The sequence below is a fragment of the Psittacula echo genome (assembly GCF_963264785.1).
Source record: "Psittacula echo genome assembly, chromosome: Z".
Classification (NCBI taxonomy): domain Eukaryota; kingdom Metazoa; phylum Chordata; class Aves; order Psittaciformes; family Psittacidae; genus Psittacula; species Psittacula echo.
Window position 1 is genome coordinate 39828650 of NC_137742.1, and position 72089 is coordinate 39900738.

The 72089-nt window shown below is 37.4% G+C and overlaps 1 protein-coding gene across 1 annotated transcript; it reads right to left on the reverse strand.

Moving 5' to 3' along the window:
- Window positions 1-1457: 1457 nt before the first annotated feature.
- On the reverse strand, window positions 1458-56256 carry TMC1 (transmembrane channel like 1; the record flags this gene model as incomplete). The annotated part of the gene is made up of 19 exons (XM_080638305.1): window positions 1458-1726; window positions 2441-2570; window positions 2667-2745; window positions 4031-4156; window positions 5196-5435; window positions 6729-6796; window positions 9808-9936; window positions 12371-12523; window positions 12745-12924; window positions 20776-20970; window positions 22817-22961; window positions 25432-25574; window positions 29116-29214; window positions 30082-30188; window positions 36141-36222; window positions 37472-37562; window positions 49459-49599; window positions 54963-55394; window positions 56105-56256. 19 exons carry the CDS (start codon window positions 56254-56256, stop codon window positions 1458-1460), a joined length of 2961 nt encoding a protein of 986 aa, XP_080494431.1.
- Window positions 56257-72089: the final 15833 nt, after the last annotated feature.

The window sequence follows — 72089 nt, forward strand, 5'->3', positions numbered from 1 at the left end:
CATTTACACTGAACTTAGCTGTTCTTATCTCTAAGTTCAAGACTCTGCACCCCACATGCAGACATGCCTCAGGATCCAGTCTGAACGTATTTGTCCTCTCCCATTAGTAACAACGTTTCTAGTCAGTGTGAAAAGCCCCTCCCTTATAGTTACTGCAATCCACTTATCTCCTGATTTGGTTGTCAGTGCCCAGCGCAGGTGGAGAACGGCTACCATGGTACTCACTAAAGTCTGATTGGTCGAATATCTTATCTCCTGCTGATAGCAGATGCTTATGGAAGCAGTACAAGAGTGAAGGCAAAGTGCACTTTCCCTTTATTTATCCTCCTAGGTTCTGGCAATTCATTCAAAGACTGCCTGAGCTGAAAATTACATCTGAATCACTGTGTTTTACGGAGATACATGGTCTATACTGGTGGTTTTTGTAAGCCTTTTTCACGATTTAATTATGCAATTAAATTTCCAGAATTTAATTATATGGAGGTTGTTTTGTGATGTCTCAGACTTTCATACTGAGATATGGTTATATTTTCCTACTGTACAAAATGGACCTCTACACAAGGTATCTGTGTTTCCACAAAACCTATCAGACTAAGGACCTGTTCTACCCTGGACTCTATAGAGGTCAATACAAATACGCAATCATAAATCCACAGAGCAGATTATAAAGCATGTATTCTTATGTGATACAAAGTGTCCCTGTGTCACAACACAATCCTGTAAGTATTTGGGGGAAATTATTGCATAACTGTCTTACATCTATTTCTCAAATATGTTTTTCTGCACATAAGATATTTCTTCACCACTTTTATTCTTCAAACTTAATTTTAGTCTTTCAAATGTACTAAAACTATTATTAGATAAAAGTTGTCCTGTGATAGGAGTTATTTTTTCACAGCAACAGGCAGAAAATTGCCTTTCTTTCACCTTTTAAATACTTTCCCAAAGACTTCAGGCATAGTCATTCAGCTTTTGAAAAGATCCTACTTCTCTCATGTACAATCTGAAATCTTTGGGTAAGCATATCTCACCTGCAGAAGACAAGAAATACGCAGTGTTTAAGCATAAATGACTCTCAAACACTTTATATGGAGCTATGTTTCCAAGTAAAAGATCTTAAGGACACACTTTCAGGCTTTTAAGAAAATAATCAACTGAATACATAATGTTATTCATTCTTCTAATAAATATCTTCCAATAAATATCCTTAAGTTTAGAAACCTATTGACACAGACAACACATTTTTTGCAATGCTTTCAAATGCAGGAAGACATATGCAATATTTCCTTCTGAAGCATCCCATCCTGCAAAAAAATGAAGCTCATGAAGCATGGGCATGCACACGAAGATTTACAACAAACACAGGCAGGGTTTTGCACTTGCAAGTGTGTTTGGATTTAGGACTGCTCTTCTATTCTTCAGCATCCTTCATCATATCACAATGTCCTTCAGGCTGTTTATCTGTAGTTGGGAGGGCCCCTAGGCGTTCCTGGCTGCATGCCTGGGAAGCGTGCATTTCCAGGTGAATAGCCGGGCATTCCATATCCCCTGGGGGTTGGTGGCTTCGTGACAGCTAGGGATGGTGGAGGAAGGCTTCCTCCTCTGCTCTGTGGGAGATAGTGGCCATTCGGGCCAGGGCCTGGATGCTGGGGTGCCTGAGAGGAGCTGGCTTCTTGTGACTGTCCCGTCTTCTTCGCTTCATTGTCACCCTGTCCTTTTTTGTTGTCTGCAATGTGTTTGAGAACAGGATTAAAACATGAACATTCAAAACACAAATTCCCAAAGAGGCAAATCATGCAGTCCACCCCAGAGTGCGGTAGAAAATCGTCAGCCTCCCCTGCCAACAGCCTGAAATCAGAGTAAGGCACCTTCACAATCTTTGCATCCTATTCTCCCTCCAGTCCTTTTTTCCTGGTGAAAGAGAAACAGCCTGTGAGATCCTTCAGGACAGATTGAAATCTGCCTGATCACACTAGGCTTTCTAATGACGATTGCTACCACACTTGGTTCTCACTGCACCTTCTCCCACTGAACATGGCACAGAGGACAAATGCTACCCTGAGCAGCTCTGGATCAATGAAATACAAGAGGAACTTGGACCCGTCTGATCTGTGATGGGTAAGAGGGATCACTGACATTCAGACCAGGCTTTAACTGTTGGTTGTTGGGTTGGGGGTTTTTTTGCCAGGCTGTGATCTTGTTACTCATTATAGCTCTGCTGCAGGATTTTTTTCTTAGGCATTGCCTGGTATTGAATAATGTTACAGTGTTTCTTAAATGAACCAAAGAAAGCAAGATGGATCTTAAGCTAATACTTGTGATTCAATATTATGAATATCTTTCAGGAGATTATGGCAAAGGAAGCAGTCATAACAGTGAGGAAGAATATGGCCTGGTATACACGAATTCCTGATACTACAGAGTTCAAAACAGTCCTTACCTTGGTTTGAGGTGGATTCATCCTGTTTGCCTCCTGTTTGCTGTGGTGGTTCTGTTTCAAATGGATTTTCATCTTGTTCATTTGATTTTTGTGCCTTTTGTTTATTTCTTCTTTTATTTTCTTCTGCTTGCTAATGATGGGGAGAGAGAAAGGGCATCTTTCAGTGATCTGAACAGACTCTCTAATATTTAGTAAAACAAAAAATCAGTAATTCTGTAATCCTTACACTTTGCAGCTTCTTTTTAAGTTCCAGGTTTGCTTCCTTGTAGGATTTGGATGTAGCGTTGAGATAATAAATACTCAGGCTAAATTTAAAGCAAAATAATTCCTTTTTAGGCAATGTTTTAAATATAAAGACTCTTAACAACATTCCTATAGCAACAACTACAGTTGTGCTAATCTAAAGTCAGTATCTTTTCCTCATTTGTCATGCTTAATTATTAGTAGTATTTTGACAATAAGCAATATGCTTCCCCACAGAATGAAGAAAGTAGGGAAAAAAAAAATTGGAAAAAAAAAAACCATCTTCCAGTACCCTACATTCAATCTTATAGTAGCTAAGGAAGGTCTTCCATAAAGCTATGCCTGATTATGCCTTGTATTTTTCTTCCTTTTTTTTTGACGTTTTCTGTATTTAGTTTTAGTATCTTTGCCTGTGACCATTCCAGGAAAGGAATAGTACTCAAAAAAAAAAAAAAAAATCAGTTGGAATTGACCATGTGTTTCAGAGGACAGTCTGGATTCTTTGTTTTTCTAGACATGGTTATAGCAAAATATGTTGTTAAGTGAACCTTCACAAAATTTTATCTCAGAATTTCATTTTGCTTATGTAAAATCCTTCTGCAATTTTTATTGTATTGTGTAATCTTCTCTATATTTATTGGCAGTTCTGCAATGAAGGTTTAAATCCCAGCTCATCTCTACATAGAATTAATTTTTAGATCAGCAGGATGCTAAATAATCCTGTATAAGTATACAGAGTTTTAAAATGCCTTTAAAAGCAGGACTTACTACAGTTTCTAAGAAAGGCTGTTCTCGAGTCATTATTCTTTGCTAGGTACCGACTGACCGACAAAAAATCTCTCCTAGCCCTATTTCATGAAGTCTCCAACACTCAGTCTCATACCCCTGCCCCAACATCATAGAGGACATTGTTTATCAAGGAAAGACCAAGGCACTGAACAACAGACACATTGAATGTTACTGAGAAATAACTGCTTCGTGGTGAATGGTCATGTTTCTCTTGAACTTGTTAAGGATTTAAGATGTGCTATTCTGCCTACTGGACAAGCTGATCAAAGTCACAGCACTTCAGATCCCCTATAGGCTTTTGCATTTTAATATCTTTTCCATTATTGTAGCAACAACAGCATTTTTGAAAAGCAATAATAAAAACAAAAGAAAGCCATTGAACACAAAAGAGAGATTACCCTTTGTGTAAAGGCACGTTAATTATGATCAAATAAAAGGCTCATGAATTTTTCAAGTCCCTCACCGCAGGGCAATCAGCACTGTATTTAATTAGATATTCAAGCAGTGAAGATTCAGAGTGGAAAAAAAGTAAGCTTTGAGTTAATATTCCATACGTACACCATCAGCAGTATAAAAGGTAGGACAAGTCCAGGGTTAGAGGCATAACCAAACACCTTCCCAAACCAGGAAGGGAAGTCATGCTCCAAAGTTTCTGATATGACTTCAAACATTCTAGTCTTCCCACTATTAAACAGAAAATTTAACAACATATCACATACAAACATTATGGCAAAGTCAATGCAGTAATATGCATATATAAGTTAATCACACCACATCAAACCTGGGAAAGGGACAATAAACTAAATGTTAACATTATTTAAAACTTGACACTTTGAAAGGAATGTTATTTAAAGTAGTATCTGTTCCTTTAGAAAGTGCACTGGGGATAGTGTAGATAGCACTGTATTCACAACAGTAATGTATTATTCAAAGTTTTCATTGGAATCAGGATGTCTCTTTTACTATTGTCCTTGCCTTGCTTTCATAATACTTTGTTCAAACCAAAGACTAAAGTCTTTTAAAATCTTAATTTCATATATTGACTGTTGTGTACTCATTACAGTTGCATGTTATACTACCTCACAAGCAAAGGTGGTGAAAATGGCCCTGGACTTTTAGGGTAGTGTGCACAGGAGAAAATGTGGCAACATCTAAGCTAGATTGAATGCAAAGCACACATTTGCACAGGCAAGGCTGGACTAAGTTTTTAGAAGGTACTAATGAACATGAAGGTCTTGAAGACTTCAGAACTAGAATCAGCTTCACAGTGGTAGTACAGACACATGAAATACTATGCCAGTTGGAGAGAGTCATAGCAGTCAAAGGCTGCACCACTATACATTAAGCACACCACCATACATTCTGGTATGCCCCTCTTATGCATATGCAGACATTTCCTGAAAGCCATCAGCTTCAAGCCAGCAGACCAGAGTTGTATAACAAGTTACTGCTCTCCTCCTACTGAATAATTTCTGGTGTAATGACACTTTTTTACATTACTACCTAAAATAAAGATTTTCTATTCTACATTTCAAATAAACTTTCTAGGGAATTACAGTTTTCTAGGATTTCAGCTTCATGAATTATCCACAATGAGAAATGTGACACAATTAAGCAGTCTATCAGGTGCTAACACTTATTATAGAATCTGCATCATTCGTTGTGATGTGATAAGGCAGTTCATTACAACAATAACAAAAGACGGATGTAAAACACAAAAAACCTGAAAGGACCACAGTCAAAAGATGGTGGGATGGAGACAATGGTGTACACAGCAGGCAGTGTGGAGAGAAAGAGGATGAAAAGAAGCATGGCCATATAGAAGTTATTGGATCTGGAAGCCTTGAAGACCCTTTCTTGGGGGACATTGCAGCACATCACTGCCCAGCACTGCAGGTACATCGAAGTGTGGAGGCGGAACACGTTGATGGCTGGGAGACATGGAGCATAAAAGGATCCCATCCTGGAAAAAAAAGCAAAGAAAAAAATAACCGCTTTTTTGTTGGACTGTTTTCCTAGATATGCAACCCGTTCACTATGTCAATGTGCTTTGCAGTCATATGCACCATGCATTCAGAAATCAAGTTCATAAAACCATCATTGGTTTGGTTGTTTTTTTTAACTGATCTTGTCTCTTCAGTCTTGCTTTAAGAAGAACTGGAGGCTTATGGAGCTAATTCTCCATATGAACTTTTTGTTTCAAAGCTGCAAAGCTCTCTTTCTCTGCAAATTAAGTGATCACCTGATGAAAGGTTATCCACTCCTACTTTGCCCCTTTAATTCAGGTAGCATCTCAGTTGTGTTGTATAAGAAAACCTAATAGCTCTAAAGCTAGGTATTATCAAAACAATTTTGTTTTTTCTTGCTTTTTCCTTGGTATGTATGGTTGCAGTGTTATGGCACTGAAACAATTACAACCACTTTATTTTATCACACCTTGTTTCTTGTGTCATGCTGACTGAAGAGCAATTACTTTCATTTGCCTGGCCAAAAGATACAGAACGTAAAAGACTGGGAATCTACTTGTTCCTTAATCATTGTCATATTTGCAGCCTCTTTCTTTGATGTATTTCTGTGGCACTTCTTTGACATACACACAAACTTTGGGCTTTACAGAAGTAAGAGCTTTGACCAAGCAGAAAGTCTGATACCAAAGTCATTTTAAAGGGGAAAAATTGAGCTGTAGCAAGGATCAACTTTGAGAAGCCAACAGTCCTTGAGGAGGATAATTCCTGAGGAAGACTGAGCATCTTGCACGACTACGATACATACTGGTTTTCTTTACAACTCCTGTAAAGTCCAAAGCCAGGATGCAACATAGACCTCTTATCCTCTACAGCTAAGGACTAATACTGCAGCAGCAGCATTTTATACACTTTCATATGCTTGCAAAGATAAGAGTACATACATTTGTTTTAAGGGTTTTTTCCACAGGACATATGGGAAAAGAGCTGTAAGGAAATTCAAAGCAAAACAGTACTTGCTAGGTGCTTGCTCTAGCTAGCTGCCAGTACAAAAATAAGATTCATCTTTGCAGCTTTTTACCACCTCATTGCAAAATCCTGATGCATCTGATCCAACAGTCTTAGCTCAGAACTAGTTTTGAAGTGGTCCCACTGACTGGAGTATACTGTAGTTTGATATATACTACATTACACTTCCATCAAAGTAAAGTCATGGAACTGGATCAGCACTTCAGAAGAAACTTTCATAGATATAGCAGTCCTGAAGATGCAACATGCTTTGCCACACCTACCAGATCATGCCTTGGTTAAAGATCAGTCCCAGCACATTTCCACTTATATCAAACTCAGAATATGATGGCTGAAAGAAATAATACAGATGCTTTCATTAGGTTTGAACTAAGATTTTTAAGATTACTTATAGTAGATTAAACCTGTCCAGCATACTGGCATTGTGTTGTAAAGCCTCTTGTTGCATCTTACCAGTGTGGATCATGAAACGAATTAATATGACTCAAGACCAGCAGGCAGAATTTAATACAGCTTGTGGTATTTTATTGAAAAACTTTTTGAGATTTCTTCAGAGAAGGTACTAATGGAGAACTTAAAATACTTCTGAGTAATAGGTAAATTGCAAAAACAACTATTCATAAATGTGCCATTGGAGTGGTTAGTGGTGGTCAGTCTATGTGCTCTCTGACATGGTACCAGCCATGGGGCTGCTGTGATTTAATTCTCACTTGAACTATAACAGTATCTTTCATATTTTAAGTTACACTGTTGAACAATTCCTGTTAAACATTGATTGATGTTGCCAATCATTGTCTTCCCTGCTTAAAACTGAGATCTTATTTCTTATTTGAGTGTGTTTGTTTGATTCTAATTTTTACTTCAAATCAGCTATTGGTTCTTGTTATCACTTTGTGGAACAAAACACAGTATCGTGAATTTTTGTTTCCAGTACAGACACAACAGATAATTCTTTAGTCTTATATTTCTGAACTACCCATCTGACCCTTTCATTCTGGCTTTTCAAACATGTAATCTTTTCCACATCTCTTCTTTTACCTTACTTATTAATCTCTAATTCATGAATGCTTCCATCTGCAAACACTGAATACACTGCATTTGAACAATGACTGAAATACACACACACATATGAGTTTGTGCACACATGAACCAGAACAAAACTTTCTGGTAAAAAATTGTAGCTGTAAACTTTTGCTTTCCAACTAAATATCTGCTTCAGGGATATTATTCATATGGCTTTGCACTGTCATAATTCTGATTTAATCAGCTTTCTCAGAAAGTTTTGCTACATCATAGCTGGTGACTTGCATGACCACCTCAGTAGGTGGACAAAAAGATCATGAATAATGTGTATCTACCAGGTATTAATTACATGGATGACTGGTAGAGAGAGGAAGGTGCATGACATATAAAACCAACTATCAATGTATGGCTGAACAAAGACAAAATTGTTCTGTTAAAATCACCAGTTAAAGTCACAATTTTGTATTGTACTGTTTTGTTGTTGGAAAGTCCCTACACTCCTCCTCTGTATTTTTGCGTATATGTACAGATAAATACGTTTACAGCAAACTGCTATGTTTATGTTGCATCTATTTAGGAATCTGCTTCTATATGAGGACAGATTAAATAGATTACTAGTATTCAATTGGAAATCTGTTGACTAAGGAGAACTGTATGGAAAGGATATAATAACTGACATGGAGAGATGAATAGGATCATACATAATCAAATAATGTGTGACTGTTCTTCATAACATAGGGGCTAGCATTAACAAATAATCTGAAATTAATTTTTTAAACAAACAAAAAGAAGTGGTTTTCCATACAATGTGCAAGTTGATTTCTGGAATTCTTTGCCAAAGGACATTCTGGTTGTCAAAATACTTAGTCTAAAAATCATTGGATAATAGGTACGTCATGGCCACTAATCACAGAGATACAGGTAGGTCTACTTCTTAGGGAAGATTTTAAGCTCAGATAATTCCAGAAATTCAACAATTTCCAGTTTGCATTTTCACTTCTGGCTGTTGTTTCAGGCAGCTTACTGGACCTGAGGACCATAACAGATCAAACCATTACAGCCACTCTTGTAAACTGCCAAATAAAAATGTCAGCAATAAATTTGTTTCAACATCCCTTACAAGCAGATGTGTTGTTGACACTTTGAGGACAAAAATATATCATGGAAATAAGTATCCTTTTGTTGCTGGATAAACATGCCACAGCTTCCTTTAAGAGTGTTGAAACCCTTGTGTGTGGACTGTGAGTTTCATTCTCACTGCTTATCACCTCTATGCATGTTCTTTACTTTGTATATGGATGAATGATGAGAAGGATGCTATCTGTGCAGCTTTTTATTCCAGGCCCTCAATTAAAGCTCTTTCCTTTATAGGCTCTGACCTATTGATTGAATTACTGTATTATATTCTATTAACAGCCCTAATGGAACAAAAACCAAAGAGCAAAAAATTAAGTCTGAAGTGCTAATGGATGAGTATATGCATCTTCATCTGACAACTGGCACTCCTAGTTCAAGCAAAAATGTCCTGTAGTTTACTGTGTGATTCTCAACATTGGAAGATTCAGGCATTTCACAAAATTATCATTTCCTGAGAGGCTACTTTTAGTGAAAAAATAAATTTTTACATGTGTGAATTAAAAATTTGGAGGGAAGGAAGACTAGAGGATGGCAGAACAGCTACTTTGGCCACTCATGCAGATGGCTTTAAATGACCTAGCTCTCTCCCATACCTCTCAGTAAGTACTACCAGCTAAAAGGTGGAAAAGCAGAATCAGACCTTACAGTGTAGGTAAGTTAGCTGGCTATGTTTACTTAGCTCAGTTCTCTGTAAAAGTGTGGAAGTCTCATTCCCAAAGGAACAGCTGTACACCCACTTAAGGGACTTACTACCCTTATTTCAGGTACACTAATTCTAGCAAAAAATATATAAGATTTCTAGAACAAGTTCTTTCATAGTTTTCTCCACAAATGCTGTGAGCTAGAAGGCCTTATCCAAAATCCTGTAGAAATCAATGAAATTGCATTCTGTGTAACAGGGAATAAGTCTTAAAATCAGAAATGTGTGAAAAATGTGCATGCAGTGTTCTTACATGATCCAGTATAAAAAAACCCAACATTTCCTAAGGCTGAAGAATAAGACAAATATTAAGGTACAAGCAAATTCTGCGAAAAACTAACACAATGTTGTTCAGGTATTTTGAAGGTGTTGTGTCTAACCAGCTGTTAATTCTGCAGGGTTGAAAGGAAAATGTAATTTACTATAAAAATGTGAAGTGATAATCTGACAAAGGCATTTAATATAGCAAATCAGATACTTACAAATCCATACTCCAAGTCCCAGCACCAGCAGTAATTGAAAAACCTAACAAAAACAGCTCTCAAGAAATCGCCAATTAGAATTGTGATGTATGTTGTCATCGTGTCAGAGACAGTCAGCCGCACAAATTCCTGTTAGAAAAATACTTTGGTTTAAGCAATTAAATAATTACAATAATAATAAAATACTGGACTACATCCCTAATTGCGCTTACCCTGCTTCAACACAGAAAAGACTGCTTCTGCTCTACATTAATCAATTATGAGAAATGCCAGGAGAAAAATTGCCCCTCATTTGCCAGAGGTATGCTTTGCTCTAATTTGTGCTCATATTATCAGATGAGACTTCCAGTGCATGATTAGAGTGAGAAAGGCTTCCAGCCAAGATTGCTGCTATAACAGAAATCTGAGCTGATATGTTAAACTTCTTTTGATCTCTTTCACTGTGGGAAAATTTAATAAAAAAGGAGTGACTTGTTTGTCAAGGAGCAAAAACTTGCCCGTACACATGGAGAAGAAAGAAAAAAATCCTAATGGAAGTCTTCATTCCTCTACTTTTAGTAAATAAACTAAACCCTACTGTAACAGGCCTTAACCAATACCCCAAAAAGGCTATTACTCTCCTGTTATGAAACAAAGTAGAAAACTAGTGCAGTGATGAGCTCTTCGTGTTCATAGTTTTTTATTCAGCATCACTGAAAAGAATAGAGGGGCTGTTTTTCCTCCCTGTCTGCTCCACAATAGTGATACATTCAGTCAGGAGGTGAGATGATGAAAGTGATGGAACAATAGAAAATGTGATTCGGTGGTGAATTCATTCTCATGCACAAAACAACGAGGTATGACCAAATAGAGGAAAGGGGGATGTTACAAAATTCTTTTGAAATTACATTTTGCATTAATAAGTCAATAATAATATATGTTCAACTGAACTCAGTGGATAAAGAACTGGCTGGATGGCCACACACAAAGAGTTGTGGTCAATGGCTTGATGTCCGGCTGGAGACCAGCAACAAGCGGTGTCCCTCAGGGATTGGTGTTGGGACTGATCTTGTTCAACATCTTTGTTGGTGACATGGACAGTGGGATTGAGTGCGCCCTCAGCAAGTTTGCTGATGACACCAAGCTGTGTGGTTTGGTTGATACGCCGGAGGGAAGGGATGCCATCCAGAGGGACCTTGACACGCTTGTGAGGTGGGCTGATGCCAACCTTATGAAGTTTAACCATGACAAGTGCAAGGTCCTACACCTGGGTCGGAGCAATCCCAGGCACAGCTACAGGTTGGGCAGAGAAGAGATTCAGAGCAGCCCTGCAGAGAAGGACTTGGGGGTGTTGGTCGATGAGAAAATGAACATGAGCCGGCAGTGTGCACTTGCAGCCCAGAAAGCCAACCGTATCCTGGGCTGCATCAAAAGGAGCGTGACCAGCAGGTCGAAGGAGGTGATCCTGCCCCTCTACTCTGCTCTCGTGAGACCTCACTTGGAGTATTGTGTGCAGTTCTGGTGTCCTCAACATAAAAAGGACATGGAACTGTTGGAACAAGTCCAGAGGAGGGCCACGAGGATGATCAGGGGACTAGAACACCTCCTCTATGAAGATAGGCTGAGAAAGTTGGGGCTGTTCAGCCTGGAGAAAAGAAGGCTGCGTGGAGACCTTCCAGTATCTGAAGGGGGGCTATAGGGATGCTGGGGATGGACTACTCATCAGGGGCAGTAGTGACAAGACAAGGGGTAACGGGTTCAAACTTAAACAGGGGAAGTTTAGATTGGATATAAGGAAGAAATTCTTTACTGTTAGGGTGGTGAGGCACTGGAATGGGTTGCCCAGGGCAGTTGTGAATGTTCCATCCTTGGCGGTGTTCAAGGCCAGGTTGGATGAGGCCTTGGGTGGCATGGTTTAGTGTGAGGTGTCCCTCCTGCTCATGGCAGGGGATTTGGAACTAGATGATCTTAAGGTCCTTTCCAGCCCTAACTATTCAATGATTCTAATCAAATAAAATGACTGAGCGAATTTACAATCACTCACTATTGTTATTTTGCATTTTGTTACTTGGCTATAGAGAGAGATGCCTTCTCAAAAGTACATTGCTGTAACAGCTGTCTTACATGTATTTACTTGTTGAGCTACTCAATTTTTTATAGACATTTTTTATAGGTCTGTAGCGATCACAAACAGATAGTGCCTTATCAGAGTTCTAATAAGAATTACCACATTTATAAGGGTTGTGACAAATCCAGGTTTTAAAAATTGCTAAACAGGTTTTGCAAGACAAATACAGGATAAGGAAGAAGGTAAATGAAAAGAATAGTGAAAAGGAAATGGGAAAAATGTTCTAAATGCTGTTAATTACCAGGAGAAATAATTTTCTACTAGACAGGATCCAAAGAAACTCAAATTTCTTTTTTCCCTACTTTTTAGCTCAGGAAAAAGTCCCACATTGTGCTTTTCCTCACATTTTTCCCACCTTAACACCACTTACTAGCAGAAATAAAGAGGGTTTATATATCATACCTTGTAACAGACAATGACCTATTTTCAAATATGAGCTCAAAGCAGTTACATTACCTGTCCTACCATTGTTTCCCAGCATGGCCCTCTGGGGACATCTGCAGGGTCCACCTGTATTGGAGGAGCGGTCGAATTTTCTGGAATAGTACCATTGTACAGGCTAGCTTCCCATATTGTCATGTTATACTTGACTATCTTTTCTTCTTCCAACTAAGTAAAGAAAGAAGTAGGGAAAAAAAAAAATAGCATGAGCTTGTTACCAACTCACAGCCTTTTCTACTCCAAAACTCCCATTACTAGGTGAGGCATGGACATGATTTACAGTACAGAAAGAAAAGAACGTCTTTCACTGATATGTCAGTGACTGGCTGGAAATCCTCATCCTTGCCCACCTACGTATTAAAATCAGTGAAATGAAATAAATAGCTTGCCTTGAGATTGATTTCATCCATTAAGGCAATAATGAAAGTGTAGAGATTGCCAAGAAAAAGAGCAAAGATTCGTCCCAGCTGCCATCTTAGAGCTATTCGAGGGTGGTAGTTTTCCAGAGAACTGATTACATCAAATAAAGTTGGACAGAACATTCCTAAAAGTGACATAACCATGTTCACCTAAGAGGGAAAAAAAAAAAAAAAAAAAAGGTTTATACTGAAATGTTAGGCAAGCTCTTTTGTCATTATTGATTTGGGTGTATTGCGTATTTCCATTACTACCTTTTACTTAATGAAAAACAAAATCCACTCTGGGAGTCACAAGATGTTTTCAGAAAGGAAGAAAAAGTTAGAAAGTTAGTTGTTACCTTCTGCAGATGGATATGTGAGAGGTTTTTTTTAATTTTCCATTCCACTTAAAAATTATCAAATGTTGGTTGTTCTGACTAGAACGTATATTTCAAACAAAATTCTGCTACCAGAGAACTTGGTAAAATCTGCTTCCAGTACTGCTTTATGCTGCATCTCTACCACATCTTCCCAATAGACCTAGATATCCTATAAAAAGCATTCCTACAGAAATACTGCACTAAATAGTATTTATCTGAGATCTCTCCTGAAGTTAATTGTAGATGTCACAAATCATGGAATCATAAAATATCTCAAGTTGGAAAGGACTCACAAGCATCAAGTCCAACTCCTCGCTCCTCTCAGGACTGCCTAAAACTAAACCATCCAACTAAGATCATCATTCAGAGGCTCCTTGAACTCTGACAGGCTTGGTGTCACAACCACTTCCCTGAGAGCTTGTTCCAGTGACCAAACACCCTCTCAGTGAAGAACCTTTTCCTAATGTCCAATGTGACCTTCCTCTGGTGCAGCTTCATTCCATTTCCTCATGTCCTATTGCTGATCACCAAAGAGAGGAGATCAACACCTCTTCCTCCACTGCACCCCTTGAAGAAGTTGTAGACTGCCATGAGATCACCCCTCAGCCTTCTCTTCTCCAAGCTGAACAAGCCAAGTGACCTCAGCCATTCTTCATCAGTCTTGTCCTCAGGACCTTTCATGATCTTGGTCACCCTCCTCTGAACATGCTTTTAACAGTCTGATTTCCTCAAATTGAGGAGCCCAAAACTGCACACAGTACTTCAGGTGAGGCTGCACCAGGACAGTGCAGAGTGGCACAATCACCTCTCTCAAGAGGCTGGCTGTGGCTGGATGCACTCCATTGGTTGGCCCTATTGGCTGCCAGGGCACATTGCTGGCTCATATTCAACTTGCCATGAAGACAAACTGCCAGGTCTCTTTCCATAAGGCTGCTCTCCATCCTCTTGTTCCCCAGTGTGCATGTATCACCAGAATTACCCCATTCCAGCTGGAAGGTGCTGCCCTTGCTTTTGTTAAATTTCGTACAGTTGGTGATTTCCCAGCCCTCTATCTCAGACCTTATGTCCTCACTACATAAGCAAATTCAAATCAACCCTGCTTTTTTCTGCCTGATATTGTTAGAAACCTCTAATATGATTAACTAGTCTTCTTAGCAATGTGGAAATAGAATAAGTTTGCTGAAGGCAAACTGATAAAAACAGACACTTAGCTTTTATAGAAAGTCTGAAATACAGCATAGCTTATAAATTCTACAGATGAGTGAGGCACTCTAGTAATGTAACATTCCTAAGTGATTGCTGGAAATTATTTGAAAAGTTTGGTTCTAATTCATTGTGTCAGCCAAAAATAACTGAAAAAATTTCAAAGTGCATTTATTCAATTCCAATTTGAAATAAAACTGCATTACAAAAAGTGTGCCTTTGAGGGACTATAAAAAACAAACAAGAAAAAAAAAATAAAGCCCCAGTCTAAGTCACAAAGGTGGCTGGAAAACACAAATATGATTATTTGAGATGAATCATATTAAAACAATTAAGTAAAAATAATTTATTTAATCACAGAAAAAAAAAAATAATTGTTCACAGAAGTCTGTCTCTGAAATGAGCATTTCTCAGCCATGCTGGAATTCATTTTGCTAAAACTAATACTCTACATGTTTCCTACTACCCAGAGAGATAGGACTGCTACTGCTTCTCAGAAATAATATAGCAGCAGAAAGACACTATGCCAACAAATAAATTCACTTACAAATATCATAGAATCATAGAATCATTTAATAGTTAGGAAAGGACCTTAAGATCATCTAGTTCCAACCCCTCCTGCCATGGGCACGGACACCTCACACAAAACCATGTCGCCCAAGGCTCTGTCCAATCTGGCCTTGAACACCACCAGGGATGGAGCATTCACAGCTTTCTTGAGCAACCCATTCCAGTGCCTCACCACCCTAGCAACTTCATTTGCCAGCTCCTTCAGGACCCGCAGATGGATTTCATCAGGTCCTATGGACTTGTGCACGTTCACGTTCTTAAAATGATTTCAGACCAGATTGTCTCCTACAGTGGGCCTAAGGTCTTCATTCTCATAGTCCCTGCATCTGCTTTCCAAGACTTGGGTGGTGTGGTCAGAGCATTTGCCAGTGAAAATTGAGGCAAAGAAGACATTAGGAACTTCAGCCTTCTCCAAATCCAGGGTAGCCAGTTCCCCGATAGCTTCTGGAGAGGGCCCATGTTGTCCCTAGTCTCTCTTTTATTTGCAGTGTAATTATAGAATCCTTTCTGTTATTTTTCACATCCCCAGCCAAGTTTAACTCTAACTGTGCCTTAGCTTTCCTAATCTGGTCCCTAGCTTCCCAGACAACATCCCTCTCTTCTTCCCAGGCCACCTCTCCTTGCTTCCACCTTTTATAAGACTCTTTTTTCCTTTGAATTTTCCTGAGCAGCTCCTTATCCATCCAAGGAGGTCTCCTGGCCCTCCTGCTGCACTTCCTTCTAGTTGGGGTGCAACACTCCTGAGCTTGGAGCAGGTGATCGTTGAATATCATCCAACAGTCTTGGGCCCTCCGGCCCTCTATGGCTATATCCCATGTGCATTCCCACTCTTTAAACTTTTCATTCATAGACTAGTGTTCTTAATGAGAAAAAAATAAAAGGCTTTCTTTTTGTGGTTTGTCTATTCTTGGTTTTAATGTGTTCTAGAGCTAATTATTGGATTTTTGTGGATTTAGATTATTAGTAGTTCATTCTGTGCATGGCTTGTGGAACCCTATGAGAAGTATGTAGACTTTTTAATGAATTCACTGATATTTCTTTTTTTTTATTTTTTAAAGAATTCACTGATATTTCTTATGTATTTAGATAGTATTATTTGTAACTGGGATTACATTGTCAAAATAACAAGGAGTCACTGTTACCTCATAACACTCAGAAAAGACACAATGACCAAAAACTTGTAGCTGTCATCTCTTGAAGCACTTGGATCTATAACTGAAAAAGGCAGAACTTATATTTGGATCTCCTGCCACCTTTTACGTTATTACATAAAGACCTGTGCTGGGTTTCATATGTTAATGCTTTGAATAAATTTTCTTTTACAAGAATTGTGGATAATCCTATTTTTTAATAATTCTAGAAGGTGATGAGATGTTGGTGGTCAAAACATTAGTTGGTTTTTTTCTTCACAATGACTTCTATCAACTTTTTTATCTTGAAGTCTTTAAAATATCTAGCATAGTTTAAAGCACATATTGTCTCCAGCTCCATTAAACCAAAGCCTTTACACCCAATATGGCCCAAGATGGCAAAGCTATATCCAGGTATAGCCAACACAACTAATTGTGTATTCCTAAAATTATTGTAACAGGCTGCACATCCTGTTTTCAATAGAAAAAATCTGTTCTGATGCAATGCTTCAGACAAATGTAAGTTTTGGCGTTCGTAGCACTGTCACCCACCATCTACCATTCCTTCCCTTTGGCCTTTTCAGAAGCTGACTTCTACTGAATTCATTTGATGTTCCTTAGTTCTCATACTGGAAGACATGATAAATATGCATTTTGGAAGAAGATGTATGTCCTTTGGGCACTTTTAAATGCAGTACCTGCTAACCTTATTGAAAGCTTACTTATCGCTGCGTGGGAGAGGCAGAACAGAAATCATCGCTTTTCTTCCTCTTAAACATTCAATATTTTCTATATTTTTATTTTGTTTTGCATTTTTTATCACTTTTCTGAAGCAAGCATATTCTTTCTCATTTGCTTTCTATCCGCATTTTTCCATGCCTAGATTATTCATGTTACCCATCTCAAGAGCATTTCTAATTCCAGAGAAAAGACATCATTAAGATAAGAGGTGAAATGAAGCACAGAAACTTGCAAAGCTGAAAAGTGAGAAATTATTACAACCAAAATGCAAAATTTTACTTAGACATGTAGCACATCAAGTCTTCAAAATCCAAAAACTATGATGGTCTTTCTATATCAAAAGCTTAAACATTTCTCATGTAGTTTCATGGATATATTTTCTATATTTTTTGGCTTCTGAGAGGGATTTCGCTGAACAAAAAATCATCTATTGAATCATCCATTCAATTTTAGCCACTTTTATCCAGTTTGATTTCACAAAGGAGCTGATTTAAATTCTGGAATTCTTATCCACTTGAAGCTCAGGTGCTGACGCAGATTTTCTTTCCCTATTTTTATCGGTGACAGTTTCACTGCTCTGTGTGACTTTAAAAATGTGGAATTGGAATTTAAAAATGTGACTAGAGGCAACATGCCAGCATGCTAGAATTATGGTTGATAGCCAATGTTGTCTTATATTCACTATCAGCTGAGTGAATCTCAGAAGCTGTCTCTGCCTTAATATGATAATTTTCTGTAAGAAAGGAACAACAACCAAGAGACACCACTATTAGAACTCTGGTTCAAAACACAGGGTTTTATCCCTCTGTGACATTAAATACTCCAGAAAATCAAGCCCCTGTGTTACACTCTGAAAGGTAGAAAATTACTGTTTACAGAAGATTTTTCAGCTACTTTGAATCTAGTAAGAAATCCTGTGACTGCAATCACATGTAAACATCAGTCCCTGAGCATATTAAACTGTGTCAACACAACATAAAATATTGAACACTGACTGCTAGTTGATTAAATGATAAGTTCATTAAGAGTAAATAGTCTATCTAAAGCTAACAATAATTGCAGTAGTTATAGATTTGTCTAGCACTGGCTGCAGAAAGCACTAATAAAGACTTATTTTTCTAGTAAACAGTTTCATTAAAAAAAAGAAATTAAAACTAGAAATTATATTTCATACTAATAAAATTTTCTTGATGATTTCTAGAACTAAACAGAGCATTAACAACATGGCTTAATAACCTCAATATAAACATACTCCATATCCATAACTAACAACATTAAAGTAAATAGCAGGATATTTTTTGGCAAAAGATCTCTGGAGTTGTTCCAGCTAGAAAGATCTGAAATATAAAAGCTATATCTTCTTGACACTGGGGGGAAAAAAAAAAAAAAGTTTTTTTCCTCATACGTTTAGTCTGTTTTTAAGTAGGTTTGTTTCTAAACAGTACAGGAATAAATTTGAGAAAACAGGGTACTTCATTACCAGAGAGATGCTCATTTTATCTTCTACCTCTGCAAACTGTCTTTTATCAAATGGGAAAAGTCAAATTTATTTTTAGTAATTTTGATCCAATTTCAGAACTCTTTACCAAGGGAATCATGGCATTATTCTCCATTTTACAATCACGGGGAAATTGTCACATGATACAAAATCGTCTTTCACCCATGACTTAACCACCAAGCCAAATCCATGCATGAGAAACAATGCAAAGACTGATGAAATCTCTTATCAATCCCAGTCTGTCTGTTTCCTCTATTTTTCTGCATTTCATGACACATTAGACAATTATATCTGAACTGTGATCTGACAGAATTAGGTAATACAAATGTGGAAAGGGAGTTTAAAAATTTGCAACATTATGACAAGATAGTCAGAGAGGAAAAAGTGTTATCCACAACGTATCACAGTATCACAGTATGCTAGAGATTGGAAGGGACCTCAAAAGATCATCTAGTCCAATCCCGCTGCCGGAGCAGGAACATCTAGATAAGGTTACACAGGAATGTGTCCAGGCGGGTTTTGAATGTCTCCAGAGAAGGAGACTCCACAACCTCCCTGGGCAGCCTGTTCCAGTGTTCTGTCACCCTCACTGAGAAGAAGTTTCTTCTCAAGTTTAAGTGGAACCTCTTGTGTTCCAGTTTATACCCATTACCCCTTGTCCTATCATTGTTTGCCACTGAGAAGAGCCTGGCTCCATCCTCGTGACACTCACCCTTTACATATTTATGTACACTAATAAGGTCACCCCTCAGTCTCCTCTTCTCCAAAGTATAGAGACCCAGCTCCCTCAGTCTTTCCTTGTAAGTGATCAGTGGCACTTTATTGGGCTATGAATCTCAGGAACAGATGATAAAAAATGTATTTAGCTGACACTATAATTATGTGTAAACATTTTTTTAATCCTTTAATGCATCCAGTGTGATGAAAAGAAATTTATTGCAAAAAGAGCTATTTTTTATGAAGAATGCTGATTTTTACATACTATTGCTTGAAGTGTAAGAGCTGCACTTCTATTTGTTCTAAGTAGTACATTAAGTATTTATGGGGTATTTTTCTGATCAAAATCTCAATTCATCTGTTAATGATACAAACATAAGAGAGCCTGATCTAGAAAACTCTTTAAATTGTTGTTACATATAAGCCATGTATTTATGTAATTAAATACTAATATCCAAGCAAGGGCAGTATCTTACACCTCACAAACACATCCATTTTCTGCCAATAAGAAAAATTCTTTAGCCAAATAATGGCAATGTTGCCGTACCTATTGTCCTTTAGAGACACACCTGCTCCAGATCTTGGTTTTGTGATACAGGGCCTCCTTAGCAGTACTTTTTTGTAAAGCAAAGTAAAACAAGGAATGTAAACATGCATACCCTTAACTACTTTCCAGATTGCAGCATAAGCTAATTTAACAGCTTTCAGTAGGACAGTTCTTGTGCCTACAAATCTGTTACTACACCTTTCAATTGACAGAAAGCTGAATTCCTCCTGAACTGTCTTCATCTGTTAGTCTGTTATCACAGTTAGAGCTCCTGTGGCTTTAATTCAAGCAGTTCTGTACACAACTTTTCCATCAGATCAAAATGTAGCAACTTTTACCAAATAACCCAATCTCAACAGCCCCCTTTTTCTGGTTTCCAGAGATGGATTGCTGGAGTTTTTATGTTACTGTCTTAATAACATTTTGGTGTTGAAAATTCAGAAATTACTTTCCTCATTCCATTGTCACCCATCCCAGCAGTTTTTGAGGCTCGCAGTTTTTGAGGCAATTTTTTTTGCGAAAATTTTTTTGCAAAATTTTTTGCCTTACCTTAAATCAGACATCTACTTTACATTTCAGCTCAGAAGAGAAACTTGAAGTAACAAACAGCTAGTTTTAGAATGTATAGAGCAATATCTGCTAAGAAAGTAAAACCTGCCTAGGTTTTCGTATAGCAACACCGACTTTGGGTGTTTACTGCACACTGTTACAGCAAACAGAATCCCTATCACTATACACCTCTATCAGGCAAGGCTTCATCTGCTCTAGAAGAAGAGGATTAAGCATAAAAAAATAGTACTGGACTTTTGGACTGGGATCTGGAACAGCAACACATGAGTTTCATCCTATTGCTATCCACAAGGCCCCAAATGACTTTAAGTATGCCCACACACCAGTCATTTTGCTTGGGCCACTCTCAGGAGGAAAGCAAAAACAAACTGAGCTCTTTTCAAACATCTTATGAGTCCATAGAGTGGCAGGAAAGCAATCTTAAGAGCACAGAGGAGGAAAGGTAAAGGCCTCAAATGAAAACTAAATACGAAGGGACATTTGAAAGAATGAACCAAGGAATAATCATCTTAATGAAGTAGGAAGCAGAGACAAGGACAATTCTTTTGTTAGAAATTTACCACCCACACTCAGAATACTTAAATTTTCGGGAAAAAACAGGCAACATGCAGAGCAGAGGAACACGGTTTCAAACCACATCTATTTTAGAAATGTGCTAGCACGAACTTCATTTCTTTCCCACCACCCGTAGTTCTCCAGACCTTCCAGGGCAAATTTCTGGGATCTTCTGACGACAAAAAAGATGAGGTAGCCACTCCCAGCAAGTGTGCATAGGGCTAAGAAGTTAGCAAGAACCCTCAGGAATCTAGTCAAGTGAATATTTTCCTCTTTTCGGCTCTCCTGCTCCTCCACGATAGCTTCCTGCACTTGTTAGAAAGAAAATCTTATGAGTACTTTAATGGTCAAGACCCCACATTGCTTCCCTAGTTGTTAGAAGTCAGTTAAATAAATTACCAAGACGTACACCTGGATATCATGTTTTGACATGAACCTACATTGTGTCATAAAATCTGGTTTAGACACTGGCGGACCTTGGGGTTTTGTCTCCCAGAGTTCACCTTGTTTAGATTGAGTGTGTCCCCACTGAGTCCCATTATACCTGTACTCGTGTGCCAAAAAGAAACCAGCATGTTCTGTGAGCTTGTGGGGTGCTGTGCAGCTGAGTGACCCAGCAGGATAGATGTGTGAATTGCTGTCAGAAAAGGAAGTGACACACCTTTAAAATGTGCATTTGTGAGAATGAGAAAAATGTTTAATTCAGAAGGAATGAACAGACTGTTTAGATGTAGGAATCTCAAAAAAAGGCAGACAGTGCACAGCTTCAGACTGAAGAATAAAACATTTGTTGGCCAGTATTGATAAATATTAAGACTCAGGTGTAACTATAATCTACAGCTCTGACTCTTACCAGCAGAAAGGGCTTTTGCTCTGAAGTGTCCTCATGAAAGGGAGTTTGGTTACAGCTTCTCATTTTGACATAAAGATCAGCTGCACAGAAGGGAAGCTGAACTCCTGCATTGCAATAATTACTCTGCATGGTTCTGTTTTTCTTACAACTTCCATTTGTTACATAAATGAAAGGCTTGAGCAAAACTCCCATGACTTCACCCAAGACAAAACTTCTCTTTCTTTCTGAGGTTCTTTGCTCATTTGCAAAGATAGCAGTAAAGCTTCATGAGTTTATTTCTTAAAATTGTCTCTGTCTCTACTAATTTGCATTCCTCTCCAAATAGCTTTTAGCAACTGAGCACAGTAGGTGTGTAGGGAAAGGAAAGGTGGGAAGGATGTTGTGTGGGACTGGATAATGCAATCAGTGCTCGGTCCTCCAGCTCCCATGTTGTTATGTTGTTGGTGTGACTTAAAGTCTAGCACCTTGATTATTACCTGGCAACTCCTTCCCAGTGTATTCCCTGTACATTATTACGTTTAAAATTAAACTTTCTTTTCCATGCTGCATTGGTGTGTCCCAGTGACCCCAGAGTAGAAACACATTCTTTAACATTCAACATATTGAATATATCCCCTTCACCGTTTTCACAGCAGTGCATCTCACATCCTGCCCCAGATTCCTCATACAATGACTCCTGAAGTCAACATAGCCTATAAATTGAAGAGACCTGAAAATGCCTTGTATTGCCTTGCAAACTGGGATTTATTTGATAATTAATTTCAAAATAAAAGCTTTTTTTTAGGCAAGGAAAATAACCTCTTTTTCTCACTGAAATGCAAGTATATACCAAAATTCTGAGGCTAATTCTGATATGATGAATAGCCCTTTATAGATGATCCTATTGCTTTATCTTATGGTATCTCTTCCACGTAGCAAGAGAAAATGATAATGTGAGGTTGGCAAAATGTTGCCAGCATTAAAAAAAGAAGTTTTTCAGACTAGCACCAGAGAAAATAGAAGACATCAGAGATAAGGAAAAGGAGGAGATTATTTTGCAGTAGAATCATTTTTCTAAAACTAGTATTGCAGTCACAAAGAACACAAAAGATGTTGTTAACGCTTTTTTCTTCCACAATCAAAAAAGAAAAAACTAAGACCACAAAGCACAAAGAACCGTACCCAGAAGGGTATAGAGCTGACAGTTCTTGTTTAATTTTCAAGGCTCCTGCACAACTAATACTTGACCTTAGTTCCATTTGGTTAACACCAGTGTGACAGACAAATCAGGTTACCTCTCCTTTGTGAACTCTACTTTACCTTAAAGCTTGTTGTGATGGAGGCAAACTTATTATCTGCTGTCTCAGGATTTCCAATCAAGTAGTCCCAGCTTGTGAACATTTTCCAGCTGAAATTAAAACTAGTATCATCCCCACCACCATCATCATTCGCATTTCTTGCCATTCTACAAATGCCAGAAAGACAGATGAAGTCCTTGTTAGAAATATTTCTGAAACGTGAGCATGACTTTTAAATTGTCCCTAAATTCTAACATTGTTCTGGGAAAAAAAAAAAAAAAGTTATTGAATTTAGTTATGTTATACTAAACCTGTAACATTTAGTCTGAAACAAGTGAGAAGGATAGAGATTTTCATATTTAGACAATCTATAAGCACATTTTCATGAGAGAGAATTAATTTATTTCATTCACACGTCAGAGAAACTCTGCTGGAGAGAAAACAATATCAAGAAAATCTCTGAAATGGAGAGATGCAACACATCCTGAACTGTCACAGATTTTATTAGAGACTTCACAAAGAAAAAATCTAAAATAACAAGCCAGAACAAAATGTGGTTATTACCATATAACAGTATTTCCAGTACAGCTTCCTTTTCATCTCCTATGCAATTATCACTTATCAACAAGATCGATAACAGTATCCAGAAGCCTCAAATTATTTCTTTAGTGATTTGACTTAAATAGTAACTTCTTTATTTCAAAGCATTGTCATTCATGTAATAATAGTGGTCTTGCTTCTATGTACTTTATTACTTAATTCAAACCATTAAGCACAAGGATGGAGTATATTGGTAGAGTACAAACCACCTAGCCTTCAGTATTGTATTGATTTCTTGGTCAGGAAAAGTTCACTAATGCAGCACAGTTATGTTATTAATATCAGTACATTCCGCATACCTCATTTTTAACGGTTCAGTAAAATACATACTGTCAAATCTGAGAAGACAATAATAAGTAAATAACACCCGAAATATTTTTGAGCGGTCATAAACCAGTACCAGGCTTGTGTTTTTTTGTTTTGCTGCTCATATACAAAAGGGACAGACGTCATGAAAAGTTCTTGTTAGGATCTGTCCTGCAGCTTGTTTCTAGACTAAAATATTTCCTTCTCAAGAGCTCCAAATGAAATAGTGAAGAGTCTTGTGGTTGGGATATGATTTCTTTGAGAGCAGAGATATTTTTATTTTATGTTATGTACTGAAAGAGATGCAAAGAGGAGCCCTAAATATAAATATTTTCCCTAATTAGAATAATAATGCTTAGTATCCTCCCTACCTCTTTAACATAGACATTCGCTTTTCCTGATCTTAGTTAACAGCAGACAAATGATATCACCTTCTGTTACACTGCTTTTAGTTTCTGTCACGTGACCACATGGGAAGTTAACCCATACAGTTTTTTCCTCAAGGATATTCCTTCATTTGGGCCACAGGGATTTTCTTCTAGAGGGTTCTTTTTTTTTTTTTTTTTTTCTGAGTTGCAGTCACTGAAATGCAATTATCTGAGACTAAGAATTTTCTAATTTTCACAGCTACGTTATAAAAAGAAAAGAAAGGAGTTTTGAGCCAAAACTATTACTTTTTTATTGTACTACTTTGTTCCTCCTTCAAAATACATATATGTAACTGCAGACTTTATTTTTTTCTTCTGAAATTCTTCTTTCCCTATGCAGAAACCACATCACATTTGAAAAAGCGAACATGAATTAACCTAGTGCTCATGCAAGTAAAAAATATTGACTTCAGGACAAAACAGTGGAAATATCAGCTGCAATTTTCTCTGTATTGACAAGAGTCCTTGAATCTTGACTTGCAATGATCTGGTTTTTTTCACTGTAGGCATCTTTTAAAGCCACCAAAATAGCTGGCTGTATTGTTGTAGTAGGTCACCTGCTTGAATCAAGATTATTAGAAGTCATATTCCTTGGCAGCTTATCCCCTTAGAAACTGCCAGAATTATCAAAGTTTATTCCAATAATGAATTTAGCTATATAATAACAATTTTATTTCATTTAAATTCTTATCTTAAGACTATATTCAAGTCCAGCATTTAAGAGCTGAAAAACTAATGTATCACCAGTTTTACTGCCTAGGCCCTGTTTCACTTACCTCTATGATTAAATCTTTACAATGGCCAGTAGCATTAATTCTACACTACTGTGCAAATGTGAGCTCTCCGCTATAGTCTTGCTGAGACTCATTTGCTGCTGACTGTGAATTACACACAGTATTATTTGACATATGTTTCTTTGTTTCTTCCCTTCTTCCTTCGTAAAAGAATTTAACTCACATAAAGTATCATTAAAGGTAGAACAACTGAATTTCCTGGATATTAGCTGATTTTCTGCTAGATGCAGAGTATTACGAAACAATGGGCTGAAATTCAGGAGGGAAGTGTTAACTTATTGTAGCAAATATTTTTCCTAGTTCCACAACACTGTGACACAGTTTCTTGTGTAAAACAATAGATAAATAAACATAGAGTGAAGGAATCCTACATGACTTGGACTTTGCACTTGATGTTGCATTGTCCTGCTCTTAAAAGTATTATATTTTTATAAGGTAGTCTCAGTGATCAACAGTGGAATTATCTGCCTTTTTGAATGTACTTTATTTGAGATCCAAGGAGAACTTACGTTCGAATGACAATCATAAAGCTGTAGCCAATAGTCCCAACACCAACAAGAAAATATGAAAGAGGCATCCTGAACTTGAGCCATCCAATTGTCCTCTGGTTATTGTAGTAACCATAAAAGAGTACAGAATACTGTGCAAAGCCCTGAAAAGTCATCAAAAAATACAATGTCATGTCTGTTAAATATGCACGTAGTCAGAAATTGTACCAATAGCAGTGTACTGAAATATCCGTTTCAATGCATTCTAACAGGTGTAAGCATCACTATAATAAATGTCACAGGGTAAAAAAAAATTCTCCTTTCATCTAGAAAGACCTAGAATACTTCATGGCAACTTTTAAATCTTTTATCTTTAAAATTATTCGAGGGCATTCTATGATTTTATGAGTGAAAAGGTTTTTATCCACATACTTCTTGTTGTAAAGGCAAAAACACTTCAGTTTACAAAATTTGCATTAAAAATTATGTACAGGTAAAATGCCAGACTTTTAACTGAATTTTCACATTTCTAAAATTTACTTTTATAGCCTATTTGATATAAAATTCTCATATATCTTCTCTGCCTACCAGTGCTGTCTGCTGTCCATTGTGAAATCATTCGACATACGTGAACCAATAGTTAGTTGCATGTTACGGATGATTATCCAGTATGCAGGGGGTTTTAACAATATTATTCAAAAAGTCTTGATTTAGTAATCAACATATCTCATTTTAATTCATATTGGAATAGCTTTGAGAAATGTGCCTACACAGAACAGATGTTCTTCTACGATAAAGGAACTATTGTTATAGAACACATTTGTTGCTAACTACTAGCATAACATATTCAAATTCAATAGTACGGCTTCTGCATCTTTTTGCTCATTAAAGTTTCCTATAATTCCAACTGAGCCTAAGTTTCAATATAGCCTAACACAGCTTTGGAGAGCCTTTTGGGTCCCTCAGATTACTAAAATGCTTTTTAAGTCACTGTGTTCTGAAAAGTCAGAGATAATTCCTCCACTGAGTGTCATTCCGTACGCTGTTTCCTGTGCATTGCCTATTGCATTTCACCATGAGACCCAAAATATTTTTTTAGCTGTGTAAAAGTATTTATGGAAGATCTTTTTCACTCCTTCCCAAGACTAACATAAAAGAGGGGTGAGATAAGAATATTGGTAAAACATTTAAATACAGCAAAATCCAAAATTGTGTCTCTCTGGCATATCTGAGAGTGTGCAAGTGCACAAAAAGCAAAAGTGCAAGTGCAAGGCTATCAAGTGCACAAAAGCAAAAGATTTGTTGAGCTCATCTTTTCTTTACTGTCCTAAAAATTGGTGGGAGCTTGAGTTTCTTGTTTTATGACAAAAAAATGTTTGCTGATCTGGGTTCATTTATTTGTAACTTGGTAGCATACAAGAATTGCTAACAGATGAAAGATATCATTTCCTGTGATGTTCAATTAAAGATGTCATTGTCTTCAGGGAGTATTTGTCAATCTGACATGAAAATTCTTTTTTCTCATCAATATTTCAGGTGATCCTTCTCTTGCACTGCCTTATTCTGTTTATTAGTTTTTCATTTGCTCCTTGTGTGAACTGCTACTCTGTTATTTACTATAATTTCTTCTTCAGAGCTGTCAGATCCTGTTTCTGACACCTATTATAAACTTCCTCTCTCTTTCCATCATCTGTCTTCATTCATTTTTTCTCAAATATGTTTCTTTTTAAAACTTTGTTCCCATTCGCTGTATAATCCTCTTCTAGTCTCTATTCTCCTTACAAAATCTCCAGGTTACTATGATTCCTTTTTCTCCAGTATCGCTCTGATGTTTCTCATTTATACTGTCATCATCATTATCTAATTTCCCATCTACATGTCTAGATTTATTCTTCATTTCACTCAAATATACAACTCTTAATGAACGACACCCACTATCATTTCACGCAGCAGTCATTACAAAATGTAACATGTGGCTTTTTAGAAAGATCATTCTACCCTTTTGCATCCAAGGAAGCTCCATCACTTTATGTGGTAAAATAAAGCAGAAATAATCTGTTCACTTTCTGTACCTTTAAATGTTGTGATTTTTACCTATTATTACAAGATTTTCTTTAAATTCTGTTGCCTACAGTTAACAAACCTAAAAGATTTGCTTGTAAATGAGAAAATGGGTATATCCAGTCAAGATTTTCCAATGTTCTGTCGTTTTGCAACCTCATTTTAACTCCACTGATAGCTGCAGATTCAAAATAGAGCCAAGAAAGATAAATAAAGGACCAAAATCTGGTGTTGTTGGAGTCCCCACATAAAAGTATTGCGTCACAAACCGGGACCTTGTTTGAGATTTGCATGCCAGATACTCCACAGCTTAACCATACTAAAAATGGCAATATTAGTAAGAAGCATAGACATGTACCCTGTACCCTTTTTATGAAGGCATCCTATTGGAAAGGGGACAGGTATGAAAATCTGTCTATGCCCCTCCTGTGATTGTCTACATAGAGCAATCATAGGCTTACATACAGCCTGCACATTTCTCCCCATTGGCATAGGTGGAACGGAACCCTACATGCACCAAATCTGCAGAGAGTGGTAATTTTTAAATGAGGGGCTAAATGTACACAGAGAGCTCACTTTTAAACAAGTCATTCTGCAGACAGCTGGAAAGGATGGACTGCAAACTGGAGGAACGTGCACCTGAGTTTATTTTTCCAAGAAATGGGTCTCCTTCCATCATCATATTCATGCTTGGTTTTGCTAAAAGAACACTAGTGTTAAAAGATACACATATTCATAACTCCTTATAAGTCTTGGTATGTCTTACAGAAGGGAGCAGCAGATTGAGGGAGAAATCACACTCAGTTCAGTGGATGCTGCTTCTATTAATCTGAAGGAAAACCTTAACTAAGTGTTTGCATCCTTTCACAGCTGAAGAGAACCTTTTGATGACATTGACTGCACACCAGAGAGAAACCTACCATCCTTCAATGCACCATGTTGTACTACCAAACTTCTTGTCAGCTGACTTTATGCTAAGTTGTATCATTTATATAAAGTGGCTGACTACAGTGGCATGGCATATGCAAAATTAGATAAAACTGTTGTTTTCAGGAATTAAAAACAGAATGACATCTTTAGGAACATACCATTAGCTTGGCACTACAGGAGTTACAGATCCATAGGCTAAACTGAGCATCACATTAAAGGCAAAGAATTAAGACATATTTCTCAATTCAGCTAAAATATCTGCAGATTCTATAAGGCTGAGAAAAACTAAAGATAGCACTGCGTGCTTTAGGAAGTCTACAGAGCACATTAATGGATTTTCTTTTTTTTCCTAAGTCACACTGCATCCTCAAATTCATAACCTTAATCATATAAAAGCAGAGGACAAAATTCACCTATAAGAAACAGAAAGTCAGTACCCAGGGATGTGAATGCAGCTTCGAGACTTCTCCCCATGTGGTTTTGTATTGCTGCGTATACTGAAATATGCATGCGGACACTCAGCTTCACTACATGTTTACTCTGAAGGAAACACTTATACCCAGAACATATAGGGGAGGGGGGGGAGGTAAATTACATCTATTGACATTTTCTTCTGAAATATTTGATATCTCTGAATATTAGGTACTGAAGTGAATAAGAGAATCATCAAAAAGTCATGTGAATATGCAGTACTGCAAGCTTAAGTATACTTACACTAAAATCCCAGAGAGTAGCAAAGTTCATAGCACTTGCTTCTTCAGCTCTTGGGACAGTTTTTCTAGGTAAAGAGCCATACGGCTTCCCCATCAAAGCCTGGAACCAAAAAATTAGAGCAATTCACATTTTAAAGCAAAATACCAAGAAAGAGAAGTGACAGTTATCCCACTTCTGCTCAGCCACAGTACAAGTCCTCACAAAGTCCTTTCCAGGCTTTACCCTGAAAACTGTTGAACATTTTCTGTTTTGGTTTCAGTGGAAGATCGATCTTGCTATTGAAATGCTGTAATAGAAAGCTCTTGGAAATTCCTACTTGACCTTTTCCCATCTGCTTACTAGAAGACAAGAGGATATGGAATACTGAAATCAAGGGGATGGCACAATACTTTTAATTCCATATAAACCCTCTTTTTAGGAAGACAATATAGCATCTCAAGCGAACTAGAAAAATATTCTATTTCACAGATATGATTTCTGCCTGAATTACATCTGCCCTGAGCAGCACTATTAAATGATGCTGCACACAGTGCAAAACATGAGGGGTCTCTCATGACTTTACAGGCCTGCTGGACCTTATCAGCATGTGAGTGTTAAGGCAGGTAAAAAGGAGCCATGGTGACTCAGAGGCCTGGAGTGCATCTTTCTATTCAAATGCACACTTTAGTCAAGATACTCTACTTGTCAGCCTCTTAGTCTCAGTTCCTCTTCTCCACAGAAAAAAAAGTTTAGCACAATCCCAGACGATGCAAAAACACTTTCAGAACACGTCTATTTCAAGACATTTCTCTGTAGAGAAAACTGTCCCCAAAGAAACTACATCTTTAAAGCCTTAGTACAAATTAATACTTTTAAATGGAGCATAAAGAGGTTAAAAATTCATTTAAAGGTCCAGTCCTATGAAATCTCACTGCAAAGACAGAAATTCACATAGCGATTCTCAATAATAATTTAAAAGATTCCCACCTCAGGGACCATTACAAGTCCAAAGGTCAGTCCAAAGAGAATCATGTTTATTCCATACATCCAGCGCAAGAATATGAAATAAGATGCTACTGATGAGCCAAAGTGACCTATGAAAATATGAGAAGTAAAAAAAGATGCCAGATAGATCAGTCCTTTTATGTTATTTTACCTCAAGATGAAGACACTAAGAGTTTTTTTAAAATAAATAAAATCAGGGGAGGCTTTTTTTTTTGCTTTATACTATAATTCTAATAATTTTTTATAAGGTAGACCTTATAGCAGCCCTCTCAGTACCTAAAGGGGACCTGCAAGAAAGCTGGAGAGGGACTTTTTACAAGGGCAGGTAGCGATAGGACAAGGGGTAATCACTTTAAATTGACAGACAGGAGATTTAGATTAGACAGTAGAAAGTTCTTTACTGCGAGGGTGGTGAGGCACTGGAAGAGAAGCTGTGGCTGCCGCATCCTTGGCAGTGTTCAAGGCCAGGTTGGATGGGGCTTTGGGAAACCTGGTCTAGTAGAAGGTGTTCCTGCCCATGGAACAGGTGTTGAAACTAGATGTCCCTGCCAACCCAAACCATTCTATGATTCTATAACTGTAAATCACAATGCACAGACTGTACATGGACTTTACTCTTTTTCACCAATGAGGCAAGAAAAACAACAACCTCTGACAAGTGAAAAGCTTAGCTGAGGATGAGGATAATTTAGCTGTGGTTGCCCTTAACTACATTTCCGGACTGAGCAGGTCCAAAAAGAGGGCCACAGGGAACATGATAAAAATCAGCTTGCACCAGCTGTGAAGAAAACCAGTACAGGTTTCACCAGTGTTTTGAGTTCACTCTGTGGTGCAACATGTTGCAATTATGAATGAAAGAGTAATACTTTAAAGTAGTCTTTAGCCATCTTTTCCTGCATCGAGAGCTTCATTATACTATGCATTGGCATGCAGATTTTCATGCACAATATAAATTTCAGCAGTGCAATGAAGAGGTTCTCCCTGTCCCAACTCAGCAATGTGTGTTTTCCATAAAGTCCTGTTGCACAGATATTGCTGAATATCTATTCTATAAGGAAAATAAGCATCTCTTTTCTAAATATAAATACTTAATCTACTTATCTACTTCTATCTCTCTTAACATCAAAAATAGATTTATCTATTGCCAACACAAGGATTGCTGCATGTTGTCTGAAGCTGGGCTCACTGTGCTAGAAAGGACCCTAATTTTCAAGCAGGAAGCCTACTTGAGACAGTCTAGAATTTCATGCTGGTACATGGCCTTTCTAGATACCTGGTGGCCTGGAAGAGTCAGACCAAACTGAAGAGGGTTGTAAAAAGAAGGTCCCTATTTTTTAAAGTGGGGAGCATTATGACACTAAGCAGAGGTTACAGATGAGTTTTGTTGCTAGGGCTTAAATGTAGCTAGTGCTTTCTTTTTTTCTTGTTTTGATTATTCCATTAATTTATTCTTTTATTTATTACAATTATATGAAATTATTGATTATAATTATCACATACAGAAAAACTCAATAATTTTAGTATCTAAACACTGACAATCCTTCTGCTGCCAGTTCAGAGGCTCACATAAACAATCCTCTTGTAAAGTTCAAATGTGTGATTAATGCAAGTTTCTAGTTTAGGACACTGTATGAAAAGTTTAAAACAGAGGTCTGTCTTATCTGCCAAAATTAATAATAATTAATAATGAATAATATTTTTTTATATATATTCTTCTTAACACATCCAAGGTGTGGTAGAGTGACTGTTGAATTACCTGACTTTATGTGGTCAAGATGGTTTTGTATGTCTACAAGTGGCCTTGAAGTAAAATCAGAATTATTTCTTCAAAGCAGACAAGAATGCTTAAGATTTCCCTGTAGCATTAGCTGGTCTCTTTCATAGATTATTCAGACCTATCCTAAAGGAGCTTTTTGTTTATTGAAAGTACCTTTTTGAAGTCTGTTTAAATTTTGCCATCAAGCTGAAACTACAGTAACAAAAAAAAAAACCTCAATAAAACTTGTGTCTTGTACCTTAGGAGTTCCCAAGCATACCAGTATAACTCAAGATACAGAAAATTTGATCAGCATGAAGGATTTTCTTTCTACATCTTTCTAGTGTGTAAGTAACAGCCCAAGGAACTTTTTGATCCAGTAGCACTGCCAGGCACAGATGCATCAGCTTTCCCAGTCCAACACATTCTTCATTTAACCTCTGTCCCTAAAGCTGTAGTATTTCTATTGACTTTATGTGAATTCAGCCCTTCTGTTGTTCTCATGAAGTGTGTTTATTTCAACACTGCTTTTCCCTTTAGTTTTCCTACATCAGTTAGGCAGTGGTAGGGCAGCACAGCTACCGATTCTCTTCAGTTTGCGTGAGAGAAAACTTTCTATGTCATCTAACATTGTTTTACCAGTACAATATTTCTTTAAAAGTCAAAGAAACCTTACACAGTAGTTATCTAACTGATCCACTATCCAGGACCTTAATTCACTTTTCATTTGCTATCTATCTACTACCCTGGCTACTTTTGAAAATGGATCAATGCCCAACAGCACTACGTAAGTGTAAGCATCAGAGGTTTTTTAAAAAAAAAGCCTCTAGTACATGCTAACTCCTGAGCTGCACCAAAAAGACAGATCATTCTATTAATATATGGCTTGACCTCCTTCGCTTTATTGATCCTCTAGATTTCGAAGTAGGTACCAGTGATGCTTGGTTGGTCATATGCAGTTTTTTACAAGGACTAAAGGACAAATATTAGTGTTTCTCAGTGGTTAGAAAATCATATTTACTTCACCTGTTTTCTACTGTAAACATGTACTGCCTTTTGCTTGGGATTTTTTAGCAAGGAGCTCACTTTGAGATCAGAAAGTGCAAATTGTCTTCACATGAGAGCATAGAGCTGACTCATGCTGAGAAGTTTACTGGTTGGAAGCTAACAACTCTAACGGTTTGCTGAGCATAAAATATTCCCTAACATAAAGGTATTTAGCCAAATGAAAATGTTCCCTATACAGAATAGTCTGCACATAACTGTCAGGTTCTTGCATTCATGCTCTTGCTGCTTACACTTTTTTTAAGCTAGGATCACACAAGATTCAAACAGAACTCTCATAAATTCCTGCATCTCTTTCAGGTGCTATTGACATTACCTCTTCTTATGCCCTGTTAACACTTATACTTCTGTGCATAGTGACTGCCTTTGGAAAGAAAATTACTTATAGCATAGTGTTAGCAGTGATCATCAAGGATTATATAAGTTTTATTTCTAGTTTCTTTGGGTTAAGAGACTGCTTATAGAACTATAATCCCAGCTGTTGGAAGAAGTAGGAGCTACCCATGAACATTGCTTTTTCAAATATATTTAACTGGCGAATGAAATATATCAGACACTTGTGTGTATGCATGTGTTCTGGTGGAAAAATTATCAAAAAAAAAAAAAATTAGTTTAAAAATGCTAACCTGCGTAGTGACAGAGAAAGCAGTTGTGCAGGCCAAACTCTGTAGTGGAGAACTAAGCGAGCACATTTGGCATCATCAGATTTCCAAGAATGGTCCAAACAGCCTACTTTACCTGTCACAATCTGATGTCATTTGTTGCTTGTTTCACTGTACTGTCTCCTCTAAAACTGAGCTGACATGTAGACAATACTCCCTCAGATTTCCTTCATGCAGCCATATTTTGTTACATAAGACTGCAGTCCATGGGAGCAGACATGGCTACAGACTCATCACAAACAATGTTAACCAACAACAGTAACTATAAAAGTATTGATCCTGGTGTCCAAGCCTAGAGTTGAACCATTTTCTTCAACCACTCCTCAGTATTTTGGGTCGACTGAAGGATCCAGTGGTTACATGAAAGGTGTTACCTGTTCCAAGATTCTTTAAGGTGTTCCAATGTTCTGCATTTAGCAAGTCTTATGTGAAGTCTTAAGCAACCAAAGATATTTCTCTGCCAAATTCTTTACAAGCAGCATCAGGCACATTCTGTTCACTTTCTGATGTCATGTGTTTAAGTTAGTACTGTTATTGTTGTTTTACGAGGGTTTGAACTAAGCCCCAACACGCCTCTCCTTGCGAAGGTACTACTGCTTCTTTAACACAACTGCATGTCTGAAGACAATAATTGTTAAGCACGTTTCTTTCCCTGGAGTTCACACACAGAAGCTTGAAGCTGAGCGTTGAAAAGGTGGCTGCTCCTCCTATCTGTTCGGTACCTGATCTCTGACCAAATATAGAGATTTTGATCACAGATTGATATAAAAATGATTTTACAAATGATTGCATAGTGAGTCTGCCAACCTGAAATTTTGGAAATGCAGGGTAGTCCTTGACTCAGCACCAACAGTTTTTTAAATGCCAAGAAACACAGGATTACTCTTTCCCTCTTAATAAACATGCAATACATGCACCACCTACATATACATTCAGAGCACAATTGATTTTCTAGAAAAAGTTGAAGCAGTAGTTTTTTGGATTTCTGTGACTCAATGTGTCTTAATCTTTACTTTCCCTTACACACAGACTGTACTTTTTCCATTTAAGTTTCCCCTAATTCTCCTTTTTTTAATACCTAAATCCCCTTTTTTGTTCTTGGCAGTTTTATCAGTGTCATCATTAAGATGACCTTGATCTTAGTACTAAAAACACATTAATATGAGGTACATCCTGAGAGCTACTGCTTGGATTAACCAGAATCAAGTAAACTGGGACTGAAAACTCTTTTCCTCAGCAATATTTCAAAGCTTTTCCCTTGAAATCAAGCCTTATTCTAGACTATACTTTCTGAACAAAATTCAGTGTATGCTAAACAGATAAAAAATAAGTAGAAAAAGAATAAACAATTTTACCTGTTGAGATTATTAAAAGTTACTATCCCACTGTCATTTGGGGACCTTCCAGGTAACAGTAAAACTGTTACTCATTTAAATGAAAAACTAAATAGATTTAAAAGCAAGACTGGAAAAATTGCCCTATTCTGGTTTTTTGCATTCTGATTTTACAGGGAAACAAATGTATCTGTTGGAAGTTATCACTAGCAGAACAGCTTGTGCCATGACTACTTCCTTACAGAAACTTGGAGAAATGTTATTCTCACAAATCCTCAAGATGTCTATTATATGTCCAGACCAGTAGGAGACCACATATATCTAACTGCTGAGATTGATTTTAACTACACGCATGCAGCAGCTTCTTTCTAAACTCCACCTCAAGTGAGTAGATAATTTGTTCAGCAGTCCATAGACCACATGTTTCAGGACATTATATAAGCTCTTCTCAAGGACTATTTTGCAGTCAAAACAGCACAAAATTTACAATTTATCATTTTCCTGTTATTCTACTGTTCTGGTAGTTGACTTTTGATGCAAACTGCAACTTCTTCCAAAGGCAACTTCTCTAAAATCAGTTTGCATCACATTCATCAGTGGCAAGCTTCACTCAGGTACCTGTGTAATTATGCTAAATCTCCTTCAAAGAAAGGACTGAATTTTAAATGCATCACTGGAACTTAAACACAAAACTGACATCCCAAAAACCTACTCTCAAACATAAACATAGTACTAAGTACCCTGGGTGTTTTTATATTTATGCTTAATATATGGGAACAACTAAGACCACTGCTGTTTTCTCTGTGTTGTATTATATGGTTGAAAATGAGAGAAATAATGCCAAAATACTACTTGCATAAGGTTCAAGATGATGAAAAAATATCACAGAAATAATTATAGTATAAATACAGACAAAATAAAATGAACATAGGCAACGTCTAAATCCTAATTCCACTTTCAGGGATTAACTTCATCACTGGCTGCTAAACTATGTATTCAAGATTTTTATCTGTAAATTGATTAACATTCTCTCGAGGAAATTTTCAACTAGCTATAATATCAAGCTTAATAAATATTAAGAAAAAATAAATATTTGTTGAGTTTATACTATACATTGAATACAGACCTTTCTTTCTGAAGTATTGATAAGTAACTTACCCTTTTTACATGCATCAGGAATATGATACTAGATACTATTCTTTATTACCTTCCTTAAGTACTTACTTTCAATCTCCTTAATTTTCATTTCCCAGGGTATGCAGGCTGTCTTAAAATTCTCAAAATCTCTCTGAAATTTCATCCATTTCTGAAATGGGTCACAGATAAAAAAGACCACCGTTATCTCAGTGCCCAGATGCTGTTTCCCCTTGAGCTAATGTAACCCCTTAATCATTCACAGTATCCTTTGGCAGAGCCCACTGCAAGAAGTGCTAGCTTATGAAGAGCCATCTTCTTTCGTTTGTTCTGAATATGTCTTCTACTGCCTTTGTGTGAAATCCCTATTTCTTTCACAAGAAAAATGATTAAATAATCCCTACTTTTCATTCCGTTCATTTTTTTTTTTTAGAATTGTTTCTGAGAACTTAATTTATTTCCTGTGTTATTCAAAGTTCAGATCTGGACCTCAAACTGTGTTGTTTAATTACAATTATTTTACACAATAGTTTATCTATTACATAAGTGTAACTTCTCTAATAGAGCTTCTTGTGCCCAGCTCAGTTTGAAAGCCTCATTATTTTTTGTGAATATTAATGCTTATGAGATGTGACTCAGCAGATGCTTGAGTCTCTAATGTTTGCAGAAAGTCCAGTCTAACTAAGGGTAAACCTGTCCATAACAAGTAACCTTACCAAATATTCTTAGCATCATTCTGCATAAGCATTTTAGTTTGGGGCAAAAGTGTGCTTTTAAAGTGAATCTCCCAAACCATCCTGATTTACCACACTTAGATATACATTGTAAAGCAGTGTTAGAGCATAAAACTAAGTCAAAAGATGTACTTGAGGACCATGTTAATCCACATCCACTGCTAGTGATTATTTATTCTTTGAGACCACAAAGGACTTATCTGTAAGAGAGACTTGCTAGAATACATATTGTGTGAACATTGTATCCTCGACAACCACTGTTAAGCCTTTCAGTCACAATCCTACAGAGCCATATTACTTCCTAGAATATATGTAGCCCTGGAACCTTAGCTCAGTGGAGATGTCTACAGCACTTTTTCTGTAGGGCAAAAAGACACTTTTTGATCCTTCACAGAAGGTTGTCTCAAGGGAAAGACTGAGCTTTGGATTCAAACCATGCAAAAACCAATATACACCAAGAGAAATTAATCTTCACAAGATACTAAACTCTTGCAAATTCTTGTAAATCAAGCCTCAATCAAATGGTGAGTTTGCATTAGAAATATTTTCATGCAAGAGCAGTGGAAATAAGTGTCAAAATGCAAAGAAAGACAAGGAATTCCGTTTATGTAGATTGGTATGTATGGCAATAATGGGCAAAAGGCTCTCCATTTGCATTACATGCAGTTAGTGAAATAATAAATTTACCTTGGTCATCATCACTTTGTATGCATAGAATTTTTTTCCTTTTCCTTTTCCAAGAGCACCTTCAAACTTTTCAACAAAAAGCTGGGCTTCCCTGGAAAATGAAGGCAAAAGAAAGATACTGATGATGCTACGGTAAATTTTATATTGTCTCTAATGTATCAATGTAATTTTTTATGTGTTCTAACTCCTCAAAGAGTTTTGTAAAATCTTGTTCCATTAGTAATGTTTGCAAAGAAAAGGGCTGAGATTTTGTATTTCACGGGAAAATAATTATATATAGTGCATACAGAACAAGCAACTTCAGTAATCTGCTCTCAAACAAATTCATTTGGAGTTCTGAGAGTTGCCTACATCCAGTTAATGTTCTCAAATATTTTTAGCCATAGTGACTTTCTTTCGCGGTTCAGCTGCTGCTCATATGTGCCTCTGACAAACTCTTATTCCTCCTGGTTCCACCTAATATAAATTTTTGTTGGGCTACCTAAGCAAAATTTATTTTCATTTTTTATTTTGGAAATATGTATACATTAATGCCTTGGTTCCTGTGTGTTTCACCTTCTCAAGGCTAGATTTAATTCAACTCTTGAGAATTTATGCGTATATCATTTCTAATTGCACCATTCTTAGAATAATTTTATAGAAGTGTAGTTTTAGTGGTTCCTAAAAGACTAAAATTTTGGTATAAGCATATAGAAGTTAAATAATACTATCATGCTACAAATATGAAATGAAGATTTTTAAATTGTTTTCAAAGGCATATTGGCTGTGGATTAAAACAATTTCATCTAATTTTTATCTGTAAATATGACTATCATAGAATCATAGAATGTTTAGTGTTGGAAAGGACTTTAAGATCATCTAGTTTCAACCCCCCCACCATAGGCAGGGCCACCACACACTAAACCATGTCTTCCAAGACTCTGTCCAGCCTGGCCTTGAACACTGCCAGGGATGGAGCATTTACCAAACTACACAAAAGTGTATTACTATTTTGTCATCACACTAGATGACTGTAAAGCTTTGTATATTATATTAGGATAGTACTAAACACTTGAGAAAATGCAGACTATTGGGAAAATGTTAGTTGTGATGCACAACTCTCCAGAAATGCTACAGATAAATTCACTGAGTAAAATAAATTCTCATGCTTATATCTTCTGTTCAGGTATTTTATACAAGCAAGCAAAAATATTTTGTTTAACTGCAAAATCTGACAATGGCATTGTCAGAATAGTGGTGTAGCTGTGATAAATGAGAATTAAAATTATGTATGAAGAACGGTATTAGCTGTGTCATAATTTCACTTAACTCATAGTTAAAAATCTTAACTACGATTTTTCTAAAAGATGGTTAAAAATCATCTTTTAAAATACTGTGTATTTTTAGTAACTAGAAATACTTGGGGTGATCTTCATGCTATCATTTGAAGAACTACCAAAATCTTTCCCCACTAGACACTCACTGTACCAGCTTCTTTCCCTCACAGTAACAAGGCTCCAAACGGCCTTTTGTTTCTACACTTCCCAATACTACAAAACTGAGCTACTGTATTTAGCTTTCAGTCTTTGAGAGCTTTCCACCTTTGATAGCCCTCTGAGCACTCTCACCTTCCAAGTGCTGGCACCTAAACCCAGATGGTGAAGCATTAGGATCAGTGCCAGTTAACCTGACCTCCCCAGGAGTTCAGCGTGCATTTTCCCACCACCTGAGATCCCCTTTCTTTCTTCAAAGACAAAGGTTGGCAGAAGCAAAAACTACACACAACGAAATGTATCCCAATGCAATCACTCCTTTTTTTTTTTTTTTTTTTTTTCTTTTTCCTGTGGTATAAGGCAAGTTCAAATTAAAAAACAAAACAAAACAAAACAAAACAAAACAGATCCAGTCACCACCCCAGCCACGCATTACACCTATTCACCCCTTCAAAGTGTTCCTCAGGGACTGAGTCAGTGTCTTTTTAATGCTCTAGATCCTTTATTCTCAGTTCTGCTTTTCTAGATCATATTTGTGTTCTGGATTTTGGAGTCTGATCTTTCTGTACTTTAGCTAACTTTGTCACTGACTGAGTCTTCTTTATTTTCCATAAATTGAGTCCTTCAAAGATTTTCTGACTCAGCACTCACATCTCATTCTTTCATTTTGATTCTCAAAAAAAATTCTATTTTAAATTTCAGCACCCTCAAATAAGTCAGAGAAAACAGATTCTTCTAGTGCCCAAGAGTCCCTTTTAAATCCATGTCCTCAGGATTTAAAATCTTTTTGCACTGTCAGGGGATATAAGGCAGTCCTAACAGCAGATGGCAGCTTCCTCATAAACTCCGCAGTCAGTGCTGGAGCAATACCGTAAAAGCAGCCAGAATCAATAAACTGGAAATGTACCTGCCTCCCAAGGCAACATATTATATTCTGAACTTCAGAGGAAAACCTCCCAGCACCACTTCTATCACTAGGTAATTCAAGCACTTGAGCTTGTTTATGAAAAATTACTGAAATCAAAGCCTCCAGAGCTGCAGAAAACCTGTGCTTTTAGTCACTAATCACTTGCTGTTATACTGCAGAATATGAGGATTTCAAATCATAAGGATTTTTGTTTGGTTGGTTTTGGGGGTTTGTTTTGCCATTTTGTTTGTTGTTGCTTTGGTTTTGTTACTTTTTTTTACAGTGAAAGTAAATTGGAAATCTAAGGGATAATATGAAAACAATCATTAACATAAAAAATCCTCTGTAGCAGATATGAACATATTTTGCACTTATAGCTGAACACAGAAATTCTCCACAAACATGTTCTGCTATAAAATTAAGCCAAAACAGAGCAAAATGGAACTTTCCACATTGGAAAACGTAAAAAGATTTCTTTCTAACTCTTAATCCAAGCCTTCTGCTCATTTGCTTGAAATGTCTTTTTACAAAGTTTTTTGCAAAAAGTAGTATTTCTTCTTCCTCTCTACCTCCTGGACTCTCCATCAAGCAATCTTCACCACTTTTAGCATTATTTAAGATTTTTCTCTTAAACCAAAACATTGCTTTTTGAACAAGGTGATCTGGATCTCCAGGTTTAAGGCTGCTAACTCTCCTGAATGCTTCCCTGAGTCTTACTTTGCCAGTGGCTAAGGTTTCCTTTCTCCTTGAATCTCTTTTTCCCCAACACTGCCTGCTACAATGTGTGCTGAGTACAGAACTATTATAAACTGCCCCTAAATGTTACTGCTTTACAATCTGTTTTTCTCAGATTTTCACTTCATTGGCCTTCGTTGGACTGAGTTCATCATTGCAGCACAGACAAACCAGACAATGATCTGAAACCAGATCACTGATACTACGCACTCAACTGAGTTACACATGCAAGATCAGAGCACCAAACCAGTTGGATCCATGCATGCACAATATTTGTGAAGCTACTACTTTAATGTTTCATGAAAAAAGTATAAAGCAACCCCTTTCACTTTTTTAATATATGGCTTTCCAGTGCTTATAAATTTGTTCTATAAACCTTGAAAAAAATCAACTAAGCCCAAACAGTGGACTTGCAGTATTATTTAGTTTTACATTTACATTGTATTTATGTTCCAGTCTAGTTACAATATACTGTGGGGTTTTAACTAATCCCATTTTTTTACAAAGAGCATATTTCGAACAAGCATCAGGTTTCAAACATGCATTAAAAACTGCCTATTAATATTTCTAATTTTTGTGAAGTAATAGCCAGAATCATCACATAATAATGCAAAAATCATAGCATAGTTAATAAAAAGTAGCACATGTTATTTGGCCCAAATGGTGGTAATGAATGGAATTAAATCCAGTTGGCAGATGGTCACAAGTGGTGTTCCCCAAGGCTCAGTACTGGGACCAGTTCTATTGAAAATATCTTTATCAATGCTCTGGACAAGAGGACCAAGTACACCCTCAGTAAGTTTACATACTGGGAGTGCTGGCTGTTGGAGGTTGATCTGCTGAAGGATATGAAGGCTCTGCAGAGGGATCTGGACAGGCTGGATCGATGGGCTGTGGACAGTGGTATGACTTCAACAAGGCAAAGGGCCAGGTCCTGCACTTGGGCCACAACAACCCCATGCAAACCTACAAGCTTGAGAAGAGTGGCTGGAAAGCTGCTCAAAGGAAAAGGACCTGGGGGTGTTGACTGATAGAGCTGAATATGATCCAGCTTGTGCCCAGGCAGTCAAGGCCAACAGCATCCTGGCCTGTATCAGAAATAGCGTGGCCAGCAGAGCCAGGGCAGTGATCATTCCCCTGTAATAGGCACTGTTGAGGCTACACGTCAAATCCGGTGTTCAGTTCTGGGCCCCTCACTAGAATAAAGACATTGAGGTGCTGGAGAGGGTCCAGAGAAGGGCAACAAAGCTGGTGAAGGGTTTGGAGCAGAAATCTGATGAAGAACAGCTGAGTGAATTGGGATGTTTAATCTAGAGAAGAGAAGGCTCAGGCAGGACCTTACCGCTTTCTACAACTACCTGAAAGCAGGTTGTACCAATGCAGATGTCAGTCTCTTCTTCCAAGTAACAATGGTAGGACAAGAGGAAATGGCCTCAAGTTGTGCCATGAAAGATTTAGATTGGATATCAGGAAAAATTTCTTCACCAGGAGGGTTGTCCAGCATTGGAACAGGCTGCCCAGAGAAGTGGCTGAGTGACCATCCCTAAATGAACTTAAAAGATGTGTGGATGTGGTGCTTAAGGATGTAGCTTAGTGGTGGACTTGGCAGTGTTGGGTTACAGGCTAGGCTAGATAACCTTAAGGATACTTTCAAACCTAAATGATTCCATGATTCTATGATTATTATGCAGTTGAAAGAAATTATTTTTAACAAAGCCTTTTGTGAAAGAAAAGAGTGTAAGCCTTCTTCCACTCTTGGAACAAATGACATCAAGTTACATCTGATGTTTTACAAGCACCTTTTCTTTTGATGTGCCGTGGATTTTACCAGTTAACATTCTAAATAGCATTTCCATACCATTCATTCAGAGAGGAAGTCTTACAAGGCAAACCCACCATGTGCAAACATACAGAGGCTCTATGAAGTGCTCCACAGCAGCCTGTTAGCTGTATTTGTGAATATTTGCGTGACTTAAAGATCTTACTTAACTGGTAGTTAAACACAAATCTCAATAACAACTTGATCCTGAAATGAAAAAGTCCCACCAGAGTTTTAATACGAAATACCTGAAGAACAAATTCACTGCAGAAGCAGAGCTTGAAAAAGGGCTATGGGTAATGAGGCAGAAACATGTGTGCAGTTATGTGCAAGGAACTAATACAGAAACCATAACTACCAGGTAATGCTGAGCCATCAAACAGAACATGTTTTCCCTCACACTCTCAGCTTTTCTTCCCTCACCAGCTCTGCAGCAGGTTAGTCCCACTGCCTTACTTCTGACCTCTGTGACTTGTAGGGTAAGGAGACCTTTCCCCGACTTCTTAAACTTCATGGATTTAAAAGTTCAGGAACAATATGGCAAGATTCAGCCAGGGAACAGGCTTGCAATGTCCTTTCTGTGTCTGTGACATGTGCTTTTTTTGTTAAATATAATTCAATATGTTACTTAATTCAGGTTTCTAACTTGAATTCTAAACTACTTCACTGAAAGACTGCTGTTTGTACCATGCCTGCAGACTTTTGCCATACTTTATCCTTTCCTCCATTTCTCCATTTAAAAATAAAATGTGAAGACAGGAAGAATGATCAAGCAATAAAAAGCAGTTCTGAACACACAGAACTGTTTTAGAAATCACAACAACCGAAACCACATACATGTCTATGCATATCTATTTGGAAGTAATGAAACTTCACTAACATGAGGACGTGTCAAAACCAACACAGAGCGACAAAACTGAGCTTTGTAATCACTGGTATCATGTGTTATAGGTAAATTATCTATATCACAAGATAGGCCAAAGTGTGCCCCGTTAGCTAACCGTGAATTTAAAGAAGCTTCTGAGAAACCTTATTAATTGAATTAGAGACACAAGGAACTAATAAATGTTGCATGGGGTCAGGCATTATTGTCCCAGAGAAGCCAGAGTTAATTATTAATACCAGGTGTGGAGTTACAGCTCCCGAAGTGCTAGGTGTACAGTGCTTTGGGCACTTCAGTGTTGCAGAGGATGCATTACAGCTTTCAGAGGTTGTTGCTAATGAGTAGAATTCAAGTGGATTGCTCACATTTTTCAGTAACAGTTCAGAAAGGTTTCAGTCTCCAAGACACAAAAACTCATTAAAAAGAAATGTCTTATTAATATTGATTACCCAGGACTTCTCCAACTCTTAAAAAGATTGGCTAAATACTGACTGCAAAACAACTGTTGTCAGGTACAGCTCACTTGAAAAGCAGTTCAGAGGTAATAATGGGCAAATTATGGTGTTATTTAATACCCAGCTGGCCTCCAGAACATCCAGTATGTCCATAGTAAGAGAGATAAAACACTGATTCATTGTAGTACAAAGAGGGCATCCAAAGATGAGAAATTTCCACCATCCCACACATGTGCCTTATGTATCTTTGGGTTTTGTATATATACTTTAAAATATTTCATTTCCAATTCATCTGTTTTGATGGGTAATCTAAGTCATGTAATAAAATAAATGATGCTAAAAAATACTGAAAAATTGCCACATTATATTCTCTCCCTGGCAAATGAAGAGGAGACTCTTATGTTCTTTACTGCTTTTCTTAGAAAAAGCCAAAAAGTTGTCATGGCTCTCTTTATGTCTGTATTTAATTGGAAGTCCTTTAAAAAGCCTAAACTTGATATTTGACTGCCTTTTTAACTTTTATATTGTCATTTTACTTGTTGTGATAGCTTGTTAACTGGCTTTAAAGTGAGACCACTATTGGTACATTTCTGGATTCTTGTGTTCAAGTCTTTGATTATATGGTGACATAATAGGTTTTGCTGGTGGATATAAACTACATAGTTGTTAATATCCTTTGCTATTCTATAGCACAAAACTCTGGCTATCCAAACACTTACACGCATTAACAAGGGGAGTGAAATGTGCATAGCAGAACAAAACACAGTAGAACAGCTTTTAAACCTTTCCTTTACTTCATACCTGTGCAAAACCCAACCAGGAGAATGAACAGACACAGATGCAGTCCCCAAAAATCAAACCCTCAGAGGTAAATTAGGATATCTTTCCCTGAAGGTTTTCCAATTTCAACAGTTGAAGCGGTGCCCATGAGTTTTATTTTTTGTGCCTTTTTCTAATGCAAAAATATTTTCAACAGTTTACTCCTCTTTCTAAATCTCAGTGTTGTAAGTAATGACTGATAGTCATTATCATCTAATGGCTCTTCAGGTTATTTTATCTTGGCCAAAAGGCTGCCTGAGTACGTAGCATCAAGAGGAAAAATTACCATCTCCCATTGAAAAGGCACAACAACAGTACTCACAAACCATTAAACCAGTAAGAGAAAAATGAAGAGAAAAAGAAAACCTTTCTGAACAGGAATACTAGTCTTAGAAAAGAGAAAACATCTGGACTCCAAGTACATGTATGCTCTCACCAGCACAGACCACTATGTCCCCATCCCACAGCCTAGCCTCTATTTCCTTAGCGTTGGGAGAATGGCGATGCGGTTTCCTGCATAACACCTTTTCAGGGCTTCTTCCTCACTTTTTTCACATCTCCAGACCTGTAAAGATCTGACCTCAAGGTGATGTGAGAGTCTGACAGTGCCAGTACAGTTCAGCTTCAAACTGCAGAGGAACACTGCAGCAGTGCAGTATCTTCAGCTATGGTTCTTCAGAGAATAATCAGGGGCGGTTTGAAATGCATCTTTCAAGACACAGGGATGTAAATTACAAATTAGAGCTGATCTAATTTGCCATTATATTAATATTATTATTAATTATATTTAATTATATAATTGTATATATTTATATATATATTTGTATATATAATTATATATATTGAATATATTTATATATATATTTGTATATATAATTATATATAGTATATATAATAATATATATAATTATATATTATTGTATATATAATTATATAATTAAATATGTATTAATAATATAAAGAATGCCATTTAAGCTAGGTCTTGACAGAAGGCATTTTATAGAGACCATACAGTTCTGCATCTGTGTTCTAAAGTTATTGTTCATTCATGCATTTTCAGAACAAAGATTGAAGGAAAAGTTTAACTATTTTACCAACTGGTAAAGAGCTAAATACAAATAATCTTTCCTATCTTATACTTTCTTATCAATTTCTTATGACACAAAATTAAGTAGCAGTTAAATCTTTACCCAAAATAGGGGAGGGCTCTGACAAATTAACACTTCTTTAAAAAAAAAAAAAAAAATTAGAATGAAAAGTCTTAATCAACCCTTATATTGATTTTTCAAAATAATATGAAAAAAGTATATATATATTTTTGTCTTATTTTGCCACAAATATATAACAGATCCTTGAGCACTCCTGGGAGCACAGTTTTTTCATTCCTGGAAAAAAGTAGGCGCTAATACAGAATAAACATGGTAGTTGGTTTTGGCACAATAAAGAACATTTCTCATAATGCTGAGAAGAAATCTTCAGTTAAGTGTATCTGTATTGTGGAAACTGGAAGACAAAAAATAGGGAGATTTCTTGTTCTATCTCTAAGAAGATAGATAGGTTTCTTTTTTTCCCCCATATCCCATAATACTCTAAATCCTGCACAGAGGAAGAAGTGGATGACAAAGAAATATTTGCTAATAATAAATGTTGACTGAAAGTTTCAACAAGAAGAGATGCTCATATAAGAGTATGCAAAAGTCACATCATTGATTTACAAGTTTCAGGCACTAAAAGCCAGTGTTTATCCATTTTCCACAGGTACAAGAATAATGACAATCCAACTAATGATTCTGGTATAAATCTTATATATCTTGCTAAAATACAAAACAAATACACAGATACCCTGAAAAGTGCTGATATAGGCACTTCTGCAACTACAGTCATGAAAGCGCACCCACTGATTAGATATTACTTCTTATTTTAAGCAGCATAGTAACACCAAGTTACATTGCAACTTAGTTGAAGTTAGACTACAAAGAGCCAATTACATAAACAGGACTCTAGAAAAATTAGTCTGTGGTTTTATTTTGGTATGTAAGCAATTTGGTTTGACTTTTTAAAAGTTCTGAGTTTCAAATTCCTTTATTTTCATTTAAGATGCTAAACACAGATTTAAAGGCCTAATTCTCAGCACACAGGTTTAAAAATGTCACCAAATATTAGGTTTTAGCTTTTATTTTTTCATTCCAGGTGTTTGCTGAATTTATGTGTTTCCTCTGCTGAGATATGCAGCACCCTGTCAGAACTGCAACACTGAATAAAATTGCCTGGAATAAAAGCTGACTATTTTTGAAATCTCATTTGGCAGAGAAACATAGTAATAAATGTAATTCTTAAGTTACTAAAAGTAGATTCAAAATACATAAACTGGTCTGAAGAACTGTAACATGCTTTTGGAATACACATTTTTCTAGGACAAATCAGCTGATATGCTTCCAGGCCTTCTTCAGAGAGGGCTGTAGCAAAGGGTAAAAAAACCCACATTTTTGCAAACTGCCGTAAGAACACATTGATGCATCTTGTTTACTAAAACAAATCTTCTAATATCAGCAAATGAAGCAGAATGCTTGTCTAGTTTCCAGACTAGATTTCATAAATATAAGAATTTAAAAGTTACTAGACTAATGGATTCTTAGATACAGTTGCTGCCCATGTTGAATGTACAAGACCCACTCCACCCTGAATATGAACAAAGGAATCATTAAGATAAAAAGGCAGACAACAAGGGTAGGAGTTTGAAAATTCACTACTGGTTTAAAGCCCACCTCAGAGAAGAAAAAAGTATAGCAGTGTAGCATTCCCTGAGGATTGCTAGAGGAACTTTCTCTTTTCCAAGATAAAAACCTTGGCTCTCTCAGTCTTTCTGTCTTCATGGGAGAGGTGCTCCAGATCTGATAACTTTTGTGGCCCTCCTCTGGACCCTCTCCAGCAGGTCTATGCCCTTCTTATGTGAGAGCCCCAGAGCTGGATGTAGTACTCCAACTGGGGTCTCACCAGAGCAAACTGGGAGAATTACCTCTCTCTATCTGCTGGCCATGCCTCTTCTATGCAACCTAGGACATGGTTGGCTTTCTGAGCTGTGAGCACACGCTGCCAGCTCATGTCTAGTTCTTCATTCACAAGTATACCCAAGTCCTCCTCCACAAGGCTATTCTCAGCCCCTTCACCCACCAGCCTGTATTGATACTGGTGAAGTCTCTCAGCAGGATAAGAGCCCGCAAGCATGATGCCTCCTGCGACTGGAATAAGAAGGCTTTGTCAATAGGCTCTCCTTGATCAGCAGCCTGTAGTAAGTGCCAGCTACAAGGTCCCCTTTGTTGGTTTGGTGTCTAATTTTTTCCCATAATCTTTCAACCAGTTTATGGCTACTCTTCAGAGACAGTTCTTGACAATTTACCCATTGCTTGACACAGAGGGCAATCCCTCCATTCCTCCTTCCTCACCTGTCTCTTCTGAACAGCTTGTAGCCATTGATAGCAGTGGTCCAGTCATGGGATTCGTCCCACCAACTTTTAGTAATTGCAACTAGTCATAACAGCACAGTGGCTTCCAATTCCTTCTGTTTGCAGCCCATGCTGTGTGCACTGGTGAAGAGGCACTTCACCTGGACTATCAGTCATGTCATCTTTTTAGGGGAACACAATAATAACAATAGTAACAACAAAAATAACAAATAAAAAAATAAGGAACATTTAAATCCTTTGAATTATTTCCCTTGTGCTTCCATGTTGGTTCTTATTACCTCAAAAAAACCCTAGCTCCTTTCTGTAAGACTTCAAGCAGTCTCTTAGCGCACCCAGCATATCACAGAGCAAAAGGCTGAGGGCCCTCAGAGCACCCCATCTCTCAAACCTTGGTGCATTGTCCCCCGGTTTGTAATGAGCAAGCCTGATGTTATCCCCTTCCTCCTTCAAGTCTAGTTTAAAGCTCTGCCAATCAACCCCATTAGCTCATGAGCAAAGACCTTCTTCCCTCTTTGACAGAGAAGAATCCCATTTAATAAAAGCAGCCCTGATGCCATGCAGATCATAACACAGCACCAGCCATGGAGCCATGTATTAATAGGCTGGATCCATCTGGCTCTTCCAATATTACTACCCACAACTGGAAGGACAGAGGGAAAAATTGTCTCTGCTCCAACCTCCGTTACCAACCAAGGCCCAGAAGTCTCTTTTGATTGCCTTTGGACTATGTATTGCAGTGAATGAGTTATTCAAAACAGAGGAACAAAAAAGAATTTTGGCAGTTTTAGCAAAAGAATAAAGTTCTCCGTGTTTACCCAGTTACCTCTGTTTGCTGGAAATGTAACTGTAAATGAAAACTTAATTTTTAGCCTTAAAAGAATTACAGTGATAGGTTTGATAGGGCAAAATACAGTTTTATGTGTGGCATACCTTAAAATGCATGAGATCATTTTAATCATTTTCCACTTAGTTTGGTTTTTTGTAAGTTAAAAAAAAATAAAAAAACTGTTTTGCTTTCCGAAAAGTTAAAATAGAAAGATAAATCCTCTCTTCCTACCCCAGTAATCTTGAGGTATTCCTGAAATAGCATCATCTTTCTTGAATAAGGTATTGTTTATTCATGGAAGAATTTACCAATTTTTACCTAACTGAAGAAAAATGAAAGATTTTACAAGGTGGTGCAATGGAAACTTAAAAAGGAAAAACATTTATGTTTTTCAAATCTCAATGCAGGTTTATAGAGACAAGAAAGCCCTGATCTGCAATGCCATTTACTTCCACTTTTCTGTGAAAGCACACGATGGGAAAGAGAGATTAGAGATGGTTTGAAGTTAATTATACCAGTACGTCTAAAAAAAACCCTGAAAGTTCAGAAAGACAGCGCAAAGTGCAAAGCAGGATGGCAGATATTCATTATGGTAATGAAACCATACTTCAGGACAGACAACTTCTTTTTCATCTTCCATGGCTTGTTTCGTAGTGTGGCGATTAGTTTCTTTTTTTCCTCTACCTCCTCTTTCAACTTGGCCAATTCCTCCTCTGTAATTGGTTCCTCTTCAGAGTCAGAATCAGAGCTTCAAACAAAAGCAGGAAGAAAAAACATCATCAAAACTCAGAAAAGACAGAATTTTAACTGAAGCTTGGTGTTAATTCTTGTTAACTTTAAGACCTAGATAAATGGCTTCACTGTTGCACAGGGGGGAGGACACAGTTCGCTTAGACTTGTTGTTAGTTTCAGTATGAAAGGCAAAGCCCACACACAAAGTGCAGAGCTACTGCTGAACCAGCACTACACCCAGAGCATCCCATGGAGAGTGGGCAGGGCTCCTGCAGAAGTGTCTGACAGTCACCAATTGTCCCTTCAGGATTAACCAGCCTCCTAAGAGTTCAACCTAAATTCAGTCGAGTGAGGAAACTTGGCTGAGGCCATAAAAATAAACTTGTTCACCCCACTGCAGTATGCCACAGGAGGGAGAAGGGACGCCACAGCCACAGCAAAGACAAGTTTAAACACCTGATGAACAGCCCATCCACCGATCAAGGCAGTAGCATTTCAGAGATGGAAAGGATTCAAAGCCACGTAGCAGCAAGGCTGTGATGTGTCCTACCACTCGAGGTAAGCAGACACAATAGTAATTGGCATCTCCAGATGCGTTGTGTTTGTAATCTGAACTTCTCCATGCACCAGTTTGTAGCAGCTTTGGAAAATGTTGCTTTGGAAAGCATTTGGAAAGCAATGGCCACTTTCCCTAAAACTTGCATAGATATCCTTTTCTGTGAGCAATCTTACATCTCATATAATTGTATGTAACAAATCATTAGCAACAAGTGTTTCCTCTTCTTACACCAGCAGACAGAAAAATGATGAAAAGGAAATTATTAGACTCTAATTTCCTGTCCTAAAAAGCTGACGGCAATGACTGCCACTGAGCTCTTAGTAAATTCATTTCTGTTTGTTCAATGCATTTCTGTTTGTTTCTTTTTTGCTTTCTTTGCCTTCTGTTTTTGTTTCAAATATTTGAAAATGTGCTGCTTTTATTTTTTTATAGTTTTGTAGATTTTTTTGGGAACAGCTCATTAAGACTTTATCAAGCAATAGTTTTCAGACTGTTTTGCTTATAATTCATCTTTCTGAGCATTTGATACTCAAAATTTGAAGTCAGAGATGAATGTTTCATTACCTAAGTCACCTAATTGTATAGTTTCTATCTTCTCCATAATTGAAAAATTATAAACTTCTTCTTTGACCTAAACAGTGTGACATAAAGGACAAAGGGCTTATCTGTATGACATAAAGGATAAAAAGGTTTATCAGCAAGAATATGAATGAAAAATTTCAAAACAAACAAAAGCAAAATTCTCGCAACACAGCAAAAAGCAAATATCTTATTGGTCATCCATTTTCAGTTTTATGAAAAACACATCACTATAGCATAAAATACAGGGGATCAGTTGAAAAATTTCAGATATGCAGGAGTAAGTTGGAAAAGGAAAGAAAAAAAGAGGCCTTCATAGTTATCAGATGCCCTGCTATTGAAGACTCAAATGTTATTGAAAAGACTGTCATGTTAGAAAGTTGAACCCATTAGCCACAAAATTTCATGTGATAAAAAATTGTGCCACAGAAAATATAAATCTACAGAAAGGACTGCTACTGAACACCAGACAGATCTATTGTTATCCCAGTATTGCAACCAGCAAGTTAAGAACTATGTGAAAACTTAAGTCAAATTGATGAAGGTAAATAAAAAGATTTGTGCATACAATTTTGAGGTATTATAATGAAAAAAGACCCATGTCTTTAAGAACAGAAGGATTAAAAGAGTCAGATTTTGAGAGAGCTTTAAATCTATATTTTTTACATTCAGCTGCTTTGCATTCTATATTTACAGGCAGGCAGCAATGTGCCCAATATTGAGAATTTCCTTAGAAATAAGATTGCTGGGTTGTGCAAAATAGAAATATGCAGTTTTATGAGACTGCAGTGGGAAATATGAGTGGTAAGTGCTGATGCAGTGAGTTTACAGAGGAAAAGAAGCTGGGCAGAACACAAGAGGTAAAATAGGAATAATATTGGCTCTTGTTCCCATTGCCAGCTACTGTTTTGTCCTTGTAAACATATCTCATCTTTCATTTCTCACTTTGCTTTGGAACCAGGAAAATAATAAGCCAAATTTCTAAGCATTTTTTAAATATCAGTATTTTCAAGAGTGTTTACACTACAGAGTCAAACATCATATGGTTACAGAAGATTCTGTCTTTAGCTCAGGTGGTTGAACACTGAGAGATTCAAGCCAGGATACCAGAATTCCGTCTTAGCCTTTCATGAAAGGTTGTGATTTGTACATTTGAAGGGCAGAAAGATTTACTGTGACCTTCAGGCTACCACAGAGCATAAAACATCACTGAAAAGTTTCACATCAAACCCTGATCTTTCTTGACTCAAATTCAATCCATACAATGCCCCTTTTTCTAAGTCAGTAGAGCTCTTGAAATCAATGGTGCTTCCTTAAATGACACACATAATGAAATTGTTCATATCATCAATCTGTGTTTTGTTTTATGCTCATATTACAAATCTGTGTTTTGGTTTTAGTTTCATCTCCTCTTTATGGAAGCATCTACTTGTGAAATGATATTTTGTAAAAGCCATTTTATAGCGGTAAAAAATAAGGTGAAAATTTTTTCTTTGACCTTGGAGATTTTCAAGGAAATTACTGGTAGGACTGAAAGAGACTGGAGTGATGAGTGAATAAATTTGACTATATTTCTTTCTTTTTTTTTTTTTTTTGTGTGTGTGAAAATTCTATTGTTTATTGATAATCCTCATAATATCCCCTGGCAGTTAGTGCTCTTCAGCAATGTTCCTGCTAGCAAGAAGATGCAGTGCTTGTACTGCTTTAATCTTCCATGTACAGCTGGAAAAGCATAAACTTTATACTCTAGAGTAATCCTACTAAACAGTTGATTTGCTCACATACAGAGCTACACAGTAAAACCAGAAGTTGAGAGGCTAGGCAGAATATAAGTTTCCTTCTCTGAGGATTTTTAGCTTAAGTGATTGCATACGGTTTCCACCTAAGACTAATCAGTCACAATTAGACAATAAAGAATATAGCTTTTCAACCTAGGAATATCATAGTCCTTCACAGTGAGTCTATAAGGAGCAATTTATCACAGATATTTTTGGGATGATGTGGCAAAAGCCACAATGAAGTAGCAAATTCAATATTATCACCCTGTCTGGAAATCACATTTAATTGGAAATCTGGAATCACATTTAATTTTAATTTCCATTTTTTTCTCTCATTTTCTTTTTTTTTTTTTTTCCTGTTTGGTTATTTTTTTCTTTCTCAACTTCTTATTTTACTTTTGTTGTGCTTTTCATGCTGAAATGTCTTGGCTATTTAATAACTACAACGGCAAGGTTTACATTTAAACAGTAGGAAGCATTTGCTGTGATAGGTCCTCATGAACTTGCTAGACAGGTTATATTTCTATGTTGCCACCCTTCTCTTCTGAACTGAAGGTTTACAAATCTTTTGTCTGAATCACAGCTGAACTGACCACCAGCCTATTTTCCTTCATTTCTTACATTTTCTGGTTTTCTTTTAAAAATCTTTTAAAATATTTTTATATTTATTTCTCTGCGTTCTTGTCAGCTGGTCCCCTAAACAGTAAAAAAAATATAATGTTTTTGAGGTATATTCCAGAGATCCATCAGGTTTTTCTTAAACATTATGCTTACTACTCCAAGAGCAAAGGCAATCTAGGTAGCAATTTCTATGTAGCCGAAACATGTATTTTAATGTTAAGAACTTTGGAAGACAATTAAAAACGTTGTACCCTCTTGTGGTTTAAGCCCAGGCCGTAAATCAGAACCATGCAGTCTACTTCCTCCCCCCCCGCCCTTCTTCCCCCCACTCCTGGAGGGACAGGGAGGAGAATCAAAAGAATGCAACTCCCACGGGTTGAGATAAGAACAGTTTAATAACTAAGGTATAACACAAATCACTACTGCTACCACCAATAAGAATAATGATAAAGGAAATAACAAGGAAGAGAATACAACCGCTCACCAACCGGTACCTCACCCCCACCCTGCAGTGATCCAGCCCTTCCCCGAACTCTCAGTTCTACATCCTGGGCATGACGTGCTGTGGTATGGAATACCTCTTTGGCTAGTTTGGGTCAGGTGTCCTGTCCCTGCTTCCTCCCGGCTTCTCCTCCTCCCTGGCAGAGCATGAGACTCACAAAGTCGTTGGTCAGGGTAAACATTCTGACCAGCAACTGAAAACATTGTCTTTATCAGTATTATTCCCAGGCCGAAAGTCAAAACCACAGCACTGCACCAGCTACTAAGAAGGAGAAAAACTGCTGCTGCTGAACCCAGGACATACCCTCACTAAGTTTTATATTTTCAGTGGCTTTTTTTTTAATTAATGTTTAATTTAATTAATGGAATACAATAATAAGCAAAGGAACATGGATTGACACATTTAGGACTGTTGCTGTATGAGTACAGGAAATTGCATAGAGGGCTATGATTGGCACCACAGTGAAGAGCCAGCACAAAGAAAGATTATAGGCACTATTTTAGGGAAGGGAAATGAAGTAGAAGTGTACTGAAATGGGATCATGGATAAATTAATGCAACAGAATGTCTCACTGTATTTCCTTCTTTCATTTTACTCCTGCTGAGCTTTCCAGTGATGCCTTTGGGAATACAAACAGTTGTAGCAAGTCGTGAATGGGGGAAGTGGAATCTCCTTCTCCACTAAGATAAGCATGCCTAGCTGCGTTTGCTCTATTATACACAATTCCAGTGATCTTTTTATATAAAGCTGACTCAAACCTGACTGCGAAAAAAGAACTTCATGCTGTGAAAAGTGTTAAGCTTTTAGTTCTGCACTGGAAATAAAACTAGACCTTGGGGGTTTGCAGGTTCATCATCTTGAGGGTTGGGGAATTTTAGTTTTGGTGAAAGGAAAAAGCAGGAGGGGTCTTACCTGTTGTCACATCTTTCTGTCATTTGCTTCCCTCCTCTGTTATTTTCACATGCATTTTACAGAGAACTGCTCATAAACTTAGGATATTTAACTATAATAAGGGTGACCTTGGCTTGAGTTCCTATTCTACATTACCAGATTTGACCTAATACTCAGGGTATCAGAAGTCACAGAAAGGCCTGGCTAGTCATTTTCTGAGGTCCCACCCTGGACCTGTGACACTGACTTCATTCTACCGAAGTGGGTATGTATTTGTGGGAACTTTGCATTTCATTCAGAAACAAAAAAGTATCTGTCCAGCTCTAACTGGGCTATAATGAGTAAAGGAGTCATACTGACCACAGGTATTTTACAGCTATAAATGAAAGCAGGTTTCCTGTAAGATAATTATGGTATCATATTAAAAAAAAAAGTAAATATTGAGTTACCCAGATCCTGATTTCTTTTTGTCTTTTTTTTTCTTGTTGGCCTTCTCTTTTTTCCCTTTCTTATCAGGCTTTTTGTCCTGTTTCTTCTCTTTGCCTTTCCCACTTTTACCCCCTTTCTCATCTTCCTCTTCATCATCTTCCTTGGATTTCTCATTTGCCTGGTTCTTCCTGGTAGGGTCTCCTTCAGAGTCACTGCCCTCATTTCTAGCTGCTCGTCCCCGTCCTCTACGGTTTCTGTGCCTGCGATGCCCAGCTCTCCTTGTACCATCTTCATCATCCTCATCCTCCTCACCACCACACCTGGCTCTCACTCTAGCATGTCCCCTTCTGGTTCTCGGTGTTGCTCTCTTCCCTCCTTTATCTGTGATGGAGGGGAAAAAAAAAAAACCACATATGAGAGGGCAATATGTTAGAAGGAGACCTTTCCTCCTCCTTCATCCCTGCAGATAATCAGAAAACATCTGAGTATGGCCTTACAAAGTAATCAACATTACTGACCTGTTACTTTGACATTTTCTTCATTCTCAGCTGCACTCCCTCCTTCACTGTCAACATCACTGCCCACTGTGGAGTGAAAACAAAGGCCAGCGCATGTGAAGTGTGGATCAGTCATTAGGAATGCAGGGTTTTCAAGACATTCTCGCAAATTACCTAATTTTTTACTCCTTTACACCATTTCACAAACCCAGCTTTTTGGAACATGGTTTTCAAAAACATAGTTTTCAAAAAAAAGATGAAAGCAAAAATAATAGTTGCACGTTCCTTCAACACTCAAATAAGTAAGATCGAAAGTAATGTCATGACAATCTCCATGTTGTGGAAGAAATATGCAGGGCAGGAAGACCTTCAAAAGGAAGCACAATACCCTACAATTTGAGTAAAAGAACAAGAAAAATTAAAATGCTTTTCAGACAACTCTCAGAGATTTTCTTGACCATATGAAAGATAAGCACTATCTGATATTAAAGAAGATTAAAAGAATCATTTTCTGATTTGACAAACTGAACAGCATGAAGATTCATAGCGGCAGCATGGCTGAAGAGATCAGTCCCAGAAGAAAAATACTTACTCTCAGTTCCAGCAACCAAATCCCTAAGCACAGTGACAAAAGTTGACCCCAGTCAACCACAGTCCTATTCTACCACTCAGGAGATGATAAAAACATTGGAGACTCTAGAGAGCCTATTAAGAGAAGCAAGTAGTATTTCTGCTCAGAAACATCTTTGATTTGGTAGATCTCTTGCTGAAGTTTTTTAGTCTCAATGAGTTCAGTAAGAGATGTTGTCTCTACCATCCATCAAAAACCAGGAAGGTATCCAATTCAAAAAGTACTCCTGTCTTTCATATACACTAAATCCTTCATAATATTTAGTTTATTCTGTATATATTGAACATACCACTCCTGCAACTGCTATTAGTATTCACCAGCAATGTTTCTTCATAACCAGTCTAACTAATACCTGAGAAGCCAGCAGCTAATAGGCTCTCTTGAGGTATCTTTGAGCTTGTACATGTGTGACAGCTCTTGAGACACATCAGTGGATTACATAGAAATATATGGTAGAAGGAGAGTAATAAGAAGACTAATAAGTATTACCATGAATAGAAAAAGGCAGCTGTCATTCCACTCCTATATACCATGTATGTTCCAGATGTAAGTTGTCTAATTTTCCCTCAAGAAGATGGGACAGGAGACATCCTATGATCTCTATAGTTGCAATTTTTCAGGCAAGAAGAAACTACAGTTATCTTCCTTCTTCGCTCATCTAATACTTTTATTTTTTTCTTTATATTCTCTGTTAGTCCACCCTAGCTCCCTAGTTCCTTTTATAAATTTTATTAGCCCTAATGGTTCATCAAGAATTTATACACAAGTTGATTTATCTAGGAATTGCTAGACAAATGTTGAGGCACAACTTCTTAGATTTACCTAGTATCGAAAAAAGCGGTACAATATGTAAGGATGTAAACAAAAAGAAATCTAGGATCTTGTTTCACTATGTGCAATAATGGGCAAAGGGTTAATATCCAGAATTTGGCATGCATTTTAAAACTGGGATATATGTCAGGAGTCTAAATGCCCTGCACAAAACATGTCATTGTAATTACATTTTCCACAATTTCTACAGTGTCTGCACAATAATTTTTTAACACTGTGCAAAGATATTATCCTTCAATATCATCAGTGGAATGCGAAAATAAGTGCTTCTTTGTTCTGTCTGGACATATGCCTTCTGCTGCTGACAGTAACAGGATCTCCATTTGACAAAGATCATTACGTCGCTATTGAAAGCTTGCAAAGATGAAGACAGACACTTCTAAAGATATACTTTGCATGCAACAATAGGGCATGGTCTTTTATTGCAACTAATGCTGTTGCTGATCTCCTCCAGCCAAACAGAAATTCCCGGGAAAGCAGTTCTGTGGTATAAGATTGGCCTCACTGCAGATTCTAATGAGACCATATAACAAGCAGACAGCTGCAGATTTATCATATGTACTGAAACATGCATTAGCAGTGAAAACTGTTATCGTAGTTCAGCTGATATCTTATTGACGTAACAGTGAAAGTGACAATGGACTATGCGACAGTTGCTTAAGCAGGGCAGAAGGCAGCTGTTGGGGTTTAATTAATTTAATAGAATAAGAGAAATATATCTGAATCCAACATTTCAGGTAAAATAACTAATTAGATTTCAGGCTGCTTGAAGAAAATACTGGAACAATACTAGAGGGGAGTGTATCTGAAAAGAGATTTCGTACGTTTATGTCCTTTTTTTCACTTAAACGCTGAGGTACATATCGAAGAAGTTTTTGAAGAAATTAAGAAGTAGCATAAAATCAAATGGAAGTATATATTGCCACAAAACATGCCATGACCAGCAGAAAACACGACCAGCGATTACATGGAATCAGGCAGCCAGAAGGAGGGGGGTACTACAAACAGACTAAACAAGCACAAGTGCAGCTTCAAAACTGTTTCTGCAAAAAATTTTAAATTATAACTCCAAACTGAGCTTTAGAACATCCCAGCCTAGACAGCCTCATGCTCATATAGAGATGAAACATGTAGATATAAAGAATATTAGAGGTCTGTCGTTATTTTGGTGTATCCGCAGAACAAGAGAACTCTCCCAAGTCTTGAGCTATGATGCAGAAAGCATTGTCCTAGTATTTATTTTTAAAAGAAGCTGGAAGCCAAGGAGGGCTCTTCCAGTTTTCTCATACTCTGTGTCATGAGCTGTGTCACTAGGATAAAAACTGAAGCTCAGGGTAAAATGTTTTTCTCTTGTGTCAGCTGTGATAGCAGCAGGTGTTATCACACCAAGGAGGAACAAAATCACTTATGAGGGGGGGTGAAGGGGTTCTAACATCCCTAAGATCTATTCCACATAGCAAATACACACGCATTCATGTGAGCTACATAGACAGGCAAGAGGCTAGGCAGCTTATAACTCAGCACTTTAGGTACTTGTGGCAAACCCCGTCTTACTGAATTACTGGAGAAGCATTTCAGTGATACACAAATTACAGTTCATGGTGTCACTAAATCTAAATACCGTTTAGCACTAAATTTAAATCTTCTATAAACCACAACATAGAGAAATGGTAAAGTGCAAAGCGCATTCGTCAGGCATATAAGAGTATTCGTCATCCTATAAGAAAACTGATGATCACTTTTCATGCTCTGGTTTGTCAAAAATGTACAGTCTGTTGCAGGAATAAAATTGTCAATATATGAGATCCTTTTGGGCTGGCATAACTATCTTCTGGTTTTTTAAACAGATCTTCATGTTATCCTAGTTGTCAAAAATTCAGTGAATCTTCTTCCAAAATCAACTAAGTCTCACTAAAGCACCATCTAGAACTACTTCTTGTTCCAGAAAAGGGTTGATAGGACCTCATTTCTTCATGGTATCAATATTCATAGGGCTAGTATCAGATTATTAGGCTTTGAGTCAACTAACTTGAATTTATGTGACCCAGAGCAACCATTGGTCAGTAGTTACATATTCCAGGATACATTATCCTGCCTTAATGACACTTATATCATTAAGCATATTTGAAGCTATAGTCCATAACTGTTTATGCTCTAGGAAACCCAATCACTTTCTGATTTTTTTTTCCACAGTAGTTTAAGGGAAACTTTCTCATCTTTCTAGACTAAGGGCAGGGAAAGTGTAATCTGAGTAAGCTATCGTTTTACCTGAAGTCTTATTTATGTTTTAGACTATAGCCACAAATGAGCCAACAAGACTAAAGGAGGGTGTCCTGAATATGAGCTCAGACTAACCTGTAAGCCACAGACTGAAGTGAAGACAGAATATCAGACAGCTCAGTAGAAAGATCAAAATGTTGAAATATTGGCTGGAAATTAAGGCAGAAAAAAAAAAAAAAAAAAAAAAACAGAGGAGTTTTCCCTACATGAGATGTCCACCCAGCAGACTGTGGGTGCTGTAGAAATAATCTGCCAAGATCTTGAAGAGCATCTGTGGCAAGAGTGAACTTGTTCAGACTTCAAGATACAAGATTCAAGACCTTAACAATGTAGATCCCATCCTCTTAGAGTATTTACAAACACTGGGAAAAATAACTTGGCCCACGCTAGGCACAACAGAAGTGGACTTGACACACAGAAATTGCAAAGAAAAAGTACATTTACAGAACAACCAGAACACTTAGTATTTCAGACCATTCTTGATTTTTCTTCTATCTTTTTCCCAGTTGATGTTGAATTTTTTTCTTCCAATGGACTAAAATAAAAATCACAGTGCCCAAAAATATATCCTGTCCAGCAATAGCTAAGAATTTATGAAATAAAATAATTCCTATACAGTTACACTTACACTAGCAAATATAGTGCTTACTTTTCTGCACCTGAATTAGCAAGGTTATAAATACTAATGCAGGCAAAATATTTATACTACAATGTCACAAAGCAACTAGCGTCTCAAAAGACTCATTAGTATTAATGTACATGCTGTGGCCTGCAGACTTCTACGCCCAAAGGTTTTCCAGAAGTTGACTGTGGGGCAATGAACTTTCCCTCTCTGTAGATTGCCAATAAGGACAATTTTCCCAATTTACTGTAGCTAAGCCAACTTTTGAAAATTAACATGAGGACAATAGGGAACAAATGGAATCCATTCAATTCACATCCATAAATTTCTCATCTGTTTTCCACTGGTAAGGAAAAGTTACAAATGTTCTACTAAAACAACAGAGATAGAGCTAGCACAGATCAAATGAGCACTGTGTCTGGCATTTGGCACATCATCTGATAACACCCTCCTCTCTTTAGTTTACTTCCGGGCTGTATTCACACACCATAAGGTTTGAGTGTTGCTTTTGTTCGTGGGTCAGGCAAAATTCCCCTTCAGGGATGAATAATTTTATTGCACAGTTCAGCCCAAGAATTTTAGGCCAAATCTGATTTCACTTTCATAAAACCCACAGAAGTTACAGGAGGAAGATAATTCAGTGAGAATCCCCTCATTACTTCACCTCCTTCAGGAAAGCGTGCATAGAAGTTTCCAGGCCACTGTGTTTTACACCACCTCTCTGGAGACAGCTCCACGACCCTACCTGTGCCAGACAAAGACCTAACCAGGTAGTGCTTTGTCCTACCCAAGACTAGAGATTTGACAAGCTTGCAGGACATATTGGTTACTACAATAAAACAACAAGAAGTCATATCTGCATTGTGTCTTCATCACACAGATGGCCTGCTGGTGAGCAATTTTTCGTTTTCATTTCAGTCTTTACTGCAAGAATTAGGATCAGAATATTGTGTCCAGTGCATTTCGAGGAGTGTGGAAATGTAGTAAATCATACCGATCTGACTTTTTCATGTTCTGAAAAGTGACTTACTTAGCTTATTGTGATTCATTCATAGTACTGTTAACACGGAAGAACATGTTAATATGGAGAAAACAGGTTATGTTCGAGATACAAATGTGGCAGTCTTCATGGATCCAAAGTCAATCATATTTTTGACTACCTCATGAGAAGACAGCTCTTTTAAGGTTGATACCTACAGCTGACCAGCTCACCACATATTCTCTTTGTTATTTTTAGAGGACAAAAGGCACTTTCCACCTGATCTCTTTTAAACATCCACTCTGAAGATTTGTGCACTTTTTTTCCTATAGGAGACTCCTAGAACAATGAATTCATACTCATGAATTTAGAGTAATGAACCATACATCTCCTACTATCATAGATTTTCTGGAAGACATGCTACGAAACAATAATAATGTCCAAACGAGAGCTTCGACTTCACTAGAGCTACAGATATCAAACAGCGAAAATGTATGGTCTCAGACTGCATTTTTGCAACTGTCATCCATTCTTTGCAAGAATATTCCTTAGGACCTTCTGTCAACAATGGCAAAGCAAAACCTCCTGTAAAGAAATTGTTACTAGATTTGTGCCTGATTCTGTGCTAACTCCTGCCCTTAGAACATTTTAAATCAAAAGTGGATGGAGAGCCACATTCTGAAAGTGTCTCATAGTTACTTACAATGGAGTTCCTGGGTTTAAGTCTTTTTAAACTAAGATGGAGTCTTGAATTTGCTCATATGATCTCCTCTCCAAATATCTAAATAACAGTCATTAAGGTAGCTATATTTTATTACAAATTAAGTACAGGATAAATTTTCAAGCAAAATGTGTCAAAGAGTAGTCATGATCCAACCTTCTCCAGTTAAAAGATGTGATTTTTGTTCACTGTGGGAATGCTAACCTATACTTCGAACGAATAATAAAGTCACTGAACAGAAGATAAATCAAGTCAGATATCTGCAAGTAGAAAGTAGGTATTTATGGTAAACTTAGAACCTTGATATTCTAAGAACTTATTCATTAGAAAATGAAAAAATACATATGCTCTATGGTCATATTAGTTTTGTTTCTTACTCAGATAAAAATTCTCCTGAAGCTGGGAGGTATTTTGGCTGTGCAACATTAAATTCTCTGCTTCTCTCATGTTAAAATGAGCTCCATTATCATGCACTGCTTGAAAATTAAATTGGTCAGGAAAGGGACTTGTATAAAAACATGGGGAGGAAAAACAATGATGGTGCTCAGACAACAAAAGGAAAGAAAATAGGATGGACTCTTAAAATGAACTACATGTTCAGTGACACTTTGCTGAAATGCTAAGCAGTCCATTCTGATGTTTTCTGTGGAAGTCGAAGCATTTTATTACTATTGCCTATTACAGAAGTGGATTAAAAATATAGAAAGCAATGTTTAGTACTACCACCCCTGGTTCTTAGCAAGACCTATTAAACTAATGCAGAAACCAGTCTAGAATAAGGCCCCTGGCAATTTTCTTCCATGCTGAAGATGAGAAAGATCATGCCTGTTCTATATGAACAAGTTCCATGTTTTGAGTAGTATTGCCCATGAGAACTGAAAGCACTTACCATATCAAAAAGCTGCCTTGCACTTTGCAAGGAAAAGCCATTAGGCATGATCATCCTTCAAAACATTTCTTATGTACAGTACAGAGCAGTATCAATATAGAAATATTGTTAATCTTACTATGAAGAGTGCTTGACATTTCATACCAAATACTGAAAGCAATAAGAAAAGGAAACATTACCTTTGTACAGCTTACAGAAACCATGAAAAACCCTTGCATTCTTTATCTTCCCTAAAAAGTACTTACAAATGTAAGACAGGTAACAGAGCTGTCACTGTGCTCTTTTCATTTCCTAACCAGTGGAAAGCCACACTGCCATTCTACAACTAGTCAACTCACACAGCAAAGCTGCTTTCAAAAGCCAAGTAAAATACATTTTTGAACAAAAGGATAATGAATTGTAGCAAAGGAGATTTTGTATTAGAAAGAACAAGAAGAAAACAAAACTTGCATTCTGCTGAGCTACATGCAGAAAATATGTGCTTGAGATGCATAATTATAGTTGTAATTACCATATTCTTCAGTGTCGTTTGGCTTTTCATGTTTAGGCATCGTGACTATTTCACAGGGCTGCTCCAGCTGCCACCTATACAAGAGATCGGCTGAAGGTTGAGTGGATCAAGATAAAGTGTACCACATCAACATTGTCCTGTCTGTCACTGAACGGATGGCGCTGGTGAAGTTTCACTGACTGAAATATGAGAAGATACTAATTTCCTAAGTGATTAATCTTTCATGAATGTTTAGTTTACTATGTAGAATTAGTATGCTAGGGTCAAAAGAATGGAAGAAGTGGTTCATTTTCTTTATGATTATTACTGAAAAAAAGAAAAACTCTCTTGCAATGTACCTACTTATGACTACCACTGTTTAAATGCCTTAAGTGCCTTCCTGAGCAAGGATGTTCCACATTGTCCACACAGGCACACTCTGATGCTGTGTACAGGTCTATACTTCAGCATGTGGAGGATGTTAAATGGATTTTTTTCTCACAAAAGACAGCTTTTACCTCAGACATATTTAAATTGCATAGCTTTAACAGCCTGCAACTGATTAAAAAAAAAATAATCTTATCAAAAGGAGCCAGATGCTGATAGATCCACTGGTTTATATTTACATCTTCTTGCAGTTTCATTAAGACTCCTTGCTTCTGCCTTTATGCAGATATTACATCCTAAGTTTAACAGTTTATCCTGATTCACCTTGTATCTACAACACTAGACAGGCTTGATGCTGAAACAAAGCAAAAATGTAATTAACAAGAGAGGTCAGGCTTGGAAGTAAAAGATTTGAAACAACTTATTACAAATAAAACAACATGAAATGCAATTCTCAAGCTGTATTTAACTAGATAATTCTTTTATAGCTTCCACAGCATTCGTCATCTGGAATTCTTTCAGTGTGATCCAGCCTGAAAAAGGGGATAGGCATCTGCAGAGTACCCCACTTTCTCAGATGCTCCTGAATGGTTTCTAGATCTTCTCACCCACATGGGTATGAAAGCCACTTGGTTTCCTCTGTAGCTGTCATTCAGATGTCTGAAGGAAGTTTGTCTGAAAATTTATCCAGTGATGCCAGATATCTTACCTTCCAATTTTAAATTTTAGCATTGGGGATTTTTTTAAAATGCTGAAAACGTTTGTGGGTGCTGTTTAGACTGGCTTAAAATTCAATTTACGACAAAAAAACATACAGGTATTTAATCCTGTTTCTGCTAGAACACTAACATCTTATGTTTCAAATATTCCCAAAGAGACTGATTCTACATATACAATTATAAGAGGCCTTACGCCTTTGTCTATAAAAATTTTCTGAGCTATTATTATTTCCTTTACCACATTTTCAGGCTATTCATTATGTCCTAGCTCCTGTGCTTTCATGTACCCTGGAAAAAACTTCTAATGCAAAAGACGAAGTACAAGCAAACATTTAAATCGATAGGCCACGTCTAATAAGCCATGGTTTTAAGAACTCAGAAAAAGAATAATCATGTTCTAAAAGTTGGTAGACTTCTGTACTTCTTTAGTACCAGAAAGAAGAACATATTGGGAGGAATTATGAGCATGGCCTTCAAATTAATGATTCTTCAAGTATTTGAAAAAAGCAGTGAAAGAATTGTAAAAGGATGTTTTGCAGTTGAAGTCAAATTGGAACCATAGCCTTAATGGACCTGTGTAAGTTTTCAACAGAAATTTCAGTTAATAATACCTCACTTTTATTTATTAGCCACATTGGAAAATATTTGACTGTATAAACAAAAAAGGAAGAGGACATATACTGAGGGCTGATTTATTAATCTTACCAAAAAAAAAAAAAAATGGCATTAGATGAATGTCAAAGATGCAAAGGCAGTATTCAAAAAGATAGATAAATAAAACAATTAAGGTCATATACACAGTGCATGTGGTCTCTGGGTGAGCATTTCTTATGACAAAGGTAAATTGCGCACGCTTCATTTCATTCATTTCTCAAGATCTCCTGACTCAAACAGTGATCAAAGTCAGTTAAATACTTTTACCACAGTGCAGCTTTTTAGAGTAGACAAGCCAGATTCAGTCTGATTTGTGGTTTACTTTTGTGGCTGCAGGAGTTAACTGTATTCATGAGTTCCACCACTTGCTGCCGCTGTTGGTGTACCACCAAAAGTGCCCATGGGTCTGTCCTGTAAACTGGGTCGCTAATCAAAGCAAATAATAATTTTCTTAAGTCAGCTTAGTGCAGTGATCCCATCCACAGCACAGCATCACAAACAATTGCATTAGCACAGATGGGGGAGTGAAATTGTGACATGATGTGGGAAAGGCCAGTCAGGGTCAGGAGGCAGAAAGAAGGTGCAGATCTTTGAAGACAGACTTGCCACTGGACATAACACTGTGCTACATAACTGTAGCACACAGCTACATCCTGTATTTCTATTTAGCCTTGGAGATCAAATACTAATCAGAGATTGAGGACAAACTGTACCAATTTAAATTCATAGCATCCTACTGCCTCTCTAGTATAAACGACTGCATAGAGAACATGTACAGTCTTAATTTACACAAGGTTCTCAGCACACCAGTCTTGGGGAAAAAAAAAAAAAAAAAAAGGCCTTTCATTTAATTTTGTTCTATTTAATAACAATGAAATCAGAATGACACAGAGTGGTTTTAATATATAGTAGATTATGAAAATGGCTGAAGTGCAGGCAGCTTCAGAGAACTGGGCTTATTCCTAAATGAGCTGAACACTGCAAAAATTTATGCTGTTAGCAAACATGCCACATTTTTGTTTCTTTGTTCACATCTATATCTCCTTGTCAGAGACACTTATTGTATATTCAAACTGCTGAAGCACACATGGTACACAAAAGATGAATATAGAAATACACAACTATCCCTTTACCACAGCTGAAACTCATAGGAAGGCATGTAATGAAGGAGAAATGGAAAGTATTGGTCCGCATACCCTTCCTTATACCGCTAAACTGATAACCCATTTGATAGCTATCTGTCAACCAGATAAATACATCCAAGGGAAATAAAGATGACACCAAAGAACGATGACATAACTACGTTTGACACAAACATTAGTGCCTCAGTAGATCTGCATCAATTTTGCTTCTAATCAGAATTTAAGTTACAGAGCCACAAACTTTTCACAGAGAAATAAGCACCAAGCATTATAATTTCTTTCCTGCCACTTCTACACATGAACTGTAAACCCTCTCTACCACAATGACATGCTTTGAATGTTGATTTTTCCATGTTTGGATGTTTTCCACCAGTTTCCAAACATACTGTAAAACTTAGGGCAATAAATGGTTTTCTGTCAGACTTTGTTGCTAAAGGTGACTCTTTTCAAGATGGGACTTTAAAACGCCAGTTTGGTTTGCAGCACACTGTCGTGGTTTAAGCCCAGGCCGTAAATTAGAACCACGCAGTCCACTTCCCCCCCCACCTTTCTTCCCCCTCCTGGAGGGGCAGGAAGGAGAATCAAAAGAATGCAACTCCCACGGGTTGAGATAAGAACAGTTTAATAACTCAGGTATAACACAAATCACTACTGCTACCACCAACAATAATAATGATAAAGGAAATAACAAGGGAAGAGAATACAACCGCTCACCGACCAGTACCTCACCACTCACAGACCAATATCGATATCTCCCCCACCCCCCCCCCAGCAGCGTTCTAGCCCTTCCGGGAACTCTCCGTCCTACAATCTTGGGCATGACGTGCTGTGGTATGGAATACCTCTTTGGCTAGTTTGGTTCAGGTGTCCTGTCTCTGCTTCATCCCGGCTTCTCCTCCTCCCTGGCAGAGCATGAGACTCACAAAGTCGTTGGTCAGGGTAAACATTCTGACCAGCAACTGAAAACATTGGCTTTATCAGTATTATTCCCAGGCCGAAAAGGCAAAACCACAGCGCTGCACCAGCTACTAAGAAGGAGAAAAACTGACTGCTGCTGCTGAACCCAAGACACACACAAAATGTGTAGTCTGCCCCAATGAAGGACATGATCAAATCAGGTATTTCTGCAAGCAAATACAAAACCAAGTTGAAACCATGTGTGTGGCTGTGCCAGTAAGAATGCCTTTTTCTATATATTGTAATCCACCTAGTGGATCTTTCCCTAACCTGCTGCATTGAAATGAATCAGATGAACAGCATTAACTTGTAAAGCTGTGCCTACCACCCTCATTTATCCCACATCTTTCTATAGCCAGTCATGTCTGGGAGCAGCAGGAGACTGCACCAGGAGGGGCCAAGGGTGGACAGGGGTCAAAATCTGCCTGAGGGGCATCATCCTGCAGCAATGCAAGCGAGCTAGGTGATGACAGTAGCACTTGGGAGCAGGAGTGGGAATGCACCATCAGATGACAGATTGATTAATTTAATACAAGAAACTTTTAAAAGCTGACTTGCATCCTTCCCAAATATTCTCTAATCAGTGCTCAGCTCTTGAACACTGATTAGGGAATGCCATGTACTTGTACTTGGCCTTGTTGAACATCTTGAGGTTCGCACTCACCCACCTCTCAGCTTGTCAAGGTCCCTCTGAATGTTTTCTTAAATGGTCAAAAATAGCTTTAAATTCCTAAATATTCATTAAAATTCTGCCAAATTATTTTTTTATTAGAAAGGGAAATAGTTTCCACCTCTATATGCTCTGCTTTTTATACCACTTCTGAAAATTTGTAGCAGGATGCATTTGGGAAGTTCATCTGAATATATGTATATATATATTTCCTGTAACGATAATGCTGTTTAGAATTAGGTAATTTTATTTAGAGTAGCTTTCTTGTCTTTACCCTAGCAAAAATGAATGGCTGAGTTATCATTAACACAGCCGCTTTCTTTAATAGCATCCGATATCACATGCTGCCAACTATGTCTGACTGCTCACAGCAGCTGCTATGCTGACATACGGGCACACTACCCAGACAAATGCATTTGCTGCTTAATTGTGGCTGCACTCAATGGAGGGACTCCAGATTTCTTCTCAGTGAACTCTTCATTGCTTATTTGTTCTGAAATGAGATTTTTTAAAAACACTAATTGTGGCATGTCTTGAAGTACTTATTTGCATAGTAAGTGCAGCTGGAACAGCCATAAAGGAGTGAACATTAGCCTTAGCCTGCACAGACTTGCTGAGGCAGAATGCATTAGGGAACGCTAAAATCTTGAGGCTTTATGACTCCTCAGCCACCCATACTGCATGTAAATCACAGATCAGGTCCCCCTAAATACTATGTCCACTTTAATGTACTCTACTATACCAGATAACACTTGCACAAGCCACTTTCACTCAGAGAACATAACATACAACAATGACTACTTTCCACTCCAAGGTTTAATTGCGTTTTTCAAGTAGTCTGTTTGCAAAGGACTTAGAAGGCACAGGTGGCACAGCTCCAAATTCTCCTCACCACTGCACATGCCAGAGGAAGTGTGAAGGTTGTAGTCATTGTCAGGGTCTCCTCTCTTTGGACCTTGACCACTTCATGTTCTTGGAGCAGACCTGTCTGTATCTCATGAATTCACCAGGATCATAATGAGCTCCATACATTATCCAGCTAGCATCTGTACTCCACTCTGGTTCCTCTGCTGTTAAGTGGTTAATGCATTAAACTCAATAATGAACCCCTTTTTTATTTTTTCAGGGAAATCCCAGAGCAAAGACCAACAGAATCATGTTCCACCATGGTCAGGAGTTAGAAATTGAAATCTTGAATGTGAAGCTTCAGCAAAACAGCAAAACCCTGAGCTAAAAAAGCAAATTCTGTGGAACAACCTAGGGCATGGTATCTTTAACCAGAAGAACCAGTCTATTCATAACTCTGCTTCACATTGCCTGTAAAATCAAGTGAGTACTGTATTATATTCAATGAATGGCAGGAGTCTAGGGAGGAACAAAGCAACAAGTAGTCAATATCAGATTTTTCAGCCACTGAATAAAAAATTATTAATAACACTGACCATAGTCCTCCAGATCACTCAATCAGTGCCTGTTTCTAGGAGCTAATAAGTACCCTGAGAGAACAAGGTCAAACAAGCTAAGCACACTAGCAATCATAATTGTAGTAGTGGGAAAAGCCTAGCTCTAGAAGAACAGAATGAATTTTTTTTTCATGAAAGTGGAAAAATCAACCCAAAACATATTACTTACAATCTTTTCAACTGCTCACATGGCAAACTTCCCATAAAACTCATTTACCTCAGGGTTGTTACAAGAACAAGAATATACTAGTGAAAAGTTATTTTTTAACTTCCATATACATTCAACCTTAGTTTTGTGAGCTGATGTGCCAGAATGGATGCCCATCAGTGTCAGTGATTGTATCAGTCATGGATACAAGAACATCCCTTCTTTAGGAAAGATGTTGAAACTATTAGTTCATTGTCTACTGACCTTTTGAACTGCTGCTGAACACAGATAAGCTTTACTATTTAGCAACCCTGAGCAAACTCATACAATAGGTTGAAGTTTTAACAAGTTAACTGCAAGCTAAGGTTGTCCTAGCTATTAATGATCTCTTGAGACACAAATCCAGCAATTCAACTGATGAGGGAAACAAACATTCTTGTACCAAGTGAAAACAAAACAAACCAAGGACAAAATAAGATAAAATGTTTTGAAAATAAAATATGAAGGTCTGCAAAAAATATACACAAATGGACAGACCAACAATGACAGGAAAAATACTAGCATGTTCCAACCCCAGAGAGCTGGGGCTTCCAGTGTATGCTTGAAACCATAAAATCACATTCTCATTAAAATCAAAGCTATAAAGTTAAGCAGTCTTGAAAGAATGATTTGCAACATCAAAGATCCTTTGTAAAAAATATCACTAAATGTTGCAGAGACTAAAGCTTGTCTTAAAATCACTAAGATTTGGGAAAAACAGAGATCGTCAGCTACTGAAAAAAAAAAAAAAAATACAGAAAACAACACCATTATGACCTGCAAGCAAGGTTTTTTTTAGCATAAGCTTTGGTAGCTACTGAAAGACAAAGGCAATTTTAAAAGAGTTTTCTTAGAATACCCTTGTCTTTTTTCCTGAACACAGCAGAATTGTGTTATCATTTATTGAAGGAAGATCCCTGGGAAAAACACAGCCTCATATTCTTGATCAGAGGCGTCTCCAGCATTGTCATGATCAGATGCCACAATCAAAGATTTAATATCAGTGACATTCCTGGTACTGCAAACTCTGGGTTATCCTTCCAAGACAAGGCAAGGCATGGAGCTTGAGGTTTCATTTCTCTTCCTCCTAACTTTTCTTATGCCTTAGGGGTTTCAGCATCCATTTCCTGTGCCTAACATGTCATGTCACACAGCCCTGGCCAAGGCCACCAGGCCAAATTCTGGGAAAGAATGTGATAGTTTTATTAGCATATACCTGTTTTTATCATGTGATGCAACACTCACACATTAATTTCAGCTCACATGCATATCTGCCAAATTATATGAATTAACTTAATTAATACTTCTCATTTATGCAGAAGTAGAGAAAGATTATTAATTATTTCTGTCATTCTTTGACTATCACAGTAATAAAAAGTGTCAGGAAAGAACCTTGACACAAAATATATCAGTTCGTAAAAATACACAAAGCAAGAAATATAGGCAATGTCGATGAATACGTCATATCCCCAGCTTATAGATAGATAGATGTAGATAGGAGGATAGGTAGATAGAGGTTTTGTTAAACTACTGGGTCACAATTTGCTGTGAGAAAACTCTAGGCCATGAAGACTTGTCCCAAGAAGCTGCATTTTCAGCTGCCAACAGCAGATGGCAATGCATGTGAATCGGTCTCACCTTAATGCAAGCGCTTCACTCACGATAAACCTTGCAGTCAAAGAAAAATCATGATCTTGTTACTTAAGAAATCAGAGGACCACCCAACAGAAGTTTTGCTTAGAAGCAACAAAAGAGAGAGCACAATATTAAATCACATTAATCTTGTATCATGTCAGTTATGTCCTTACTTTCCATGACATGTTAGATTCAAAATGATCAACGACTTGGATGGCAGAGATAAAATACTGTTCTTCATTAATTTGCCAGAGGCATAAACAATATTCTGTTCTATTTTAGTATGTTTTTATGGCTTAAGTGGAACAACCTCAGAATGATACCTGGACTGCATTTAACTACGAGAGATAAAGGGTTTCAAGATAGTCCACTTTCAGTGTGACACATACACCTTCTTTCTCTGCCTGTTGTTTCTAACTGTAAATGGAAGCTGACGTGCACAAAATGCACCACTTGACAAAGCAAAATAGAAAGAAAAGCAGGGAAATATGTATGCTTTATATCATTCCTTCTTCCATTTGTGAGAGAAAGTGGTTTTAGAATCAGAGAATGGTTAGGAATTGATGGGACCTTAAAGTTCATCTGGTTCCAACCCCCCTGCCACAGGCAGGGATACCTTCCACTAGACCAGGTTGCTCAAAGCCCCATCCAGCCTGGCCTTGAGCACTGCCAGGGATGGGGCATTCACAACTTTTTTGGGCAACCTGTGCAGTGCCTCACTATGCTCACAGGAAAGAACTTCTTCCTCACATCTAATCTAAATCTACCCTCTTTTTGGTTTAAAGCCAATACCCCTTGTCCTAAACATAATTCTATCTTCATGTAATCAGAAGCCACATCAATCAAAACAGCCACATCAATCAAAAACTTAAATGAGGCTGTAAGACTTAAACATCTACAAATAATTTTGTGAACCTATCCTTACAGAAACTGTAAGTATGAACAATCTGATTTTAAGACAGAAATAAATACAGAGACAGCCAGGCGGACAGGTATAAACAGATATTTTCAAAAATACTTACCTTGTCATTTATCTGTTCCCTCTTCCTAAGTAAAGTCCAGTTTTCCTCTAATAATCAGTACATTAATTTTTTTTATCTGTATCATCTATGGTTATTACTCTTATCCTCAACAACACATTTGAAGATTTCTATTCAAGTATATAAACATGTATAAGGAATAAGCCAGAGGAACTGATAGAGAAGTCAACAAGGAGAAGGGCTATGCTGGACCTTGTTCTCACCAACAGGGTGGGCCTGGTGGGGAAAATGAAGCTGGAGGGCAGCCTTGGCTGCAATGACCATGAAATGAGGGAGTTCAAGATCCTCAGAGAAGCAAGGAAGGTGCACAGCAAGCTCACTAACCTGGCCTTCAGAAGAGAAGACTTTGGCCT